The 72,089-nt window shown below is 36.1% G+C and overlaps 2 protein-coding genes and 1 long non-coding RNA gene across 6 annotated transcripts; all 3 read left to right on the forward strand.

Annotated features, from left to right (window-relative positions):
- Positions 1-3,636: 3,636 nt before the first annotated feature.
- Positions 3,637-5,761, forward strand: LOC125498210 (uncharacterized). The gene is made up of 3 exons (XR_007275025.2): positions 3,637-4,208; positions 4,732-4,788; positions 5,579-5,761. It is a non-coding gene; the product is annotated as an uncharacterized LOC125498210 (long non-coding RNA).
- A 2,276-nt stretch (positions 5,762-8,037) lies between these two features.
- On the forward strand, positions 8,038-36,954 carry LOC104897010 (cullin-associated NEDD8-dissociated protein 1). Of its 3 annotated transcripts, XM_010683811.4 has the most exons (29): positions 8,044-8,185; positions 8,309-8,373; positions 8,520-8,587; positions 9,422-9,591; positions 13,261-13,471; positions 16,409-16,574; positions 16,702-16,831; positions 16,905-17,019; positions 17,270-17,427; positions 17,520-17,643; positions 17,748-17,798; positions 17,877-17,959; positions 18,810-18,894; positions 19,054-19,155; positions 19,239-19,337; positions 21,723-21,833; positions 21,931-22,155; positions 27,987-28,079; positions 28,215-28,336; positions 28,419-28,581; positions 28,661-28,900; positions 29,883-30,131; positions 30,207-30,383; positions 30,485-30,631; positions 31,448-31,564; positions 34,427-34,595; positions 34,794-34,871; positions 35,399-35,537; positions 36,432-36,954. In XM_010683811.4, exons 3-29 carry the CDS (start codon positions 8,552-8,554, stop codon positions 36,526-36,528), a joined length of 3,657 nt encoding a protein of 1,218 aa, XP_010682113.1. In that variant the 5' UTR covers positions 8,044-8,185; positions 8,309-8,373; positions 8,520-8,551; the 3' UTR covers positions 36,529-36,954. The 3 variants fall into 3 exon arrangements, with proteins under 3 accessions (XP_010682112.1, XP_010682113.1, XP_057251955.1); XM_010683810.4 differs by lacking the exon at positions 8,309-8,373 and having other exon boundaries at positions 8,038-8,185; XM_057395972.1 differs by lacking the exon at positions 8,044-8,185 and having other exon boundaries at positions 8,231-8,373.
- Positions 36,955-47,017: 10,063 nt separating this feature from the next.
- LOC104897009 (GTP cyclohydrolase 1) lies at positions 47,018-51,371 on the forward strand. 2 transcript variants are annotated; one of them, XM_010683808.3, is made up of 3 exons: positions 47,018-47,168; positions 48,354-48,590; positions 49,820-51,371. In XM_010683808.3, the coding sequence occupies exons 2-3, from the start codon at positions 48,386-48,388 to the stop codon at positions 50,998-51,000; spliced, it is 1,386 nt and encodes a 461-aa protein (XP_010682110.2). In that variant the 5' UTR covers positions 47,018-47,168; positions 48,354-48,385; the 3' UTR covers positions 51,001-51,371. The 2 variants fall into 2 exon arrangements, with proteins under 2 accessions (XP_010682110.2, XP_010682111.2); XM_010683809.3 differs by having other exon boundaries at positions 47,019-47,168; positions 48,362-48,590.
- Positions 51,372-72,089: the final 20,718 nt, after the last annotated feature.

The raw sequence follows: 72,089 nt of genomic DNA on the forward strand, positions 1-72,089 counted from the left end.
CGGGCAGTCACATAGGGTACTGGCCATAAAGGTTACATATAACATTTACGGGCAATCACATAGGCTGCTAGACATAAAGGTTCCCTTATACGCTAATTCATTTCCTTTAATCCTTAAGTGTCGTCATCTCCAAGAATCATCCTCCATAAAATCATAGCGTTCGTAATCAAACAAATAGACTTTCGGGTTCCATGAATCATAATTTAAACAAAGGAACACGAGGAGCGTATACTAGTGGAAAAATGAAGAAGGGCTGCGCTGAAAAAGGCCTGTAGGGCTGCGCTTTTTGACAACAACCCTTTCAATAGCAGCCCTTCACTTTTTAAGTAGGGCTGCGCTACACAAGCGCAGCCCTTCACAAGGAAGGGCTGCGCTTTTACCTAAAAAGTGCAGCCCTTCCTACTAAAAAAAATAAAAATAAAAATAAAAATTTGACATTTTTTTACTCATCTATTAATCTCACATTTTCTGAATTTTAACATTTGCATTAAACTTTAAAGTAAACCATCCAAATCCAGCAGAGAAGAAATTATAGATCTACAATGCAACTAAACCCAAATATACAGAAGAGAAGAAATCATAGATCTACAATGCAACTAAACCCAAAACAAAAAAAAAAGAACGAAATGAAAAGGAACAAAAACTAATATACAGAAGAGAAGAAATTATAGATCTGAAAATACAAGAACATTAATCAAAACAAAGATTAAGAAATTATAGATCTGAAAATACAAGAACATTAATCAAAAACTGCCTCCAAACATTGACCTAATAATGTTTAAATACGTAAAACAAAACCCTAATACATAATCAAGGAAATAATAAAATTCGAAAAAACTTAAAATGCCTATTTGGAGCCTTAAACGAACTCGGATGGCTTAAAAAGCCTATATGTCATGGCATAGCAGTGCGTTTGACTCGTTGGCCCGTTCCGCTTTCGAAAAGGTATCACAATAGGCAATCGAACTCCGTCGGCATGATTAGTGCAAATCATTTCAGGCTTTTTGTCACATTTCTGGGAGTTTTTGAGAGAGAAGAGAGGATGAGAGAGAAGAGAGGATGAGAGAGAAGGAGGAAAGGGAGGAGGGACAGGAGAGAGAAAGAGGAAAAGGGAGGAGGGACGTGAGAGAGGAGAAAGAGGGATACTATATTTGAAGCCCGCTTAATATTTGAAGCCCGCGAATTTTTTATTTCAAATTTTTTTAAGAAAGGTTGCGCTTTTCTTCAAAAGCGCAACCCTACATAACAGAAGGGCTGCGGTTTTTCAAAAAGCGCAGCCCTTCACTAAGTAGGGTTGCGCTTGTAGAAATAGCGCAACCCTCTGTATGTCAGAAGGGCTGCGCTTTTCCTAAAAGCGCAGCCCTTCCTTTTTTTTCAATAACTTTTTCAGAGTAAATATTATATATAATATTTGGCAGCAATAACATAAAACTTCTAGAGGGTCTAACTCTTTACTCTGAACTCCGAATCAGATGATTTTTGGGTCTAAATTCAATAACTTTTTGAGATATATAACTTTCATGCAGGAAATATATGCAAATAATGACTATATAAGAAGAATATATTTGGGAAAAGCAGTAAGACAACCTAAAATCAAAGGAGAAAGAGAGTAGGTATTTAGGGCCATTCATGGATACTCAACAAGAATAAGACACATCAATGGAAATTCAAATTTTTATTTGGTGGTGTAAATGAAGGTTGTGGTTATAGTTTGTAATTTTCAAGTGGGTGAGAAATGGTGAAATTAACTCACTATTTATAGTGATTTTAGGAAGAAAAACTAATGAAGACTTAATGGTGAAGAATACTTGGGGAGCAAGGTCTTCTAGAAGCCTTGGAGAGCAAGGAGATGGAGCTTGAGGAAGAAGATGAAATGTGTTGTCATGGTAATTTTCCATTTTTACGAAAATATTAAAACTATATACTATATTGTAATAAGTATTGTCACAATAAACATTGCTTCTAAAATAATTAAAGTAACCATCTTTTAGAAAATAATCTTAACCATGATGGTTATGAAAAAGTTTAGGACACAATTAAGCTAATAAACATAAATAGTATCGAATAAAACGAATTTGGGGTATTACAATCTGAAGACAGCAAATGAAAAGGCAAGGAAGAATGAATCAAAATATATGTTGCTTAAAATGAAAAAGGGTGGATCTATGAGTGTTAAGGCTTGGATTTGTGTACTCATTTTGGTCCTTGTTTGTTTATGGTACCATATAACTATGTAAAGCGTATATTTAGGACTCTTATTGACATATGAAGCTATGTACTAGCATAATATTAACTAAATATAAGTTACCTTTGAACTATTGTCGCCTTTGCATCCTTTGAGCTATTGCTAGATCCTGAATATAAAGAAACTAATTCAGAATACATGGACAGATTATAAGGTAAGAAAATGTTAGCTAATTCAATCAGAGCACATACTTATAAGGCTTGGCTTGTTATTATTTGTGAATCTTGTGAACCCTTCTCTGGTTGTGACTGACTGAATGAGTGGTCTTGGCTGAATGAATATATAGCCTGCTCACCATTTTAATCTGAAAAAATATGCTACTCTTCTTTGGATGGGTGGGTTGTGTGGTTGTTGTGTTGTATGTGGGATTGGGTGATTGATTGGTTGGGGTGTTGGTTAACTTGGTGGTTGATGTGGTGGTTGGGGTTGGAGAGTAACAATTCTTTGGTAGCCACTTGGGTAGGTGTATACACCTACACCTTTATGGTGCATGGGTACATTAGTGCTCCCACTCTAGCGGCTACTACTTGACTCACTTGCACCTATGTGCATAGACTCTGTAGGTACATTCTTGCAACCTCTCTTGTTATGCCCCTATAGGCTGCATGTCATTACTGAGCCTGTTTTTTTCAACTTCCCCGAATTTGGAACTTCTCCAACTTCCTTTCTTCTCTTTACTAGGCGCCTGTTGTTCACTTTCTTCAGTTTTGGTGAAATGACCAAAGTTTCTGCACTAGGCCACTCTTCTGCTCCATTTAATTTAGAGGCTCCAACAAGTAGTCATATGCTTTCAAATACCCTTGTTTTGTGAAGAATTGGTTAACATTGGTCAACTTTGTTCCAAATTGCAACTACTCCATGTTTGTAAGGAATCCCACTTATTTGCCATCCATTACAGCTGCAAGTTCTGGCATCCAAACTGACAACATATTTTGTTTGTGTTGCCCCTTCCCTCACCCCATAACAGAACCCCCCATCCCAAAATGCATTCCATTCCCTAGCAAAAATCTTGTGCTTCTCAACTTGCTGTTGTATTCTTGGACACAACATCATCTCTTTCTTACCTATTTCATCTCTCTTCTTGTGAAACCTCTCCGTTAACCCCTTCTCTGATGTCCTCCAACATAGTTATGATAGGTTTATGCATTAAGTTCAATATGTAGGCATTGGAAACCTCACTCATGTTGTTATCCACACTATCACTGTAATACTCCGTATTTTTGGAGTTAATTCTTTATAATTAAGAAAATATAAAGAATATAATTAAAAGATATTTTAGTATTATTTACATAATAATAATAATAATACAATAATAATAATATGGTCCGGTTTAGTTAATTTCGGAATTTTAAAAGATTAAACTGAGTTTAGCTTGACCTAACTATGCCACACTATAAATAGAAGAAATAGAATAAAAAAAATATGAAAAAATACAAACCCTAAGTTTCTCTCTCTCCCTTAGTCGTTTTCACTCCCTCTCTTAGATTCTCTCCTCTCTCTCCTCCCTTTTCATCCTTCGACCCCTTTCCCCTCTCTTCTTCCCTGAACCGTCGACGAGGCTGGTGGGCGGTCGGAGTGAAGGCGGGTCGAGCGTGTGGGGGTGTGCGAGTGAGCGAAGTTGAGGGTGAGGTCGACTGTGGTGTGCGACGCGAGGCTTCGAGGGAGTGCGTTTTGCGTGTGCGAGGTTATCGACGAGGGTGCGAGCGAGTGTGCGTCGTCGTGTGTTCGAGTGCAGCGACAAGGATCGGACGAGGGTTGTGCGAGAAATCAAATTACGAGAGGCTGTGCGAGACGAGCGAGTGACGGACGAAGTGCTGTGCGAAGTGAGACGAGCGAGCCTTCGACGTGGTCTGGCTGTGTGCGAGCCATGAGGGTGCGGTTCGTCGTGCGTCGCTGCTGTGGTGGTGCGAAGTGACGTGCGCGAGGGTTCTGGTTCCGGAGGTTGACGCCGGCGAGTTTAGCGGTATTAAAACCTAATATGTATATGATATTATATTAGTTTAATATTATATATTCTGTTTTTATAATTATGTTAAGTTGTAATTAATTAAATTGTAATTCGAGTTAATTTAGTAACTAATTAAGCTGTATAATTAGTTTAAACTATTAATCTGATTTATGTTGTGAATCTGGTTTTAGGATTGTAATTAAGTAAGGTGGGAAGTAGAGAAATTATATTATTATTATTAGTTGGAAGTACGATCTTATTATGCGAACCTGATTTTGGACATAAGACTTGGTTGGACATATGACTTGATGGATTTGGTAAAGGTAGTGGACTATTACACTAACTAAAATCAGTTTGCTCACTAACATTGACTCCTAAAAGACGCTAAACCCATTGAAGTATAAAAGAAAAGGAAGTTCATGAATAATGAGTTTAGCTATCGTTTATATTTCGAATTACTAAGTTGTTATAGTTAGTTACATATTAGTTGATAATATTATCAAGGACGTAGCATTAAAGTATTTACTTAATTGTTTAGGTCCCAATTTCATAAGCGGCACATTTGGTTAATACAACGAAAATTCTCCGTTACAAGGTACGTACGCGTACCAGTTTAGTTGCAAGTACTAGTATCATGATTAGGTTGCGATTTATTCAATTGGAACCTAGAATCATGATAGGGAACATTTTGATTGTGAGATTGTTTGTAACATGTTTATGATTGGAAGTCGATATGTTGCATTGGAATGCGTAATTCTATCGTATTATGAATATGAGCATTCTATTTATATTAATCTGATCCATAGTGTAACAAGAGTGTTACAAGAGAAAAGATTTGAATACTGTAACTAAGAAAACATGTGAAATAATTCTATGTTGTTATGAAAGGAACGGACAATATTAAAAAGTGAAATATGGCAATAACTTGTAGTTGGACTCCCTACAAGTGATGAACAATGGGGGGAGTGTGGGACTTGTCCTACATTCCTACGCAGGCCTACTGTGACGACAGTAGTGTCCTTATAATTTTGATAACTCAAGTAGGCGGAAGGTTCCGTACGATCTTGGGGGTATGCATACTAAGGTGATGGGTGTGAGACGGAACAAAACCGTATTTGCATTTCATCTAATAGACCAAGTTATCTATTAAGGATTAAGTAGCCCGTATGATTCTAGTAAGATGACCGTCCCCATTCGATGCCAACTAAATAAAGAGTAAAGGATGTAACGTATTGTAGTATCATGCTTAGGATTGTTCATGATTGCGTTGTTTATGTTTATATGCATTCAATGGTTCATTATGTACTCATCATAGCTGATTGTGTGTTATTATGTGTTTGTTGACCTGTGATGAATCATTGATGCTACAATGGGGAGCATACTAGGTGTACTGGTGCTGTTGCATGATACCGAGCATACGGGGGATAGTCTTTAGTATTTGAATTTGAAGCATTTTAATTAAATACTATAAAATTAATATGATTCACGTTTTGGTTTGTGGTTTGAATAAAAGGGGTCGTTGATGATTCCCGAGTTGTAGTAACATTTTTATTTCCGCTGCATTTCAGTTTTCGAGACAATGATTTGAGTTAACGTTCTTTCTTATTATGCCGTGCGTTTCATCGCGACGGTAACACTCCCAAAGTCGATGCGACGTAGTTGTAGATGTGTATGGATTTTGGGGGTGTTACAATCACAACAAGACATAGGAGTGTAAAAGGCTCTACACACCATTTCTTGCAGTTCCTATTTAGAAGATCATCAGCAGCTGCAGTAAATATTTTCCCCATCTCTTCTATGTTACATAAAAATTCATTTTATGAGGTGCTCTTAGCTATGATCCAGAACTGATTCATATACTCTAGACACCACCAAACACCCCTCTGAAGTTACAGTCACAGTTACAGTACTCCTTCCATTACATCTCCCAAATGGCCTAACTATTGCATGTTCTGTGTACACATGTACAAGCTTGTACTATAAAAGCAAAACAAAATAAAAATGGATCAAATATTTGCTTAGCATAGCCCAAGTACCTAATACTAGTACTAAAATCTTTCCTAAGATCAACAAAATGAAGCTTAATAATGTCATTGTAACCCAAGTTCTCTATGATTTGTTTTACATATGAAGCAGCAACATTATCAGGTAAGTTTTCATACAAACTTACTTGACCACCATCGTATCTAATGTCACCATTAACAAACCATTCTCCACCATGGTGCACAACAATGCAAGGTCTTAGTTCCATAAAATCTGCCATATAAACATTTATATATTAAATTAAGTGCAAGGAATGGTGAAACAATGAAATTATAGAATGTTCAAATACTTTCATATAAATAACCCAAATATATCATTCATACAAAATTTGACAGGCTCCAACTAATTACATAACCAACATACTTAAGTTTTTTGGAACCTGCATGCATATCAACAACAACAATAATACTGTCATAGCAGTGATAACCACCTTAAATAAAGCCAGTGGCTGCCACATTCTCTCCTAAATACAACTATGTGAGATGCAAAAACTACCACCATTAACCTACCACCAAAAAATTAAGCAAAAAACCCAACTATCTTCCTCTTTAATCCTCCTTGAACAATAGGGGGAATCCATTAAAGTACACCGCCATGCCTTTGTTGAGCCTAAGCATGGAGGTCCCTTCCATTGTTGTAGAGTCTCAATTTGCCTACGCTCATTAGGCCACACCGCACCACCATAAGCTCGGAGTCTCCACCACAATCTCCACTTTTTACAGGTTTGCTCAACCATCAGACGATCCTCCCACCTTAGCCTAGTGAATATACGGGTCACTAGAACGTCCTGGGTCGAACTAATGGGTGTGCATGGCGTAATGCTTCCATACCTAGTAATTTACAAAAAAAATTCAAAAATTTAATTTCACTATAACCCTAATTTTAATAAATTAAACTTTTACTTTAACAAACCAACTCCAACCACAAATAATACCCAAAAAATATTACTTCTGCAAAACCCTAACCCCAATTAGGAAAAAAATTAATTTACTAATTTTATCCTAATTATCAAACCCTAAGCGTTATTAACATTAAACAAACAAATCCAACAAAAAAGCAACTTTTTAAACGAGAAAGGAAAAAAACATTACTTTTTACTCCAGTTAAGCACAACAACCAAAAAGGTAACCAAAAAGTACTAAAAAGAAAAACAAAAGACGTAAATAAAGATCTGTAAAAAAAATGGAGTAAATGAAGAATATACCTTCTGCAGAAGTCTCAGTTACTTTTGGGAATTTTCTTGGTGGTGATACCGGCCCCAAGCTCTTTTTAAAAATGGAATAAATGAAGAGGACGAAGGTAGCAGTGATTTAAATAAAGAGTAAGTGAGAAGGAAATAAGGAATCAAAAGAGTATAAGTACAATGAAAGAAGACAGAGAGTTGATAAATACGCCAAATAAACCACCCAAATGTAGATAATCATTAGGTGGCGTTTCTTGTGGCACACGCGCCTAGAAAAACGCACCAAACGGTGCATTTCACAGAAGGAAAATGATATACGTAGCCCTTAGGGCTATGTATAAGGTGCTTAAAATGGAAATAAAATATTGAATCAAACATTTATTACCTCAATTGACGTGAAAATGTGTCTTGAATTTTTAAACTGTTTCCATTTAAAGAAATGCATTCAATGCTTATATGTAGCCCTAAGGGCTACATATAACATTAACGACCATCTATTTTAAGTATCCAAATTGAAACTTTTCAAAGTTCGGTACCCAAACTGGAACAAATGTCAAAGTTTAGTACCCATTGTAACCTTAACTCCAAAAGTTAAATAGTTTCCACTAGGAGGTTAAAAAATTACTCCGCACCCAAACAGCAAACACAGTGAACAAAGGCTAGCAGCCTAGCACGCCTTTCTTCCTTCATTGTTCACTTTCTCTCTGCTCTTTTTCACTCTCTACTTACCTCCGTTTCTTCTGGAAGTTTCGTCTTTTGCCTTCTGGTATGCTTTCTCTCGCTTTTACGTCTTCGCACACTGTTCTTCTTGCTTGAATTACGACTCGAACTTGCGAACCAAATATGCTTAATTATGAAATATTGTTAGTTGATGATTGTTCTTTTGCAGCAATTTTTAATCCCTAAATTTGCTATTTCTTTTCATGTGATCGCATTTCATCCAATTGGTTGCAGGTGTGCCCGCATTTTCGATCCTTTTATCCTTTCTCAGTTTTCCTAGGACTTTCTACTTGATTTTTGATTATCTGTTTTAGGGTTTTTTAAACCCCCCTTGTATGATTTCGAGTTTCAATTAGGATTGTCGTCATTGTTGTTTGCAGCATATTTGCTTCGTTAGCTTGGTCGTGCAAACATGGCGAACATTGCTTTGACAGGAATACTGGAAAAGGTATGATCCATTTCTGCTTTTCTTTCATGAAATTGTGTTTTTCGGATTTCTTTTCATATATATATATATATATATATGAATATGTATATATATATATATATATATATATATACATATATATATATATACATACATATATATATACATATATATATACATATATACATATTCATATATATATATATATATATATATATAGGGGCAATATCACATGAGAATGCTCCTTACCTGAGAAATGAGAATGAATCTCAACCACACGATTGGATTAGAGTTACAACACTTGTTCATTAGAGTTATACCCACCTAAAAAATTTAGAGCCCAAAAAAAATTCAAATTTTTGGAGTTACATCACTTTTTCATTAGAGTTACATCACTTATTCATAAGAGTTATAGCACGTAAATATCATTCTCATTTCTCATGTAAATATGCATTCTCATATGAACTCACTTATATATATATATATATATATATATATTATATTATATATAATATATATATATATATATATAATATATATATATATATATAATATATATATATATGTGTGTGTGTGTGTGTGTGTGTGTGTGTATATATGTTGGTCGACTTATCATGCCCTTTAGGTGGTTTTCTTAGTAGACATTTTAGTGGGTAATCCGTAAAACTGAATTAAATTGTTTACTGGCATGAGTTTTCATAACACATTTGATCGTCTGGTCTCCCTTTACTGGTCATTATCATTGAGTTTTCACATTTGTTGATGTTACTTAGTATGGACTATGGAGCAAGAAGCATGTACCTTTTCACTCACAGCAAATATCTTTGATTTGTGTTGTTCTCCCTATTCCTCCAGATGACTGGTAAAGATAAAGATTACCGGTATATGGCGACTTCGGATTTGTTGAATGAATTGAGCAAGGAGGGATTTAAGATTGATTCCGATTTGGAGATAAAATTGGCAAATACAATTCTTCAGCAACTCAATGATTCAGCTGGGGATGTATCTGGATTAGCTGTGAAATGGTATGTATGTTCTGATATTTGCCATGCAGCTTGGTAGCTTATTGTTTGAGCTTAGAGAGTTGCTACACTCATATTCAATTTGACTTAGTCACTTTTCTGTTGTCCTCAATAAGAGTGGAAGCATTCGATTTCTTTGAATTCTGTGATTGATAAGCTATGTGCTGGTGTATTGCTAGTCATATCGGTGTTTTATTTGCGTCTTATCTATTTTAGATTGTTTATTCGTGTTACTAGGAGCATTATTCTTCAACTAGAGTGTGATGCACTTTATCTTTTATTTGGAACATGGTTTATCAGAAGGAGGACAATGTTAGGGTTCCACTTCTTCTATTTTGATATATTGATCTAGATGGAGGGCTTTTAAGTTCTAAATCAATGATACAAGGGACGAAATTCGATACGAAACGCGGGACGGAAACGGAAACGGGAAACGCTACCTTGAGTGAATCGGGAACGTTTGGTGTTTAGTTTAATATAAACAGAACTAAAAATGTATTTAAAATTAAATCCATTTCTCATTTCTCAAAATGATTACATAAAAAAAAACAAGAAAAACCTTGCAACTAAACAAAATAAAAAATTAATATTTAATGACTACTAACTTGTAAAATAATACTGCTAAAAAATTCAATATTAGTTGCAACTTGCAACCTTGCTAGTTCCCAATGCAACCATACACCTTTTCAAAAAACAAAAAAATAAAAATGAAAGGTAAACCGTAAAAAATAAATGATGGGCCCCAATAAAGCATTAAAGCTTCTCAAGTTGTGTTTGTACTTTTGTCTCATATTACACTGTGCATCATCTTCAACCTTTCAGCTTTCCATCATCTTCAACCTTTCAGCTTTCCATCATCTCTTCCAAAAAAAAAAAGCTTTCGAAAAACATAACAAAAATCAAAATTATGAACACTGGAAGAAGAAAAAGGAAACGCCATGACCACCGTACTGAGACGCGAACCCCAGCGATTTGGGTCGCGTTCGTTTCGCGATTCGGTACGAACGAACCAGAACGCGATTCGGCCGTACGTCCCGCGTTTCTGGTTTCACTGTTCTAAATCCCATTTTAATTCCAGTCTAGAGAGATATCTTTGTAGGCATTAAGTTGGCAGGTAAATGAAGAATACTACTCTCTAGTTCTTATTAGTTGCAGAGTGAGACTTTTACGCTTGCCAACGCACATCTTTGACCGTTAATATCACTTATTATCTAAATAGAATGTTGATAGTTTGTAAATGTACATGAAGATAAATCCAACATCTTATCTACCAAAAATTTATGTTATATATAAGTCAAAATGGTCCAGTCAAGGTTAGCATATGAGTTGTGTAAAAATCAAAGTCTTGTTACTAATAAATAATCGGAGGTATTAGAAACGAAAGAAGCAAAATGCAACAGTGCACGATAATGCCTTCTCAAACAAAGATATTTCGCCCTCTTCTAGTGAAATCCAATTAAGACAGTTTTCCTTAAGAGCCCTCTTCCCGAAACACAAGCCCAAAGAGATACCAGATGAAATGTTGGAAGTGACTTGGTAAAGCTCTTAGCATTATTCATATATTAAAGTAACCAAAATATGACTGGGTAAGCATTGTGCCAAAAAAACCTTCCTCTCCTTATCTATGACAATTTTGGTGGGCATGTTTTAATGTGGTCTGTCCTAATCTAGTAGTGAAGAGACCACTATAATGAGAAGTTCTTTTTCATGGAAAGCCAAGGTCCCGAGGCTCTTACTAGTAGAGCCAGGGTCTCTACTTTTTTGTGTACTGGGTGTGGGGAGACAGGATTTTTGGTTGTATGACAAGGATACCGGGATATGATTTCCAAGCTATAACAATTGATAAGAGATAATAGTTTATTTTCTTCTTTGTGATTGAATGTTGTATGGTTTTTCTAGTTGATAATTGTAACTGTTATGAAGCCCGGAAGCAGCTATAGTGCTTAGCCCTTTGGCAGCTTTAAAAGAGTTATAAGCTCCAGCTGCTTCTGTAACAGAACTTCTTGAAATTTTTAGCAGAACCTAATGCTTCTTGTTGGTTACTTGTTGCTAAGTTTTTTTTTTTGTCCTTTGACTTCTATTTACTTTTTCTTTCGTTTGTTTTGCTCAATCTTTTAGTTGCGGGTTGGAAAAGTGAGTGTTATAAACCAGCTAGGGGCCAGGGCATGTCTGAATTTTCATTTTCGTTCAAAGCTTGATGAGTACTCTTTTTGCTGTCTTGTGATTGCCAATTAGGTTGTCTTCCATGTTTATTCTGCTTAGCAAAAAACAATACAAAACTTGGATTAAGGTCCAGTCGAGCTTCATGGTGCTTCCCTAACTTCTTTCTTAGATGGGGTCAGAGCTTGGATGTAACTCATGTACTAGTTATTTGCTTAGCTTAGATGAAAATAACATCTTTTGAGCAGTCGAAGTTGACACATTGTTTATTGTTTCTTTTCCACACTCCTTGTAGCTTATCCAAACGAATGAAAGTGAAGGCTTTCTCATTACTCTGAAACCTCTCATGCACAGAAACCATTGTTCATACGTTTATTCGGTTTTTTTAGAGTTAAATGACTCACTCGAGCTTGACTGCAAAGCTGGTCTGGAAATCCAGAACTTGACATTAATTACAGTCAATCCATTCCACGATAGGCTTCTGTTGCAGATTATAGGCTCATATATGAGTCTTTTTCTTTTGGTGCTGCACTTTTCTGGAAGACAAATTCTTGGTAAATTTTCTCTATTCAGCTTTTGATTCTGGAAATTATCACAGTATTGGCTTTGTAAGAATCAGGTGCCTGAGTCATCAAAACATTTAAGAGCGTTAATTGCTCGGGTAGCTGGAATCTGGCAGTAGTACACCATTTTTAGCAAAAGGCTTGTCTGAATATTTTAACATCTCCACCGTCATAAGCGAGCCTTTCGCATTGCTTATGAAGATGGAGTTAGCAGAGCTACTAGAATAACTGAAGAAGTGTTCTTATTGACATTATGCTTGGCACTACCATTACCATCATCCATATAGTCCATGCCACTAGTACCCATACAGGGTGAAGCATGAACGTTGGTAGTTATTTTACTTATTTATTACTACCTCTATCCTCAAATTAACTTCTGTTATTACTTTTTGGGTAGTCCAACATAAACTTCTATCAGTGTGGACTTGTGGTTTCCTTAATTGGAAAATTACTCATCTAACCCATTTGGTGTGGACCCTCCACTACCCCTCTCTCTCTCTCTCTCACACGTACACTCTTTCTTCTATCACATTGTGATGTAGGCCCCCACTAATTTTCCTTCTCTTAATTATTTCTTATTTGTACTTTTACATTATTAGCCAAAGAGGCTACAACCCTTACTATAAAATACTGAATGTGTGCCCAAGCCTGATAGGTAGGTTTTTGTCCAATTTTGCATCTGTTTTGAGCGAGGCAGAGACCTTATTTTAAGTAATGATCATATAGTTCTTTGTAATATTTTACAGAAGTCTTACTAGTGTTAGCCTATTGCATCATTACCTATGTGTTGTGGGAAAATGCATGTTTGATGCATGGCATCTGAATTAATGATGTAAATATATGTAATGGACGAACACTTGATTGGTGGTAAAATGTCTTAGTCTCGGCTGGAAGAGCATTAATTTGTTTCATAAAACGCATTTTGACTAATTTGTATATTCTTTTGCAGTCTTGCTCCATTAGTGAAGAAGATAAATGAGGCGAGAGTGTTGGAATTGACAAACAAACTTTGTGATAAGCTCCTGAATGTGAAAGAACAGCATCGAGATGTTGCAAGCATAGCTTTAAAGACAATTGTTTCTGAAGTCAGCAGTTCGTCAGCCATACAAGCTTTGCTTGACTCTCTAATACCTCAATTGATAAAAGGAATAACTGGCAATGTGAGTATCATGTAACTTTCACCTTTAATGCTGTGTTCTCTCACCTTATCATCAATAATACTAAGTTAAGATAAGTTAAGTTTAGGGCAAATAAGTTCAGGGCAAATAAGTTCAGGGCCAATAAGTTCAAATAAGTTAAAGTTTAGAGTCAATATGGGCTAACAAGAAGTTCATATGAGTTAAGAGTGGGGCCAATAAGTTCAGATAAGCTAAGTTCGTCTACTCCAGAAAGACCTATCTCCATTGGGGGGGGGGGTGTCAGCAAAACCTTGCGGTGAGGGGTGGTTCACTTGCAGCGATTTTTCTGCATGTTATGCAGCCCAAGAAAGCCATTATACAGTTACTGTTTTGTGATCAAAGTGCTTTAAATTGTGTCTAGGTGTATCCTTATCTCTAGGTAGCATGCAGAGTTGTTAGTCTCTTCTCTAGCCATTGAACTTTCCTTAGGAACTATATATATAAATTCTGCTATTTTTATAAAAACATCAAAATATTTCATTCCTGCTTAACTATTTGTTTTTGTTTGTTGGTTGGATTTTTTTTTGGATTGATTGAATATTTATGAACTTCTGGAAAAAAAAAATCCAATCAAGTGGTCAAAATCTATACGAAGGCTTAAATGATGAGGCTAGCCTTTGAATATATTTAGCATTCAGTATTTCATTCCTGCTTAACTATTTATTTCTGTTTGTTGATTGGATTTTTTTTTTTGGATTGATTGAATATGTATGGACTTCTGGAAAAAAAAATCCAATCAAGTGGTTAAAATCTATACGAAGGCTTAAATGATGAGGCCAACCGCCAAAGGCTATTCACTTAATGATTAGTTTTAGTGAGTCTTTACTTCAAATAAGTTTTTACTTGTTAGGAAGTCGGTTATGGGTGGGAACCTTTGGTTTAGAACTTTAGGTAGCTCAAAGGTTGAGACTCATGACCACATTTAATGGCTTCCGTGAAGTTTCTACCTACTCCCTCCGTTCTTTTAAGTTGGTTATGTCTTTCCCCTCAAAAACAGTTGGTTAGGTCTTTGTTTATTTACTTCCTTTAAGTTGGTTACACTTTTTCTCACCCATTTTTGGCAATTTTTTTTGTTATCATTTTTCTCAAACCTACCCCACTTTATCTCACATTCCCCTTTCTTTTTCTTTAAAAAAGATGTCACTATCTACTTTGCTTACTATATTCATATAACTCTACCTCTCTCCACTTTTCCTTATATTACCCATAGAACACTTTCTCATCTCGCCATAATTTGGGTGCAAATAGTGACGGTAACCAACTAAAAGGAGCGGAGTGAACATGTTTCTTTTAGTTGGCAATTGGACAGTCCAACTGCCCATCATAGTGATTAAGCGTGAACCTCGTAGTCATCCTTAAACCGTAAATAGAAAAAACGAACTGCAAGTACTAAGACTGTATTACTTTAGCTATTAAGGTAACCTAGTAGCTTCCTGCTAATGTGGTCCTTTGGCTGTTGGTAAATGGTAAGCATAAACCAATAGACTTGAAATTATCAACTTCCTCAGTAACAGTAGCATCATTATAGCTGTGCATCTAAAAGAGAATCATCTTGTTGAGTGTAAATTATCTACTCGATGTTAGGTTTGTAGAGCTGTAGTATATCATTGATGTCTAAGTGAGTTAATCATGAATCTTCTTGCTTAACGTTGTTGTTGGGCATAAGATTAGCTACTTGAACTTTCACTCTTGACAACTACTACATTATGGTAGAACTCAGTTTCCTTCTCTTTAAGAAGTCTTTGACAGATTGATGATTGAATCCCGAGGGGGAACTTTTCAATAGGAGATCTTGATCATGGAAAAATGTCATGGAAATCACCTAAAAGTTCCAACTACATGTTCATCATTGACATTTCCTTGATAATACTAGCAACCAAAATCATTTGATAAGCAACTCTGTTTTCTTTTTAAATATCTTTATTATTTGTTATAATAGTCATAGACCTTTGAACTAGACCTTGTTCAAAAATTCACTATACTGCTCATCTTATCCTTTCCATTTTGCAGTTTTGAAGAAACATTTCCCATTTTCTCTACTTAGTTGTATTCATCGAGCTCTCAATGATATACTATTCTCTCAAATGTCTCGAGTTTTTGGCTTAATTTTTGTGGCCTTCACATGGTCAGTCTTAGGCTCTTAGCATTTGTAATGTTCTCCTTCTCCTTAGAAGCTGAAGTCCTTCTATAAAGGGCTTTGACATCTTCCGGTTGAACTCCAACACAGGAGAACAAATACTCATACCTTGGACATCACGTTATAATGCAATTTCACAGCACAAGCAACTAAATATGTAACAAAAAGGCTAAAAATTCGATTAGTACTCTTCTACCTTTGTCATTGTCATTCTAAAAGTGTGAGTTTAGTGGCTTTCCCCTTGATCATAACTAGCGAAGGCAAGATCAATTTGACTGATTGTAAAGAGGGAGTTCCCTTCAACTTTCAAGACGCCGGAGACCTTTTTCAGGGCTCTCAAGACTGAGAAAGGGAGTACCTCTATAATTTAAGCCGACAGATCGCCGAATCTCTCGGGTCAGGCTTTTTATTGCGGGTCTTTAGAGGTTGCCTTTCTATCACCAGCGAGTCTATTGTAATGGTAGATGAAGGTCGCATTTCTGGGCAAGAAGCTTCTCATTGAGAGTGTTAGTTAGATTGAGAAAGTAAGCGAGAGCTTATTTTCTTTCATGGACAACATAGTATTGATGAAAATGGGGCTGAAAAAATTAACTTAGTTTGATACTGCCCTAGTCCTCAAGTTTGCGTCTTTTGTTTGCTAAATATACTTTTGTACCGGATTTTCTCTTTACCTATATTTTTGTTTGAATTCGTCATACTTGATTGTTATATTTAATATTACTGTTTCATTTAGTTGTTGAATTATGGATAGTGTGTCTTAATAATCTTCTGTATTGATTCAGGGATCAAGTACAGAAATCAAATGTGAGTGTCTTGATATCTTGTGTGATATTCTTCATAGATATGGGAATCTTGTGGTTGGCTACCATGAGGAGCTGCTGCGTGCTTTACTTTCTCAGTTGAATTTTACTCAAGCCACTATCAGAAAGAAGACAGTTTCTTGCATAGGTAATATGACATGTTCTTTTGAGTATAGAATTGCCACATCATTTTGGATCATGGTTTTCGAGGCTTTTTATAGGATGAGACACTAAGAAAGGAAGTTCAGCTTTCTAAACAATTTTCTTCATTTCAGCATCACTTGCTTCAAGCTTGTCTGATGATTTATTAACAAAGGCTACAGTTGAAGTTGTTGGACTTCTTAAACGCAAGGCTACAAAGGCTGAAATGACACGGACAAACATTCAAATGATTGGGGCTCTGAGGTTAGTGCATGGCATGTTGTAATTTGTTGGATTTTGTAGTATATCCATCTAATGGATTTATATTGCATTGTAGTCGTGCTGTTGGTTATCGTTTTGGACCCTATCTCCAAGATACAGTTCCTCTGCTAATTAATTACTGCAAAACTGCATCTGAGAATGATGAAGAACTTCGGGAGTATAGTTTGCAGGTATATATACTTATTTTCCAGTTGGTACATATGACATTGGTGCTTCATGCCCTTTTTAGGAATTAATTGGCTATCTGTCTTTGTGCCATCATCTGGAATTAAGTAAGGCAAGTTGAGAAATATTTTAATTGAATTGTTATTATGACCAGTGTTGTTTTGTTCCTATCTCTGCTGACTGTTCGGTCTTAATTGCCATTGACTTGCTGAAACTTTTTCAATTTTGCTTGTATAACATGTTCACACTCTGCAGGCCCTTGAGAGTTTTCTACTTAGATGTCCAAGGGATATCTCTATCTATTGTGAAGAAATTCTTCAGCTCACTCTGGAATTTCTTAGTTATGATCCAAATTTCACTGATAGCATGGAGGAAGATTCTGATGATGGAAATAATGAGGAAGATGAAGATGAGTATGTCACTTTTGGTTGATGTAGCATTTAAAAGTTCGTTCCTGGTTGGGTTTCTTGTCTGTGTTTTAAAGTTTTGATGTCTCTTTTTGCAGTGAAAGTGCCAATGAATATACAGATGATGAAGATGCTAGCTGGAAAGTGAGAAGGGCTGCAGCAAAATGCTTAGCTGGAGTTATTGTGTCCCGGCCGGAGATGCTGTCACACTTGTATGAAGAGGTATCTACATATAAGGAATTTGAATTTCGGGAACAAGCTTGTTGTGTAATATATTAAGGAGAGGTATCTTAATTGATGAGAGGCTTGTTTTTATGATTTCTTAGGCTTGTCCAAAGCTTATTGATAGGTTTAAAGAACGAGAAGAAAATGTTAAGGTACAGCTCACCAGCTCTATCTCCTGCCTCCCCGACATTTTTTAGCTTCTCTTTCTTAGTTTGTTCCTTTCACTGCAGATGGATGTATTTAACACATTCATCGAGCTCTTGAGGCAGACTGGAAATGTTACTGGAGGGCAGATGGATACAGATGAGATGAGGTCGGGTGCTTTGAACTATTTTTGGGGCTTTGGATCCTGATTATTTGAAATTGTCTAACTTATCTGCCGAGCTGCATTTTTCAGTTTGCTGCTTTTAATGTGAAAGATTCTTTTATATCACTTTTATTTGTGACTATAATGTACAACTGAAAGCTTAACTATATGGAAACTTAGTTATAGTTTGTCTTGCTATTTTGTTTTCGCTATTAGCTTCTATTTGTCAAAATTCTGTTACGACATAAAGCAAAGGTCTTGGGGGGAGTACAGACTATAGATTCCTCTGAAAGAAGGCCTATATAGAGTGGCTACACTTACTAAGAATTGCTGTGTATTAGTGTGAATGTAGTCTTAATAGTTGACTCTCATTGGTAGCTAAGAACAAAGCGACGATCTCAGAATCTTTGATGTCCTTTTAATCTATGTTACTCGGACTTAGGTACTCGTGTCGACACGATTACGTGTCCCGACTCTGTTGTTTTATGTAATTTTTCTGTGATTTTGGCCGAAATTAAAGTGTGGAAGTGACCATACATATACTGGATATTTGAGGATCCAACAGAGTTTCTCTTGGTAAAATGAAGAATCTGAGTAACATAGGTGTTTATCTGATCTTTGAGTTGCAGATTGTTGGGATGGACATAGCTGGCTGTTAACTAGTGAATAGCTCTTAGTCTTTGCCTCTTCTGGAGTGTCACATTGTCAATGATCTTTTCTGATTATTAGAGGTGTTAAAAGGTCTAACTCCGTGTTTCTTGTGTCTGTCTTGAGAAGCAATGATTTCTGTGACAGTGTCGAGTGACTTTTTTATTGCGTTGTTTTCGACTAATGGTTGTTCTCATCATTTATACAGTCCAAGATGGTTATTAAAGCAAGAAGTACCCAAAATTGTGAAATCTATAAATAGGCTGCTGCGTGAAAAGTCTATCAAAACTAAGGTTGGAATCTTTTATGTACTCATGGATATCAATGCTTTTTAAGTTATACACACACACACACAAACACACGCATGTACATATTCATATACATATATGTGTGTGTGACCCCCCCCCCTCTCTATATGAGGGACTTTTTTATCATGTTCCTGATCTTGGCAGGTTGGTGCCTTTTCTGTGTTGAAAGAACTCGTTGTTGTCTTGCCAGACAGCTTGGCTGATCAAATTGGATCTCTAATTCCTGGGATAGAGAAGGCATTACTAGTAAGTGTTTTTTTAATTTCTTTTTGAAGGTGGACTTTTCGTTTGTTCCAGGACTCTCATCTCTTCTGCGCTAATGCTGGCAGGACAATTCATCTACATCAAATTTGAAAATTGAGGCACTTGTTTTTACCAGATTAGTTTTGGCTTCACATTCGCCTATTGTTTTCCATCCGCATGTCAAGGTAATGAACATAAACTTATAATTTTTTTTTTTATTAAATGTAATTATTAGTTATGCTGCTTCACCTTTTAGGAAAGCTTTACTGTTTGCTAAAAGTGCTTTAGATGAGTGTTCAAATCCTTTACGGGGTGTTTGGTTCATAACTTGTATCTACTTTTGAGACCTTTTGTGCTTTATAGATGTTTTCTTATTCCTTTAATTTACCTAATTAAAAGAAGGGCTATGCTATATGCAGCCCTAAGGGTTTCATATAAGACATAATAAATACATTGCTTAAAATGGAAATTAGTTGTCAATTTATGACAAAAGTTTGCATTGATCTATGTAATAAATGATTATTTTTCCATTTCTAGCTTCTTATATGCAGCCCGTATTTAGCTTTTCCCTTAAAAGAAAAGGAAAAATTTGGTGGAGGTAGATTTAATGACTCATTTGGATGGCCACACCCATAAAAAAAAGAAGAAGAGAAAAGCTATAAAAAAAATTATAAGTATTTGGGTTTTGAGTTGCAACTTTTTTCCAAAAGGCTGTGATTGGCAAAATGACCTATCGAAAAGGCTATAAGCTACAAATTTTCCAATATATATGTTTATATTTTTTTAATAATCTTCTTAAAACTATTGATGTTGATGTGCTAAGGCCTTGAATTTTTTTATTCTTAATTATTGCATGGAGAAGGCTTCTAATTTTGTAGTAAATTGTTGCTATCAAAATTCAAAAGGCTTTTCTCATATTGTTAATTTTTTTTCTTCTTGTTGAATCCTTATGCCACTCCTCAAATTTTGCGCATGCTTCAAATTTTCATCATTACAATGTTTGTAGGTTGTTGACTGCAAGTAATATTGGTTAAAATCAATTTTCTCCCTCATGTACCAAAATATTACTAAGAGATAATATATAAAATTATTTGATATTTTTCAAAGGTAAGCATAGGACAATTTATTAAAATTAAAGATTTAAGCAATAGAAGGGTTTAATTGATAATTCCAAAACCTTTAAAAAGTAGTAAGGCTCGTTTTGTATATGTTTTGGGTTTAGATTTTTTATAAGTGATGATATAAGTTGTATTGTGAATGTAAAAAGCCATATATGTACTAATCATGCTAAATTGAAATCGACAACATATTAGAATACAACGGCTCGTTCGGTATCAATGCTAGTTTCTGATTTTTGGTTGTTGAAGCTCTAATACTCCCTCCGTTTCTTTTTAATCTACACACTTTCCTTATTGGTCCGTTTCTTTTTAATCTACACACTGTTGTTTTTTCTATTCTTGGTAACATGTCCCATCGACTTTCTCATCTTTTTCCACAAATGTCATCTCCTTTAAATATTATAAGATTTTTAACCCACTTTTTAGTTTATCTCTCTCACTTTTCGATTTATCTCTCATACTTCTGGATGTCCTCCTTGGTTTTCCTCCAAAGTTAAGTGTGTAAACTAAAAAGAAACAGATGGATTATGATATATGTTGCATAATTTTTGGCAAAGTAACTAACTTTTATTTTTTTATGTTTCCATTTAAAAGTGAAATATGAAAACAAAATTCAATAATGAATAATCCCTACTTTTGTGGTTTCCATAACTTTATTTTTAGTTTAAAGAATGGTGAAAGTGAAAACTCACAACAATTATGAACTGGCCTGTATAAGGAGGATTAGTTTATGAAATGAACCAAACACATGGTATCAAGATTAATGTGCCATCCTTGTACACCTCACATGGGTTGAGTGGTCTAAATTTCGTGTTGAGGTAAAATTTGAATGGACTGCTCAATAAGGAATATAAAATGTTTTCTTTGAAGATGGAGGGAGAGTATTAGGACTAACACCTTTGGGCCCTTCAAAAGTCACAGAGGTAGTGACTTCAATGAAAAAAAAAGTACAATGGCCGTGATTCGAAGAGACCAATATTAATGATTGGTGATAAAAGTGAATCTAGAAGCTTTTGGGAAGACATGTCCTTGAGGCTTGAGCCCTTGACCATGAAATTATTTCCATTGAATCATACTGGGGAACAGAGAATAAAAATTGCGAGGTATGAGGGGGTGGAGTTGGATTTAGAGTGGATTTACTTTTGAGAAGGGGAGAACTCTATCTAGATTCTAGATGAGTAAGGATGCCTTTGAAAAATGGTGGTAGGGTAATCATTCTTGAAAAGAATTCTGAGGACCCAACCTTGGGCAGAGCCACAGATTAAAGGGCTTGCCATGCTTGATCATTTGATGATTGTAAGATCTAGAAGATTAATCATGTTTGTGCATAGGATGTCGGTATATTGTGCTAATCATGGTATCTAAGCTTGTTCGCGTGTTTTTGTGTTTGCATGCACCTTTTTGTCTTTTTTTTTGTTTTTATTTTTTGAATCTATGAGCTATGTTATTCAGGCACTTTCTGGTCCTGTACTATCTGCTGTTGGTGAGCGGTACTACAAAGTTACTGCTGAGGCATTGAGGGTTTGTGGAGAACTTGTCCGAGTTTTGCGTCCAAGTATTGAGGTGTGATGGTTTAGTTATGTCAATGTTATCGAAGGCTGCTTGTTGATGTCTGAAGTATTAAGACAGCTTTGTCATTTAAGTGTCCCTGCTTGTGTAGGTGTCTGGTTTTGACTTCAAGCCATTTGTTCATCCTATTTACAATGCTATCATGACACGCTTGACGAATCAAGACCAGGATCAGGAGGTTAAGGAGTGTGCTATAACCTGTATGGGACTTGTTATTTCAACGTTTGGCGATAATCTTACTGTGGAATTACCAGCATGTCTTCCTGTTTTGGTTGATCGTATGGGAAATGAGATAACCAGGCTTACAGCAGTAAAGGTTTGATCTCTGCCTTTATCTTAAGATATATTAGTTTCGACTTATATTTTTTTATTGCTTTGACACCTGATAAGGTGATTTGTTTTAATGCAACACTTTGTGTCAACCTCATGCACTTTTGATATCAGAGTCTCTTTTCACTGTTGCACATTTCTTTTGCATTTTGTCTCTCCGTTTCTTGGTTTGTTTGTGGGGGGGGGGGGGGGGATCGGAGGTTGGGGCAGAGAGTAAAAATTCTTTTTCAATTAGTTCATCGTCTCAAAATGTCTGGGAGATCAAGCCAGACATTCAAATTCAAGATGCGGCCTCCCTTTCAGTGAGGTTTCAGCTCTCTGAATTTGCCCTTATAATTCCTGTCATTCCCTATCTAGGTTGTTGATTCAACTTCAGGAAAGTAATGTGATCAAGAAAGAGAAAGAAAGGAAAGAAGTAGAACACTTCTTCATTATCCTTTCTGTTTGGTTGGGTAGGGGAAAAATTGTACTTCCTGTGTTTCAATTCAGTTGTGACACTTTCATTTTGGGTAATAACTTATCTCTATCTCTCTCCTATTACATGGGACTCTTATATTTTCTTTCTCTGTCTCTCTCCTCTCCAAAAATTGCCTAGGAGTCCATGAGTTTAAAAGTGTCACAACTAAATTGAAACGGAGGAATTAATTAATTTGTGTTTGCCTAATGTAAATGTTGGAATTCCTAACTTCTTATGGTCACCTTGCCTGTTGCGCCTGTTGCGCCTGTTGCCTCCCTTATTCTAAGCCTCTCCAGTCGGCAGTACCTCTGTAACAGCCTCTGTAACAGCCTCTGTAACAGCCTGCTCTTTCGAGCTGCTAGCGGAACACACTTAACATCCATAAACTAAAAGTAACTCTTAATTTAACTAATACTCCATAATCAAACTCTTAATCATGGTCTAATTACAAATTGGGCTTGAATTACTAATCAAGGAGTATGAATTAAAAACAAAGAGGTAAGTGTACCTCTGCACCATACTATTAACAATGATTAGTCAGCACCAGCCAATTCATATCCTTCATATAAGCATTCAATCCAACTCCATTCTCAACAAGTATGATTAACTTAACTCCTAATCATTTAACGAAGAAGTGGGTAATATCTTACTTTATAACCAACGTAGAAGTAGAACTACTAGTTTTATTTAGTAAGTATTACTAAAAGAAATAACATCTTAAATCCCTTTTAGTAAACTATAAATAGTTTTTTAGCTTTACTATATTAAGCCGTTTACAAGGTATTCCTTCATCACTTTTACTCGGAAATATAAGCAGATGGACCTCGTAATAGAGTTTACTTCTAACAATCTTGGTATTATCAACACTTAATTATTCCTTTTCTTTTCTTTAGTTTAACTAAACTGACATAACTAATTCATTCTTAAGAGTTATACAAATAGTCATTAACTAATTAATTTATTTATGTAGAACTTCCTAATTGTGATACTTTTAACTTACCAACAATAGTGAACTAAAATTACTACTATACTTGGCAATACAAATACTATAGATGTTTGACAATGTTCTATCACTATTAAAACCAAGAAAGATAGATTGTCTCTTACTAACACATTGCCTTCCAATTCCTTAATTACTCATTAACGACAAGTATTTCTCATCTAATTCAATTAAATAAGAGTAATTCAATTACTTTTTCTTAAGCAAGAATCTCCATGAGTCTAATCAAAACTCATTGATTAAGAGACAACTAAACTAACATATTCACTCTTATGCTAATAATCTTCTAAGAATAATCCTTGCTCTCTAAGTAACTCTCCAAGTCCATAACTCAATCATGTTTTCACTTCAACGATATCAAGTAATATCAATAATCATTTGTGGTTCCTCTTAATAGGAACTCTTCTACTTATCCAAATGACAACCACTAATCGAATACATAATTCAATTAGATTTCTTATTACCCAACATAGCTAGAGTAGGACTTCCATTAATCATGCTAAATTACTAAACTAGTTCAAGAACTTATATTTTATAATCTTTCGCAAAACTAACATTACATCAACCTAATTTATCAACCAAGTATAGGATCATATCCAATATGCATATAGCACTAACAATTCACAACAATACAATGATACTCTAATTATGAAATTGATCAACATAAACACAATCCAATTTTAATATATGAATTCACCAACGATGATAATTCAGCAGCATCAATATCACACAACTAGTAATCACATTCCATATCATAAATCAATTCTTAATTTACATTTAAATTTCAAAAGAACATAACAAGATCCAAACCAGAGCATAAAGGAGGTTTACTACCTCTGTCAACCACCATTTATGGTGGCAACATGCCGGAAATTAGACGAGAAGCGGCGGCAACAACAATGACACAACATCAGCAAGGAAACCGAGCAAGAAAACCGAGCTGAGGAGGGAGAAATAGGACAGAGCAGCAACACACGTGAAAAAGAAAACAAGGAGCAGCAACCGACACAACAACAGCACCCCGTCAACGGTGGCAACAACGTCAACTCGCGACGACAACACGCGAACAAAGGCGCGTAGGACAACCACAACAACGACCTAATATCAGCAACACCGCCACAAGCCGCGGTGGATGACAGTAGCGCCGACAAGACAACGGCAGAGAGCTAGGCTCTGCCGCAAGATAGAAGAGAGAGAGGGAGAGAGCTGCAATGGTTTAGCGGCAGGCGCCGAGCGTCGCTCAGTGTGGTTTCACGGGCGAGACGCATTTGTCCTCAACGGGGGTTAGGGGGAGTGTCGGAGAGAGAAAATCAAGGGGTTGGGTTTTTAATTTGGACCTTGGTGACAAATGATGAGAGAAAGAAAGAATTCTGCTCTTGGGGGTTTTATTTCATTCGCAAAAAACCGACGTAAGGGTAACATTTGGGGTTTCCAAAGTTAGTAGGAAAGGTTTTTAGAAATTAAGGAGCAAATAACTTGGTTTCGCTTTTGACCAAATATCGCTCAATTATTTGGGCATAAGACCCAAAATATATTATTACAATATTAATAGAACTTTATAAAATTATATAAAAATATTACAAACAAGACAAAAATAAATACTCTTACTCTTAATCTCAAATAAAATAAGAATATCCGAAACATAATTAACTTAATAATTATAATTAGCTTTAAAATAAACGCTCTTAAAAATAGGCCTGTTACAACCTCCATTGCTATGAACATTCTCGCTATCGCTCTATTCCAGATCCATGATTGTTAAATAGCTCATGCCCTACCTAGTTACTGGTCTCTTTCATCCTCTTCTTCTTGGCCATGGTTACCGTCACATACCCACATGTCCACAATGGCGTTGAGGACTTTTCAGGCCAACATGACACCCTTTACTCTCTTTTAATTCGTGTATTTGAATATTTGGGGGTCAAATTATTCTGCTATTGCAGAGCTATCCGAGCAAAAGAGTATGTGATCTAGAGGCTAACTATCAATCATATTAGATACAATGGTAACGGTGGAATTTTATTTTTATTTTTTGTTTCTTTTTGTTTTTAGACCTATTCTTCTCCCACCTTAGTACCTGTTTCAGATGTTGGAGATTATTTGGTTCTTGTGGTTTTGGGAGAAGAATGGATTGTGGGTGTCTATGATACCTTCGTGTTTTATGGCTGGTGATTTTTGTGCTGGGAGATGGTTTTTTCGGTGGTTCAAATCAGTGCCGATGTCAAATTGGTATCCGGAAATTGTGATCCTAGCTGGTTGCTGGTTGATGATGGTGCCAACGGCGGTAGCTGTAGAAGTGCACACAATGACCTTTTTTTTTATATGATATCTTTCGTTGTTTGCTTCCCAGTGTTGGGGTTTTCATTTCATTGGGGGGGGGGGGGAGGAGTGCGGGAATCATCATCTTGGTATTTGGGGTAACTTGATTCTGGCAAAGTGGAGAAAGGGAACGACAAAATGGTGAACCAAGCACACACATAGGGATTGAAGGTCTTCTATCTCTTTTCCTTTTCTTGAATACACCTAACCAAGCACTCCCTTAGTGTTTATTTCTAAATTGGGATGGAAAAGTTCTTATTACCAGAATATGAGGGGCCTAATTTTTGGGGAAAGGGGGCTGAATGAATGTATGCTTATTGCGGAGACACTATAGGATAATTTATTGCATGATTTTATGACAGGCACAACTATTTGTGAAATGTGAGGCTTGGGTTGCATGTACTTTAATTTTGATTCTGTATTGCGTATAAATAAAGAAGGCAAAGAATGCGAGGCATGAAGAAAAACACTAATTTTGATATTCCATTCTCTCTCTTTGGATGTGAATCTAATTCAGGCTCAGTAAATGCCTAAGTGGCTATTGCTTTGATTGCTTTTATCTAATTAATGAAGGTCTGCAAAACATAAAAAGGTTCAGAGATATTTCTCTCCGTCAGAGGTCAATGTAACATGTAGTGATTACATTACCCAAATGCTTCATGTTAGCATTCTGGTGTGCATATTATGAGTTATGAGTCTTATGACACTTCAAACTTTTGGAGGGAGGTGTAATTGATTTGAAAACTTGCACTGATTTGTTAATTTATCAGTTGGTATACATTATTATGAACATTTTTTATCAAGCACTGCTGGAGGACCATTGTTGCATGTATGGTAGAAATTAGTGTTGATTGAAGGGCATGAAGTGCTGTCCAAGTTTTAGATCTTAGTTGACTAGTCATATTGTGGATGACTGAGATAGTCCTCTTAAGAAACTTTATCTGGCCTCAAGCCATCACTTGACTATCTCCTTACACCTTCGTTTCTGTTGTCTCCTTCACTAATTGAACTGGTTCATCCTCTCATGTGTAAATCCCAGCCTTTTCCTCTCAGTCCTGCCTTGCAGTATAAAGGCAACAAAGCTCTATTTGGGAGAGTGAAGAATGGCTTTTTGTCTTTGATAATGAGCAAGGAAAGGTCAAAGCTAATCCAAAGTAGGACGCAGGGAGGGTAATAAGTAAAATATAGGCATCGTGCATCGATTCTAGGTTGCAGCCTTTCTATGTGCTTATGTGGGCCTTTTTGTCATCTCATATTCTTCTCCGTGACATGAAACACTTTTTGATATCTAATGGAAGAATTTACCCATAATTATTTGGATATCTCCTATCGGTATCTTTAAATGGGGATGACCATCAATTCATTACCATCATATGATTTGCTTTTGACAATTGAAGAGAGATAGTTACTATTTTATCTTTCCTTTTGCGGTAGAGTTATACCTACCAGTCTTTCTTCTTTCTGATTGAGTCTTGCAGAAATGTCCCTTTGGACTCGTGATGGTTTTTAGACCTTGATGTCCTGGACACTTAATTGTAAATTTTTTGGTATGACAGTCATGCAATGTGCAAGCCTACTGGAGAAACTGCTATTTGAGGGGGTTTTGGTTATCTTGTTTATTACATTCCCTCATAAAGTTTTCGGGGTCCTAGAGTAAAGAGTTGAGGACAAATAGCTTCTTTGACACTGTTTTTTGCTGGCTTTTACTCTTGCCCGTGGTTGGAGAAAATCGCTATAATCGTTTCACGACTTTATGTAATATGTGGTGGATTTTATGACTCGAATGGGTCATTGTCAAGACTCTAAGACAGCTGTAGTATTCTATTGTCATCAAGTAAAATGTCAGACAGTAAGGTTAATGTTTTGTCTAGTTTCTACATGTAGCTGTTGTTAATGAAGATTTTCTTGTATGTCAATACTTTTGCATGAACTTGATGGAGATTATCCACTTCGCCACCTGCGACTCAAGCTTTTTAGATTTAAGACTTAGTACTATGAGCTAATAGTGCTTAGTGATGATATTCTGATGTGCTGTGCACAGGCATTTGCTGTGATTGCTGCTTCTGCACTTCGTATCGATCTATCTTGTGTCTTGGAGATTGTTATTGCTGCGTTGACAGCATTTTTACGGAAGGTATAGTGATACTTTTAAATGTGTATCTTAATACTTCTCCTTTTGGGGTCTCTCTATACTATTATTATTAGTTGAGTTTAAATCTAATGTCTGTGAATTGTTTATTGATACCTTGCTGTTGCTATTTGGAAATAGGCCAACAGAGCTCTGAGACAGGCAACTCTGGGGACACTGAATTCTCTAATAGTTGCATATGGCGACAAAATAACTTCATCAGCTTATGAAGTCATTATTGTAGAATTATCAACTCTCATTAGGTGCTTCTTTGACTCTTCTGAGGATGTTTATCTTAATCTTGTGGAGATCACCTAATATTTTACATAAATGCTTGGTTATCAGTGACTCCGACTTGCATATGACTGCTCTTGCTCTGGAGTTATGCTGTACTTTAATGACTGACAGAAGGTCAAGCCCAAATGTTGGCTTGACTGTTAGAGACAAAGTTCTTCCTCAGGCATTAACATTAGTTAGGAGCTCCTTGCTCCAGGGGCAAGCACTTACGGTATTAAATTTTGGTCAACGAATGCTACTTTCGCTTAGTTATATTAATGCTTGCTGAAGAAATGTTGGGAATGCTGCAGGCATTGCAAAATTTTTTTGCTCGATTGGTATACTCTGCTAATACAAGTTTTGAAACATTGCTGGAATCTCTGCTTTCAAGTGCTAAACCATCTCCTCAGTCGGGTGGTGTTGCTAAACAAGCAATGTTTTCGATTGCTCAATGTGTTGCTGTTCTTTGCCTTGCCGCTGGTGATGACAAATGCTCGTCTACAGTAGATATGCTTACTGAAATTCTGAAAGGCGATAGCACTAACAATTCAGTAAGCTTGAATACATGATTTTTTATGTTAGATATATTGCATTAATTGTGTAATAATATGACTGGAATAATGCTTCAGCTAATACACGCCACCTCTATCTTATGATGTCATGTTTTCATTATAGCTTTAATAAGCATGTTCTATTAATTGTGTTAAGGACTGTTTATGAGTAGTTGAAATGTAGAACAAGTTGCAGAGATTATCCTGGTTTCTTCATAGTAACATTCTCATCTGTTGCACATTCGTTTTTTTTATATTGATTAATTCATCATTGCTTTCACGTTGTTGTATGATTACATTCTCAGGCTTTGCTAACTTTGCATTTAAGATAATGAAGATAAGTATTGCAGGGCTCTTCAACGGTCGGACCTCTTATGTTAATACATTCCTAATCTTTCCAATTAAGAAAACAACTAAACAATCAAGCGAGGAGATGCTTCTTCCTCTCAAAGAAAAATATGTTCTGAGATTCTTTAGAGCCTTCAACTAAAATTTCATGATGTCTTAGTGTCACTCTTTGAACACGTAGGAAGACGATCCTCTTTCTTATTCTTTTTTCCTTTTTTTATAAATAATTTCAGCATATCTTCCACTCTATTGCAAATTTGCACTACTCGTTTTTTTTTCAATGACATGTATTCTGAAATGTGTGTTGCTAGCGAGGACAATAAAATGAGAACTAGTTGATTAGTTTGTTTCAAGCTCCTTGATTGTATTTTGACTAGTTGTTGAAACTCTCTCTCTTTTTTCTCTGCATTAATATCTCTAATGTGTTTCTCTAGCCTCTTCCAACAATATTTTGACAACGCAGCACAATTAGTTAGATCCAGGTCCCCTCAAAAAAAAAAAAAAAAAAAAAAAAAGAAGTTAGATCCAGGTCTTTCTGTGGTGAAATGACTAAGTGGAGATTCTCCTTTCTTTTAATTGATATCTCTAATGAGTTGTTTATTGTCTTCCAACAATTTTTGTTCATGGATTCCAGGCGAAGCAACACCTAGCCTTGCTCTGTTTGGGAGAGATAGGAAGAAGGAAAGACCTAAGTGCACATCCTCATATTGAGAATATTGTTATTGAGTCTTTCCAATCTCCTTTTGAAGAGATAAAATCTGCAGCCTCCTATGCTCTTGGAAACATTGCTGTTGGGAATTTGTCAAAGTATTTACCTTTTATTCTGGACCAAATTGATCATCAGCAAAAGAAGCAATATCTTTTGCTTCATTCTTTGAAAGAGGTTTATTCTTGAACCCTTTTACTTCTTCTCAAAGTGTTCTTTAGTGTGCTTTTATTTATGTCTCAAATTTTGTAGGTTATTGTACGACAATCAACAGACAAAGCTGAGTTCCAGGCCTCGAGTGTTGACAAGATTCTGAATCTGTTGTTTAATCACTGTGAAAGTGAGGAGGAGGGAGTTCGCAATGTGGTTGCTGAATGTCTTGGTAAAATTGCTCTCATTGAGCCCACTAAACTTGTCCCTGCACTTAAGGTATTTTACCCATGAGAATATCTTCTCACAACTTTTTGATTAATTTTTGTTTCTTTTTAAGTGTGGTACTCAGGTTAATTTCAATTTTTGTGATTGCATAGATACGAATTACAAGTCCTGCTGGATTTACTAGGGCCACCGCCATCATTGCCATTAAATATTCTCTGGTGGAAAGGCCTGAAAAGATAGATGAGATTCTGCATCCTGAGATCTCATCATTTCTGATGCTAATTAAGGATCATGATCGGGTAATAATTTGTTGTTTTTTGTTCCATATGAATGTAGCTTTTTGTTCTTTTCCGTTTATTATGGATTTTGATAGGCTAAATAAGTCGCTGTGTATTGAGGGACTTGAAACTATTAGAAGTTTCGTAAATGGTTCATTCAGATGACTTTTTTTTCCTCGTCAAGCTTAATTATGTTTAATGGGACAGGATCACATGCTAAAATGTATTGTTATAACTTATAAGGGGAGCTTGGTTAGTGGCCACATGTGAAGGGTGGTCACCTACGGAACTATGTTTTATTTTATAAATATATGTAAACCATTGAAATGTGATGGAATAAATTGAGGCTTCAAATTAAGTAACAGAAAAAGAAAGTAAATAAAAACTAAACACAACCTCTTAGATGATAAATTAAATGGTAAATTAAATTTTACTTTGTGCTAGTATACTTTCCCCTTCTTTTTTCATCATACCTTGTCTCAGTTACTATTTAGTCACACTTTTATGGTTTAGACTTTATTTTTTGCATTGGATTGGTAGAATATATCACACCCTTCTATCTAAGATCTTGCTGAGTCTAGGTACGCTCTATGCTTGTTATATTATCTCTTCTTAGCAAGTTATTATGTAACAGATTTTATTAAGTCCTTAACCTAGTGGAAATGCCACAGTGTTCTCCAAGTAGTAGTAAATATAACACCTGATTGCCTCTCAGCTCACTGTTAGATCTACTGTTTTCTAGGGTTCCAAACATTCTTCCGTCGCTGGAACTAATATCGGTTTTCTGAAACATGATTGCTCTTCAGTTCTGATTCTTTTTCGTTTCATTTAATGCAGCATGTTAGACGTGCAGCTGTTTTGGCTCTGAGTACTGCTGCCCATAATAAGCCAAATCTCATCAAAGGGCTTTTGCCTGAATTGCTGCCTCTTCTGTATGATCAAACAGTGGTCAAGGTAAGATGAATTCATTGAATTATTAACTGAAATAATCCCATAGTGCCCAATAGGGTTCCCCCATCTCTTTTGGGAACAAGTATTGAGGAAAAGTATTATGGTCCGCCTTAGCTGCATAAAATCGGAATAGAAAAAATTGGGGTTGATATATTATTTGTGAATTCTCAATTGAGGAGAGGATGTGGGCCACTTTCAATATATGTTCATGTTAATCATGGAATTTTTTTGGCATTGCAGCTGTCTACTTTCTGGAACCAAATTACATTTACTTTTTGGAGACCCTTTTGGAGCCACATAAAATCTTTATTTTCTGGGAGCTACTTTTTGAAGCCCAAAAAATTGACTTCTAGTTCTACATTCCAATATGTTTCAGAACGACGCAATTTCTGAAACCTACCAATTTGTTCTTGAATTTGTTGGAGCCAAAACTAAAAAATTTAAATGTTAATTGGGGAAAAATTAGACTAATGCTTACATTCAATAGAAACCACTATAAATACCCAATATTTATTAGTCATAAACACGATCTTGCTTCTACAGTTTCAACTTAAAGAAAGAGAAAAAAACAGCAGAAAAAAGTCTCACATTAAATTTGAAGAGTACAGAGCGACAGAGAAATAAAGAGTGGGGAAAGGGTGGGGGATGTAAGAAAAGGAATAATTTTAGTTTTTTTTTTTTTTTGTAAAAGAAAACCTCTCAGAAAACTTTCATCATTGAGGTTTTGTTGGATTTTTCCTTATAACCTCCCAAAAATATGAGAAATCAATGTAATATGAGTTTCTAATTAGGCATCCTAATATCAACACTTGATTTTTCGAGTGGCTTAATTTAGCCTCTTCAGAAGAAAACCTAGGAAATTAGGTTTCATAATTAGCCATCTCGGGAAGTTAGTTCAGCCTTGTATGGAGATCTTTCAGGTGTGTCAAGATAAATCTGTTTCTCCAATTTGTGCGGATTTCAAATACCTTCTGAAAATGGTGATAACTTTTCAGATCGAACCACCAAATCATCTTTGATGGTAGATCAACTTAGGAGTTGTAACTTCTCTTTTGGAGCCCAAATAAATTTCCTTTGCTAGAGCTTGCACCATCAATGAATTGAACTTCATTTACAGGAACATCCACCCATGAGTCAAAGGAATCATCCGCAACAACAGCTCACAAGTGAGAGTTAGAATAATCGTCAAATATTGAAGACCAATTTTCTATTTCCACAAAATTAAATTAGGTTGTCATAACGAAAAACAGGAGAGAGAAGAAGTTACAAAGTGATTTTATGGAAGGTGAACTTGTGTTTCAAGATCTTTAATCTGAGACTTTAATGGAGTAAATAAATGAGAAAAGAGAACTAGGGGTAGTAGATCAGAAATGGCGCGAGAGAAAATTAATGTTCCAGATCTGAAAAGCAAAGGGGTTGGGTAAGTAAGTGGATGCGACCCGTATTTGATCTTTTTTATTATTATTATCTTGTTCATAGGAAAGCGAGTAATGTAATAAAAATTGGAAGGTAAATAATATTTTAATGAGTGGATCGATACTAGATACAGAAATATGGGAAATGTATTTGGGACAAACATAAATGGAAATATGCGAAAGGTATATGTGGGCGGGGGGAGTATTATGCAACTTTCTCCATGCTCCTATATCCCAAACAAGCTCGCAATTCTTGGAGAAGGAAAGTAACAAAAAGGATATCTATTTATTTATTCACTGTCGATTTCAAAAGAAAAAATTGATTACTAATAGGTCTTGATTCTTTAGGAGTCCCCAAGTTTTCAACCAAAGAGTAAAATATGTGAGTGGGGACAGCTTTGGGGGGGGGGGGGGGAGGGGATTGGAACCAGCTGGCAGGTATTCTGCTGAGTTTGTTTTTTTTATTTTTTCTTTGGAAAGAGGACTATTTTATTTGGGTGTTGGACATATTAGAAGACCTTTTTTTAGTGTTTTTTTTTACGGAATTTTTTTTAAATTATTAGTTTATATTTTTACATGTATGTCATTTAATATTTTTCTACATAAATTAAATGGAGAGAATATCTATTACAAATTTAAGGTAATATTATTCATTAAATTCTTTTTGCCGAATTTAAGCCTTACCCGTTTTTGAAAATTTGATTTTGCCGTTTTCCGTACCCGTACCCGTATCCATCCCCGTATCTGTATCAGTGTTACCTAGGTCCTCACATTCTACTCCTTTATATAATTGGCATGGATCTCAATGGTCCACTTACACACTTGAAGTCTTCCTTTGCTGATTCAATAGTTGCCTTCCAATCAGACCAGGTCAATAGTAGCCTTCCAATCAGACCAGGTCAATAGTAGCCTTCCAATCAGACCAGGTCTTAGTTCCGTTAATTTGGGTCCAGGGTTGGCTAGAAGTCAAGTATCTATTACAAGGCTGATGATCATGTCCAGATTTTTAATTGTTATCTTGCAGTCTGCTTGTCTTTTAGTTGTACTTTCCTTTCCTTTTAACTAACATTTTGTTATCTAGATTCTGAAAATGAAGAAGCGAGTATGTAGTACAACGTTATTATTGGTCATGTACTTTTCTTGCTTAATGGATGCTATAATTCATTTATTAAGAATTAACCTGATAATGTATACTGTATACTTTTCTTGATTAGTGTTTTGTTTTCTGTTTGATTTTTTTTCCTTGTTTGTTATTTATGGTGCTTTTCTGGACTACTTGTGAAAGTGATCTTGTATATCCCTGGTGTTCCACTGTTCCTGTATGCATACAAAATTGTTAGAAGATATGATTCATTCAGATCTGTCTCTCGTATTCATTCAAATCACTATGTCGTTTCGGGTTATGCTCTTATCAATCTTCATGGCATTATGCTTTTACCATGTGATGCAGAAAGAGTTGATACGGACAGTTGATCTGGGTCCATTTAAGCATGTTGTGGATGATGGTCTTGAACTCAGAAAAGCAGCTTTTGAATGTGTTGATACTTTACTGGACCACTGTCTTGATCAAGTCAATCCTTCATCTTTTATTATTCCCTATCTAAAGTCTGGTCTGGATGGTAAGTTCTTGCTACAAATTATGAGCACTTTAATCGAAAATTTAAGAATACTTTCAAATTTCTCCTTGAGGGTTAAATAGATGATGAGCATGTAAAACTCAATTTGGTACTAATTCTTGTTATGTGTGTCCCCAGAAGCTAAATCACTGCATTCTATTTCTATTCCCTTCATTGAATAGTTTCATTTGTTCTTGCCAGATCATTATGATGTTAAAATGCCATGCCACCTTATTCTTTCTAAACTGGCAGACAAGTGCCCATCTGCTGTATTGGCAGGTTAGTTTTTAGAGTTCTTAAATATCAAATTTCTGTAATTTCATCACTTAGTGTAAGCAAGGTATTCCATTTTGGAATGGCACAAATGTTCCAGTTCTCCTATTTTCAATACATTGCAGCTAAATTACAATGGGAGTGGTATTAGGCAGGATCCTCTCCATTTCCTCTAGGGAATGGATGGTCCATTTCCTATGTCAACAGTCGAGAATGTACATAAGAGGAATATAGGAGGGGGGTCTTTTTTGAAGTTTGTTTTCTATTTGAGGTATCTCAATTTGGAGATGTGGAATGGAAGAAAAGAAGTGGAGATGATTTTAATTTGGAGTTGGTATGTCTCTAGCTCTATTGGTGCTATAATGATAACGAAGTTAACCTCTTTACATCTTCAAAATCGAGGTGTCACAATCTGGAGATACGAAATGAAAGAAAATAACTGGAGATGATTTTAATTTGGACCAGTATATCTCTAGGTCTAGTGGTGCTATAATGATAATAATGATGTTGACTTTACATTTTCAAATTGCCAGTGTTGGATTCGCTGGTGGATCCTCTTCAGAAAACTATTAATTTCAAGCCAAAGCAAGATGCTGTCAAGCAAGAAGTAGATCGTAATGAGGACATGATCAGGAGTGCTCTAAGAGCAATTGCATCTTTGAATCGCATCAGGTACGACTCGAATCATTCAACATTTACCTTTAGCTTTCAAGTTGGATTTTGAAGAGTGGACAGCTACTCTGTTGTTCTTTGGTTTGTTATGTGGAAGCTCTTGTGAATATACTTGTGTATTATGCACAATGGTAGACAGTTTGTACACAGTTGGCATTACTTGTAGCTAGTTCACACCAATAATTTGTTGTTTATGTCTATTACTTCCCATGCAATTACTTTGCAATATGAATCCCAAATTTCACATAATTATCATGACTCCAATACCAGTACTTGTAGTTTGGACCAGTTTATCATATTCCTGGTGGTGATGATTGTATTTCATGTCTTTATCTTTCATATTTCATGTTTCCAATGTATTTCGCACCCACCTGGCTCTTGAAATTGTTTGAAGGGCCTAAACTTTGGAATTGAGCTGTGGAGTCCAGTAAGAACACTGTTCATGTTTGAGAATTTGTTCTCACAGTTATGATACCACGATATATTTTTCTCACAATGTCGTATTTTTATAGGTTTGAGGCCCTTTTCTTTGAGCTTAATTTGAGTTCAGTTCAATAAACTTAAGTTCAGTTCAGTTCAGTTTAGTTCAGTACACTAAATTCAATTCAATCCAGTTCAGCTCAAAAGAACAGGCTGAGTTCAAAAAGACTTTTATTATTATTTCTCGAAACGATAGAATGGAGGTCAATTAAATTACATTGCATTGGCTATCTTTTTCTATAGAAGGGGCAGATTCTGATTCTTTAATGTACGTTTTACTGCTGATATTCATGCCGCATAATGTCCATTGACTTTTTTTCTAATCTACATCTCTTGCCTCCCTAGCTACACTTCAGTGTCTATAATGAGAATAATGATAATTTATGATTCTAAACGCGCACCTCTTTGTTGCAGTGGTGGAGACTGCAGCATTAGGTTCAAGAACCTCATGAATGAAATAGCAAAATCTCCTAGTCTATGGGAAAAATATCACTCCATCCGCAACGAGTGAGTGTTTCAGGCCACATCGGACCAAGCTGCATGTCAAGCACTTGTCATTATGATGCTGCACTGATCTTGTTGCTAGGGGGCAAGATATATGATGCAACTGATACAGCATGTGATGTTATGGAGACCAAAATGCTACCTGAATTTTTGGAGTCTTAGGAAAATACAAAACTTACGGCCTTCCAGTAGGGGATGTTTTGTACAGACAGGCATAGTTCTCTGCAATTTGTTTATAGTTTTGTGCTGTAGACTCATTAATTTTCGGGATGACATCAGACAGGATATGCAATTCTCCCTGAAGCAATCTGCAGTTGATTTGCATATAGAGCGGAATTCAATCATGACATCTGCAGGAGATTCTACTTTCTTGCACTGCAATATCTGCTGATTGATGATGAATATATCATATATTTCCCTTTACCTTTTTACGGATCCTCTCTTCTCTTTCTGTCTTTTTTTTTCTTGATCTTGATATGAATTCTAGTTATGGTTTAGCTTGTATTTTCACATTAATACGACTGATAGTATATGATCGCCTTTGGTTCCAAAAGACCAAAACTGGTGATGAAAACTATAGAAGTCTTGTATACTATAAAATCTTCTACTTTGCTTACTTGAGGGTAATTTCTAACGAATTTCCAAAAGAAACCCCATATTATACCGAATGAGAATTTTGCTACACATGTTCACCTGAAAACTATGTTTGGCGTGGCATTTCGGTACTTAAGAGTGACAAGGTGTCTAAATTTGTAAGCTAGTTAAATGACTAGGATTTAGGAGCATCCGACAAGCAACTTAAATAAAACTTCAGATCCAAGGCTGGAGTCAACATACCACTTTCGTACAAGGCATGAAGATCTAACAATACTCAGAAACTCCCGTCCCCTCCACCGAGCTTGTGGTTGCGAACCTAGGTATCACCAAGCACTGCATTCCAAATATCCATAATATCATTGGTGGTTCGTTGGAGGCTCATGCCCAGCTTGGCAGCATAGCTTGATTAGCAAATGCACAAAACCCAACAATAACGGCAGGAGGCAGAAATGTATTCATGCACAGGCCCTTTTGTTACCAAAGCACAAGCTTGTCTCTGTACTTTACATTGGGCTCTTGGGCAAGGATAATAGGTATGCCCATATTTCCATTAAAACCAATTTCGAGATTCTTGTGTGCTATCTCTGCGCCGTTGAGCACAAGAGATTTCCATTCCGGACAGCATTAGATGTCCGCATATTGGCTACAACACCACATTGGTGTTGCATCACCAAAGTGGTGCGGGAGCAAGTTTGAGAAGCACATGACCTCGCAATTATTATCCATACCAATCGAATTTCTTTAGCATTTAGTTTTCATTCTTTTTCTCGATATATTAATAAAAGTGAGATTTCAAGTGACTGAAATGACTGAACTTGAGAAGCTATTTTGAGTATTTTTGAAAATCAATTGCTGAAACTTTTTTCTTCTCCTATAGCATTTCTTTTTTCTAAATAAAGCTATCTACAAAATTTTAGCTTTCAGTTATATTTGTTTTTTGAAGGTTGTGACATTTTTATTCATGTTTTGACTTTGACTGAAATTCTTTAACTAACATATATAGCACAATTAAGTATTGTAGGATGTTGTTGGATTCATATTAATATATATTTGTCAACCTTTTACAACCTACACTAGAGAATTAGAGAAATGATGGTCAAAGCTTTTTGTAAGTGAATATGTTGGAGGTACTTGTTTTATTAAACAACTTATGTAATCATATATCTTATCAATTTCAGCAACTTATTAATTTTGTCTATCACCTTTTCAGATTTATCTACCTTTTCTTTTTTGGTAACAATTTTATCTACCTTATCGATTTCAATTGCATTTCAGTTAACGTTACCTTACATAACCGAATTTGAAACAATTTCAGTGACTTGCATAAAGTCACTACAATTTGGATTTCATAGTGTCCCAAGAGTACAAATGGAAATGGATCAGATGGGGTCCAATCAGACCCAAACCCACCCACACACCCACACTCGTAAACTTTAATTTGGACACAGATTTGTCCCAGATCCTAAAAAATTTGGATTCGTGCCTTGATCCTTACCTAAATTCAATAGGTCTGGCCGGTCCTGGGTCCAAAATGGGTGTCATGCTAATGAAGAGTTTCCATTATTTTCTTAAGCTCGCATTTTTGTACGCCTATTTTTTAGTTATTAAAATATCGACAAATAAACTATAACTTTGGATCGTCACAAAGGGGAATCAAGAGAATCCACTGTAGGCGTATTTCTATTTGCCTACGCGGTTTGAGCGCGTATTTAACTATCTCATCGAAGGGTTTTATTGAAAAATGTTTTCAAAGTCGCTAACAAGTTTTTAAAGGAAGATTGATAAACCTAATTGGGTATTGGAAAATCTTAGGGAGATCTTAGGGACTTATCCAATGTAAATTTTTTCGTCATGACTACATAGTTGTTCATTGAACCAAAATTTGAGTTCAGGGGTAAGGACAAGAACATGATCAGGAATAACGTTTGTCCGGTACTGGCCTCTGCTTAACACAATTAGTATACGAGTTATATGCAATTAAATAAACAAACAATAATTTTTCAACCACCATAAAAAAATTAACGGTTTTTTCACCATATACCCCTGACAATTTTTTTTTTGCACTATATACCCTTTCGACTTTTGAAATTCACCATATACCCCTCACTTTTGAAAAAGTACATCCAGTTACCCTTAATGACTAACGGCGTCAAACTCCATTAGTCATTAACCCCTAATCTACCCTTTAACTACCTAAATCTAACCTAAATATCTAACCCTACCTAACCCTAATACTCTATCCCTAATACCCTAACCCATCCCCCACTCCCACCCCACCCACCCCCACCCCCCCACCCCCGAAGCCCCCCTCCCCACTCCCCGGCAACCCCCTCCCCACTCCCCTGCAACCCCGCCCCCTCCACCCTCCCCGCAGCCCCTTCCTTCTCCGTCGTCGTGCACCCCCCTCCCCTTCCCCCATCGTCGCGCAGCCCCTCCCCTTCCCTCCCATGCATCCCGCAGCCCCCATGGGTTCGAAAATCTGGGTTCTTCAGATCTGAGTTCTTCAAATTTTGGATTCTTCAAATCTGGATTCTTTAAAATTCTGGGTTCGAAATTTCTGGGTACGAAATTTCTGGGTTCGAAAATTCAGATGCGTGGGAGGGGGAAAGGGCTGTGGGGATGCGTGGGAGGCTGCGGATCGGAGCTTCGGAAAGGGGGAGGGGAGAGGCGGCTGCGGGGATGCGGGGAGGGGGATTCCGGGTGGTGGAGAGGGGCTATCGACTGGCGGGAAGGGGAGGGGAGGGGGGCGCAACTGGCGGGGAAGGGGGGGGCCGGCGCGACTAGCAAGGAAGGGTAGGGGGCGGCGGTGGAGGGTGGAGGGGGGCTGGGTGGTGGGGCAGTGAGTGGCTAGGAGTAAGGAGTGGGGGAAGGGTTAGGGTTAGGGTAAGGGTTAGGTTAATTAATTAGGGTTATGGGGGATTAGGGCATGATGACTAACGGAAGTCTAACACCGTTAGTCAAAAGGGTAGGTTGAAGTATTTTTCGAAATGTGAGGAATATATGATGAATTTGGAAAGTTGAAAGGGTATACGGTGCAAAAAATTTTTTGTCAGGGGTATATGGTGAAAAAATCGAAAAATTAATCTAGTTGGTTCATTAAACACAAAAGACTAATTTCAGTGGTACGTTCATTAACAATCATATTGCCAGGTATTTAACAAGGTGTCCAAGTCATCTGATTTTGTCGTTAGAACATTTATTTAGGTCATGGTTAGCAATGGTATATATGGTGATTGCAGTCATGAAAATTAACATACATGAAAAAGAAATCGAAATAAGAAAAGAAATATTAAAGGGAGTTAGTTGTATAACTATTTACAATTGCAGGGATACATTAACAATCTACCTCATGAATAAAATGTTAGTAATTTCAAGAAAAATAATTAAAAAAAATAAATCATTATATGATACTCATAAATTTATACCTATCTGGATCGTTTACTTGCACAGAATCTTGGATTGAATATGAAATGAGCTTTGAGAATTTGTCTCTTGCGTATTGTTTGGTAAATGATGATGAATTGGTCGAGTTATTTGGTATGGTGATGATCAATGGAGTTAAACGAAAGAGTGAGGAGGAATTGGTGAGGTGGCGTTATTAGGTACTTCCTTCATTTTTTTATACATGCTACATAGAGAAAGTGAAGAATTTTTTATGAAAGGTAGAGAGAGAAAGTTGGGGATCACCACTTTTTGAATAAACAACTAGTTATTAAGCCCGGGCTAATGCCCCGGGTAAGAAAATTTTCATTTATTAATATTATACTTTGATATAATAGCACTAAATACTACTTGGTCTAGTGGTTAAAACTTTAGTGCATGAACTTGAGGTCACGGGATCAAAACTTATACTATGCAATTTCTAATTTTTTTATTGTACATGGATTACATGATCTAAAACTCTCTAGGGAGAGCGCCACGTGGCACCGTTCCTGGTTTACGCACGCCTTTTAATATATTAGGATATATATTTGTTAAGGAAAAAATATTGATATTTTAAAGGAAAAAGTGGGGGACCACCAACTTTTTAATAGTATCTTAAATCTTTATGTGGAAAAGGAATCCATTTATGGTATGTAGCATCTATTATGACATTTTCATTTAAAGAAAATGTAGCATCTATTATGACATTTTCATTTAAAGAAAATGTAGCATCCAAAGAAAACATAGTAAGTATTAGTATAGGTTTTTAGGAGATGATGATGATGGTCAGATGGTGGATGGTGAAATTTCTTGAGGAGGTAGGCGTGATTAATATACGAAGATTAGATGGTGGGAGTCAACGAGTGAAGAGTATATATAGTGTGACAGAACGTGTTAGACGAAAGTTGTCATCAAAAAACTTTTCTTTGAAAGGGATCCATTTAGCCGATCTTTCCAAAGTTGGACGATTATGCTTGGTGTACTTTGCTATCCCAAAGTACTCAACTAACTCGTCATGTCTGTCCTTCAGGTCAAAAATAGGAGCCCATTGTCCGATATTTGTTGCTACTCTATTGTGGTAACGAAACCCTTGGGTAACTTCCTTGCTAGGAGCTCGGAGAAAGATGAAATTATCCTTCTAGTCGTGCATTTTGGAGATTTTATCCCAAGCGGTAATGAACCCAACACGGTTGCAGATACTAAACCAAGCCCCTTCAACAGTCTTGGGGACCTTAGACAGATAGTGCCATGCCGCATAATGCGTAGACGGCTATGAAGGTCAAAATGTTATGCCAAGCGTTGGGCTCCAGTTGATTATGGTCGAGGTTATAGTGCATTAGCACTTATTCAATGAAATCGTATAGAGGAAATCTCAATCATGCATCTAAAGCCAGCTTATATACTGAAAACTGGCTTTTGGGAGCACTCAAGATGTTGACCTTCCCATTAGGAATTACGAATAAGTAACTAAGATGGGCATGGCCGAGGATAAATGACTAGGGTTTGGGCTAATTTTTTCCAACCACTTGGGGTTGGCTACTATGAAACATGGGTAAAAAAAGGACCTAGACGTCTTCTAATCTCAGACAAAGTGGTCGAAGGACTGTCAGACCCCTCAGAGGAACTAGAATCTCCCTCATCACTCTCATTAGGGACCTCTTCCATTTCTAGTTCTCTTGCAGATGGACTTGCCTCCGGATTGCTCTGCATTAGGGTTCCTTCTATAGTATTCCCAGGAAAAGACAGCTCAGCCGCAGGCTAAGCACTTTCAGAAAGGGTATATCTCTCCACTATTGTTTCTCTCTCAAGAATACGCCCAGTAGATTCTTCCATTTCAAACTAGAAGTAGAAAGTATCAACCATCGTCTTAGACGGGCCGTTTTCATGACGCGTGTTAGATTACCCTACACAAGTAAAGACTGGATCCATTGACTTTGTTGGCCAAATTCATATAAACAAGGATACGTAAAAACAGGAAGAATAGGCCTAACTCTAGAATACGTCGAAGAAATTATTGCTTCTAATAGTGTCAAGACAAACTCTTAGGCTGTCGGGGTTATTCGATAAAGAGGAAGAATTCATTTTTATTGCTTTTTCAAGAAAAAAAGGAATAAGGCATAGCAAGGAACAAAAAGGAGATACCTGACGAATACGACAGGTGCTTTGACGGTTGACGCTTCTGAACAAAGAGCAAAGCAAATCTAGACGAGCACTCTCTCTCTCTAGAAAAGTTAGAAAAGCTCTAGAATCTCTCTCTAGAAAATTTACGCACGTGTTAAAATGATTTCAGAAAGGACAAAGCGGAATATATATAGGGGGTGAAAACTTGCCCAGACTGTAAAGGTTGACCAGACACACAACATCCCAGGGATTATACACGGCATTATTTTTCAAATTGGGGAATTACTACCGGGATAAGGAAATTAATCAGTTTTGCAAACAGATTCATCCGCTTTTAGGGGTAAATATTGTAACCTAAATGTAGGGCTGATAAGAGTCTATGTGGACCTATCCGAGGTCTCCACGTGTCATTAAAAATGGAGGAAAATATGACTTTTTGAGAGGAGATACTCAACCTGGTACTTTAAGCCCATTTCATGAATGAAGGGATAATCAAGCCCAAATCTCAAAAAATGGTTGTATATGATTGACTGAATTAGAACCTCCAATCATTGCCTGTCACTTAGCGAATCGTGATTGCTCAGCCAATCGAATGCTCCTATTTTAGGAGAGGGCGGGTGAATAGCTTTTTGGAACTCTTTAGCAATTTGTTTGGAATTTTAAAGAACTAAATCTAAAAATGCAAAGACACGATAAAATATCTATAAGAAAAAATTTGAAAGCCGAATAGGAAGTACAAAACCACTTTTATAATAGGCCAACCTCTCTGTTACAACCTATCCTCTACTTGGAAACTCCCGCTCAACAGTTCTTTCTAACTGATAAAGCTCTTATGTCTCTGCTCTGTTCTCTTTACTCTCACACAGTTTGAACTCACTTAAGTTCACTCCCTTTTTACTATGAAAATTACGACTCTTTTGAAAAACTCTAGTACACAAGAACTCAAAGTAACTGGACAGGAACACAACTGGAATTATGACAAACACTTAGAAGAATTTGACCGTGACCTCTTGTGTTTTCACTCTCAGTCATTGTCACAAATTATGAGAAGTGATTAGCTATTCATGCTAATTAATGGACTCAATTAAACAACTCTAACATCCATGATGTCCACTTAACAAACTAACGTCCACTTTTCCCACTTTTAGGAACTTGCACGTTCTTAGATGCTTGTAGCTAAAGACTCCTGCATTTTACCCCACTAACTGAATGAGGACATGTGCCTTATTATTTCTATAGATTTTATTCCTTAACACTCTATCTAATTTGGTTTTAAACCTAGACATTTCTTTTACTACAGACCTAAGTAATTCCCTACAATTATGTCAGGATCAATTTCGACTCCTATTAAACTCCATTAATTAGTTCATTACTAATCATGACTCATATTTAGACGGAAACATAGTAGACGACTCACAAACACCTAAGTTCCACTCGAAACTTAACTCGTGTTCTAGTCAGACTCCAGACTCCATTGTACTTACAAAATCTATAGAAAATTAAACTCCTAATTTGCTAGACTTCTGCCCTCTTCAAGAAGCTCCTGCTCTGGAACTCTTGACTTATAACTTTTCTTTGGAACTTGGCTTTGATAAGCTTTGCTCATGCTCTGGAACTCAGCTTATGTCATCCCTTGTTCCATCAAGTAATTCAAGTTCTAGAACTTTGTGACATATATTGGTTCCTTGCCCTTAACCTTCTATCACTTGAACTCCATTAATACGTGCCTTAGAAAACCTGTTACTTCACAAGTTCCTTCTAGCAGTATGTATTCCCTTAAGAACCTATAAAATCTCATAGGAACTCAAAGGTTTATCAGGCAAGTTTGTTTAATTTGTATCCAAGTCATCGTCAAAACTCATATATCAACATGCTTATTATTACTAATTACAAAATTTCATTAAATGTTCTAATGCATAATAAGATAATATGGGCAACTTGCTAAGAACATAGTAATTTGATTGCTCGTAAACATATCACTAAGAAAATTAGTCTTTTGTGTCTCTAATAAACCAAAGTAGACTAATAATCTTTTAGGGTGTTTAAATTAACTGCTTGGTTGTTTATTTGCAAAAAACTAGACATGAATCCTGTTTGGTAGAGGCCAACAATGGACAAATATGATTCTTGATCATGTTTGTACCATCACCCCTGAAAAAATGAGCAAAAGCATAAAATGAGACGATTACATTAAATGAGAAAACCGTTAAATTAGCATAAAAATGTTATACAAGCATAAAAATGTTAAATGAGCAAATGTCAGACGAGCGATACGTAGGAAAGAATATACTATATTATGTTCAACTCATTTTTAATTCTTTTTTTGATGCGAACCAATTAAAAAGATGTATTAGTAGTCATCATAGGGTATTAAAATGGGAATAAATATGTATGTGCTCACAAATATTATTTCACTACAATTGTTTGAACCAAACTCCCCCGTATCCAAAATAAAAACCATTATATGTCCCTTATTGATGATACAATTCAAACGATGCAAAGTTTATGACCATTTTTTGACATACTAATTTTAATATTGATAACTAGTTATTAGGCCCGGGCTATGCCCCGGGTAAGAAAAAATTTCATTTATTAATATAATACTTTATGATAATAATAATAATAATAATAATAACAACTTATCCTAGTGGTTAAGACTTTATTATATGCACTTGAGGTCTCAGGATCAAACCCTATACTAACTAAAACTCCCTAGGGGTAATACTGTGGTGGTCAACACTACTCTTCAAATGGTATCATGCATACATAATTAATTTTAATGAACATGCAAATTTATTTATTTTTAAGGATGCAAGGGATATGTTTAATAACATTAACTAATTACAACACATATTTATAATTTTGTGGAAACATGGATCACTAAGAGAAGTTAGATGAGATGGTGATTCTTTCAAAATCCTTACATATGGTCAGGGGTTCGAGCCTAAGTTTCAACGTATTTATTTTTAAAATAATGACCACTTGACTTTGTTGGTTAACAAACACGTGACGAAATTTTGGTGGCAGGAGGAGGGTGCCACGTGGCGCATCGACGTTGTTACGCACGCCTTTTAATATATATGTATAGATTTCTAATGCTAGTTAATTTTTTTTCCTGTAATTAATAAATTGCAAGACCTCTACTTTATAAAGTAAAAGTGTCCGTTATGTTTGTTAATTATTGTTGAAGTTCCTATGGAAAGAGATATAAAAATTAAGTTGGTAGGAATGTGACATTTTATAGTGTACTTCATCCATCTCTTTACCTTTTTTTTTTACACAGAGTTTTAGGAGAAATAATATTGTGGGTCATAGAAAGAAAGAGAAACTATTATTTTATATTAACGTTGAATGCAAAATGAATGAAAATAACAAGAAAATCCATTACTCCTCTGCCTCAATTTAGTTGCTACATTTGCTTTATCATAGTTTACAAGATGCAACTTCAAACACCAATATTTTGAGTTACATATATGAAAAAAATTATAAAAATTATATATTTGAAAAATACAAATTGGGACGAATCAAACAAGATTCAACATGATTATGTTTTTTCTTATATATATGAAGTAAAAAATAATCAAAGTTATGACATGAATAGTGCCTATGGTCAAAATATAACAACTAAATTTGGACGGAGGGAGTAATATTGAACGAAAAGATGTCATGGTAGGTAGAGGTGGCAAACGAGTCAAACAGGTCAGGTCAAAACGGGTCAAGTCATAATCGGGTCAACTTTTTGTTCAGGTTATGTTCGGGTTGGGTTCGTTCGAGTACGAGTTAATTTCGGGTCTATGAGATTTCGGGTCACATTTGTCGGGTTAGAACGGATTGGGTTAGATCGGGTTTTCAATCTCGCAAATAAACAAAACACATATAAGACTAATGAGAGTAAAATAAATAATTAATGGACAATGGCTAAATTATATATAATATTTCATGACAATATTTTCCTTAAATTTGTTTAAAAAGTAACTAATATTACAACTTTCGGGTCGGGTTCGGGTTATATTTGGATCTATTTTTATTCGGGTCGGGGTCATATTCGGGTCATTATTTTAGGGTAAAAAACGAGTTTTAGATTGGGTATTTCGGATCGAGTCAATGAGTACGGGTCAATTTTGCCGGCTATAATGTTATGTATATTCTTTCCTACGACATGGGGTTGAGGGATAAACCCCCCTCCTTTTCTCCTTCACCGAAATGGTGCACTATGTCATCATGAAAAAAGGGCACTAATGCGCCAAAACTTGAACAGAGACAGAAACACAGAAAGACAAATTTGAGGATCCACATACTTTTTCAAAGACAAATTGGAGCCTTATATTTTAGAATATATATATATTAATTAAATATATATTATACGCATTCCAATAATAATAATAATAATAATAATAATAATAATATTTTAATTCCTCTTTATATCAATATCAGAAGGAGCCCAACACCATTTGCTTCTTCTACCTCCTCTCATCTCTCTCTTGTAGATTTCGTTCAAAGCATCAGGTTTGTTGCTCATGCAATCCTTTTTTTTTTTTAAAATTATTTTTTGCCTGTTTTTTTCTTTCTTATTTTTGTTGGATTTGATGTTTGGAATGCGTGCCTAGATCTATATGGTGATTGTTTTACTGATTGAGTGTTTTCCTTTTATTTTTCGTTGGGATTAATATTTTTTTCTGCATCAAGAAAATGATGACTTCAAGTTCATTAAGTTTTGGCTAACATATTTTGCATGCAGAACTGTCCTTTATGCTAAAATCTTTGTTGTTTATGCTTGAGTGATTAGTGGTTTTTTGTATTCTTTTTGGGTTTTTGTATTTTATGGTTTTTGCTAAGTGGTGGGTGAATGCTTGTATTATCTATTGACTATTATCATTGTATTGGTGTGTTTGTTAAAGATCAAACATTTTGTTCGATTTTGTTGGTTCAGTTAAAAAATGTTCAGTTATCAATTCATATGAATGCATGTTGGAATTTAGCAATCTTCTTCTGTGTATTACATGCCGTGATTGTATATTTTAAACTTCCCTGCTTAAGAGAATTCAAATATAAATTTTTTATTTGGCTGATCAACCAGTATGATTTATGAAAGGAACTCATTTTGTTTCATGAAAGTTGAGAAACTATAACTGCAATTCTGCATTTATAGTTGATTGTTGTCTGTTATTGCACTCTCCAATGTAAGAGGAATGTGAGTTATAGTTCGTCTGGTCACGTTTGAAACCAGGGAACTAGAGACTGGGTGAATTCCTATGTCACAAACAGCAATACCCATTATCATTTCTTCTGTTTACTCCCTAAATTCATGTTCTCACTTGTTATAACATCCATTAACATACACTCTCACCTCTTAAGCGTGCTTTTTGGAGGATTTGGTGTAATGTTACTGTTTGTAACACTGGAATATAATCATGAGCTGATTTCTGTCCCGCCACTATTTTTCTCTTTTTTGGAATTGCACAAGTATTGACCTGTTTTGGCTTATCCTTGTTCTTTTATTTTTTCAGCTAAGCATGACGGTTTGTGCATTAGTTTTGCTTGTGCTGTATTGATTTTCTCTTTCTCTGATAATTTTCATCTGGGTAATTACTTAGATTTTGTTTCAACTTTTTCTTATCCCCGGGCCTTTATATCTTGTGTTTGTTGTTGTTTGGTTGTTGCTATCTCTGAGGGTCTGATTTAAGTGTGTAGTCTTTTAGGCATTCCTCGGATTGTGTTCGTCCATGGGCGCTTTGGATGAGGGTCATTATGATGTGGAGCTTGAAAATGCATTAAAACTGTGTTGTAATGAATTGGGTCGGGAGGAAGAACCAGAAATTGAGGGTGCTGTGAGGACTTTGTTGCAAGGCTTGGGTGAAGACATCAATAGGGAAGGCATAAAAAAGACTCCGCTTCGAGTTGCTAGGGCTCTTCGACATGGAACTAGAGGTGAATTTCTCCTGTTGCTCTGATATGCTCTTCATATGACCTTAATTACTGTTATGCTTGCTTCTTATCTGGTGCATGAAACACCTGAAAGATGTCGACTTTAGAAGCCTTTTTGAGGATAATAGACTCTTATGTAATTGAGCCTCTGTCCCAGGTCTCAAACCCACTTGTTTATTTATCAATGGTGTCGAATTGTACATAAATTGATTTTTGTATAGGACTTCTGATAACAATACTCAGCTGACTCGGAAAGGAATGATTGCTTGTACTCTTACAATGTGTATGGATGAGAGGGGTTGAAGAGAACAGAAGCGTATGGAAATTGATAGATCCATTATCCTGTATACATGTATGGATTGGGGGAAGAGAACTGAATCGACATGGAGGGATCCAGTTTCCTTGTCTTTCTAATAAACTAAGACACAAGCACACTTCTCCTTTCCTCTCTTTCCTCCTACCATTATTGTTCAAACACACTGTTATGTTGCAATATGTATATGTTCAGATGTTCTGCGGGAGCATAGACTAGGAAGCTCTTATGTACTATCTGGGTTACTCTTTAAGCTTGTATCATTCTGATGAATAAACCTTACGTTCAACTGTAAACTTATTCATTTTGTATCAATAAGTAATATTTTATTCCTGAATAATTTACCTATCCTTCATAGAACTTGACACTCAGTTAATCTTATGCTTGTCACTGTAGGGTTTCTAAACTTCAGTAAGATTTAAAATTAGGAGTCTTGTGGAAGGGATTTAAAATAACCCTGCACTTTCCCTCTTTAATCTATGGATATTAGTAAGATTTCGAGAGCAAGGTGGAATGCCTTGTTTTTTATACGTGTACTTTTTGAGTTCAGGACAAAATTTTATTGTCGTATATCTTTAATTGCCTAATTTTCACCAAATTACACATTATTGGTATGATGTCCACACAGAATTGTCATTGGGCAGTCTCTCTTGTTGTGGTCGAAAATCATGGAAAGCTACATGAATTGTGCTGGATGCTGACCTATTATGAGACATTAATGCTCTAAATATTATCTTTACAGTCTCATAGAAAATACTTAGTTTGCTGGTTGCTACCTGAAGAACTCTATGGATACATAAAAGTTATCTACGACTAGTATGTATGGGCCTGGTTTAGTCAGTTGTCTATTATGTTGCTTGGCGTTTGATATCCACTGTATGTAAGACACATGATGCTGATAGAGTTCTTGCTTTTTTAGGTTACAGACTTAATGTGAAGGAGATTGTGCAAGGTGCTTTATTTCCTGAAGCAGGTCTAGATAATTGTAAAATTGGCCATGGTGGAGGAGCAGGGGGTCTTGTTATTGTTCGTGATCTTGACCTCTTTTCATACTGTGAGTCTTGCTTGCTACCTTTCCAGGTGAAATGTCAAGTAGGTTATGTTCCATCCGGGCAGCGAGTTGTTGGCCTTAGCAAACTTTCTCGGGTTGCTGATGTCTTTGCCAAGCGCCTACAGGATCCACAACGACTGGCAGATGAAATTTGTTCCACTTTGCAACATGTAATTAAGCCCGCTGGTGTTGCTGTTATTCTTCAATGTCGTCACATACATTTCCCTTCTTTAGAGTCTATGTTTTTTAATTCTCTTGAAGGGTGGACAAAGTTGCTGGTATCCTCTGGATCTGGAGTTTTTGAAGATGAAGATTCTATTATTTGGAGTGAGTTTCTTAGTCTATTGAAATTTAGAGATTTTATAGCTGATAGAAGTCGAGAAAGGAACTCTTTTGTTTATTGGTGCCCAGCTCGGGCTTCTCCAATCAGTAAAATATCATCCAGTTCAGGTACTGTAAATCATGGTATGGTTAGTGCAGTCACTTCAATTCTAAAATCTTTGGGTGAAGATCCACTAAGGAAAGAGCTTATTGATACTCCTGTACGATTTGTGAAGTGGCTTATGAACTTTCAGAATTGTAATTTGGATATGAAGCTAAATACATTTGCTCCTAATGAGTCGGTACCTCTCAAATCAGATGGCGACCTTAAATTGGACGCAGAGATCCACAGTGAGGTTAACTTGTCGTTTTGGTCGCAATGTGAACATCACTTGCTTCCTTTTTATGGAGTTGTGCATATAGGTTACCTTTGTGCTAAAGGAGTGATTCCCCTTCGGAAGGCTCTTGCTCAGTCAATTGTCCACTTTTATGGTTTCAAGCTCCAGGTACAGGAGAGGCTGACTAGACAAATTGCTGAAACAGTTGCACCTCTTGTTGGTGGAGACATAATAGTGGTAGCCGAGGCTAGCCATACATGCATGATCTCCCGAGGTATCGAGAAGTTTGGGAGCAGCACAACTACAGTTGCTGTTCTTGGTCGGTTTTCATCTGATCCAATAGCTAGGGCATTGTTTTTGGAAAGCCTTCCTAGCACTAACAATTTCTAAGGTTGATGTTTTGAGCTCGGGAGATTCTTTTATATAATCCCTGTTGCAAGGCATCACTAGGCCGTGTTGTCTCGAGCTTTTTTTTAGTCTCTACGTATTGGAGGCAGGACAAGCAGGCTTCATCACCATATGATTTGAGATTTTGCGGGTATGGCAGGTTTATCTTGATAATTGACTCATTTATCCATGTTTTTTCATTTTGTATCAATGTGGTCTTCAGTGGAGGTTTCCTCCCGGGGTCATATGTTTGCTATGCTTATACGCCAGTCATTCAATTTTCTTACTGAGTTGGAGTTTTTTTCCCAGTAGTTTGTACACTGTTACACAGAACTACAAATCTGGAGTTCAATGAGATTGATCTGCTTGCTCAACTTCTTGTACTGATTTAAACAGCCACTTCTGTAATCTGCATATATGTGTTTAGTTAGGCTTTTGTTATTTTGATACATCGACCAAGTAAAATTGGGAAGCTCATTACAAAGTTTCAGCTACAACGTTGAGGATTTTCTTATGGTAATAGCACTAAAAAAGTTACATAATGGTGGTTAGGAGAGAGAAGGGGATCACGAGGGTAGTGAGTTTGGTGGGGTTTTGGTGGTGGTGAAGGAGGAGATTGATGGAGGGTAAAAAAGGTAGTTTAACATGCCACTAACGGAACAAAACTAACAGTCTTGCGATTTTTTTTGGCCCAGCCCAAGGCTTTGGACCCAAACATGCCACTTTCTTTGTAGCCAAAGCCCGACTCAACCCATGATCACCTCTATAGTGCAATTTGTTGAACTGTTGCTGAGGCATTATTTTCTAGTTGTCATTGGATTGGATCATTAAATTTGTTGATGTTGCACTCGTTAGCATCAGAAGTGTTGATGCTCAATGCTTCTACTAAAAACAGTAATGTGAGTGGCAGTAGAAAGTCAGACTTTGGTAAATGGGTGCAAATTTGATGAATGTTGAACTGAATCTCCAAATAGGCCATCACCTGTAAAACAAAAAGACTAATGGGGATTTTAGGGCGAACCCTCTCCCATACTTAAGTCATTTGGTTGAAAGATGGAAAACAAGATAGTGGAGAGAATAATTGCCAAATGTATATGTTTGTTTAGTTAGATGAAGTTATCTTTCACTTGATGTCAAATGGATTATATATAGCGGAGAGTAGGTCTAGGAGGCTGCGGGCCGGTCCTTTATGTACCCTTAGCTTCCACTTAGGGCCTGTTCTTCCTAGCTTATTTTCAGTTCAGTTCAGCTCCAATCAGTTCAGTTCAGTTCAACTTCATTCTTTTATAACCATTTTGTTAAATATTGTTATTATGTTGGTTAATTTATTTTACTAATTACTCTTATTATTACTCTTAATGTAACTCTTATTGTTATTGTTATTGTTATTGTTATTGTTATTGTTATTGTTATTATTATTATTATTATTATTATTATTATTATTGTTATATCATTATTACTATTAAGTATTATTATTATTATTATTATTATTGTTATATCATTATTATTATTATTATTGTTGTTGTTTTTTCTATACATTATTGTTGTCTATTATAGCTTTACTCATTATTTACTATTATGATTAGGAGGAACATGGTTTAGGTCAAAGCACAAATAACCCACGTTTTTTAGCCCATAAACCAATCAAATTGCGTCAAGACGGTTTATGATGTAATTTTCGCGGTCCAACCCAATTATTATTTTTATTATAAATATTATTATATTATTAAATTTAATTATTAAAATAGTAATATTAAATTACTTCTTAGATATTATTGTTATTATATGTCATCATCAAGTATTAATATATTAGTACAAATAATATAAAATAATTATTATCAATTATCATTATTATCATTAATTATTATTATTATTAATTGATGATTATTAATATTATATATTTATAACTATCATTTAGAAATATCCAAATATATATTATTATTATTATTATTATTATTATTCATTATTATTACTTATTATTATAATTATTATTTAATATTCATATTATTATTGTTTAAATATTATTTATATATTTATTACATTCAATTTAATTCAATTCAGTTCAGTTTAGTTTAGTTCAGTTCAGCTGTTTTATGCCGAAGAGTAAAGACCCTTATTCTTCTTTGAGCTTGATGGCTTCACTATGGCCTTTTAGTTATCCAAATAGGCTTGGGCTAGTATTTAAACCCTAACAATTCGCAACCCAAACTTGTTACCCTAATTCTAGGAATTGTGGGTTGTTTTGGAACAATTTGTGTAATATTCTATATTTTTGGGAGTTAGTTTAATAAATAAGAAAAAAAATAAAAAATAAAGTTGAAAGTATTTTAATGTTATTTACAGAAAAGTATAGTTTGGATAAGCTTATAGTTATATGTAATTTAAATATAAAAGCTACTTTTCATACCTAATTATATTATAGTTTGGTTTTGTTTTATTTTCGAAATAAATAAATAAAAAATTATATTTTGAGTTGGAAACAAATCCTATTAAACCTAGGTTACTCATGCTATAAATAGGAGAGGGAAAAAAAACAAAACCCTAAGGGCTCGTTCGTTGTCGTTTTTGGTTTTCAGTTTTCAGTTTTTTTTTTTTTTGAAAACTAAAAATCAAAAACAGGAAACCAGAGTGGTTTTCACTTTTTAGTTGGCAGTTCTCAAATCATCATGTTCCCAATAAATTTGTCTAATTTTTTATTCATTATAGGACATATATCATATGACTTTGAAAATAAAAAAAACCAAAAAACTGAAAACCATAGTAATACCGAACGGGCCCGAAGTTTTCTAATCAGCTGTGATTTTCTTTCTCTCCCAAGAAAATTTTCTCTCTCCTCCTCCTGCATTTTCTCTCTTCTTCTCCCCTCCCCTGAATTTCATCAGCCTTCAAGTGGGTTGTGCGAGACTGCATGAGTGTGGTCGTTGCAGTCGAGGTGTGCGAGCGTTTGAAATCGTGGGTCATGCAAGGGTCATGATGTGTGTGCGGTGTGCGAGCGCAATGTGTGAGTCTGGTGCGAGGCGAGGTTGTGCGTTGAGTCGGTGTGTTGGGTGAGTCGAGGGTGTGTGTAAGCCTTGTGGTGCGAGGTTTGTGTCGTGTGTGTGGCTTGAGTGTGGTGTGCTGAGCGAGGTCGAGGTCTCGAGCGTGTTGTGCTGTGCGTGCGGTGGGTGTGCGATGAGTCGAGGCATGCGTGTGATTGGTGCTGTTGCCGGAGTTCGTCGCATCACCGACGAGTCGGTCCGGTATAATAAAAAAAATTCTTTCTTCTCTACTTTAGTTAAATTGTAATTTGTGATTTTATAATAGTTATACACATTTCGGATTAAGTTTGTATTATAAATAAAGTATAGAGTAATATAAAGGAAATCAGATTTACAATTGTACTATTAGTTCTTAGGATGATTTACAATTTTATTATACTCATGTATATTTGTGTAAGTTTTGTTATTATAAACCAAGTATAATGTAAGTTAACAAAAATCAGATTTACAAGCATATTATTATTAAGTCCAAAATATGTTAGTTTCAATGAAGTTTATGAAAAGAAAGTTTAAACAATAAGAACGTTTATTTTAATACTCAAAACATCATATTTCACATAGTTGGATAAACTGGATTTTATTTTAATAATATCAAGGATAAAATACTTTTATTATTTCGTTTAGGTTCCAATTTTATAAGCAGACGGTTTAAGTAGTCAACAAAGATTCTCCGTTACAAAGAACGTACGCATACTAGTTCAATTGGATATGTTAGTATCATGTTTAGGTTATGTATTATTTCATGGGAACCTAGAAATATGATAGGGAACAATTGTATGATTATGATTGATGAGATTGTTTGGTAACATGAAATCGATTGAAAAACTCTATGTGTTTCTTGGTTGTATGACTTGTGAATTGAATTGCATTATTATTGGAATGCGTAGTTCTATCGTATCACAAGCATGAAATGAATTGGATTGGAATCCTATGATTTATTATTGTAGCAAGGATGTTACAAGAGGTTGCCTAAACTAAAAGAATCAAGCAATATATCTAAGAAAGAACATTAAATGATTATAAATTTAATGTTGTGTGAATGAATAACACAAAGAAGGATATTTGGCGATAAACTTGTAATTGAAATCCCTACAAGTAATGAACAATGGGGGGGGGGGAGTGTGGGACTTGTTCTACACTCCTACGCTGGCCTACTGTGACGACAGTAGTGTCCTTATAAATTTTGATAACTCAAGTAGGTGGAAGGTTCCGTACGATCTTGGGCAAATACTAAGGTGATGGATGTGAAGCGGAGCGAAACCGCATTTGTTTCTATCTAATAGACCAAGCTGTCTATTAAGGATTAAGTAGCCCCTATGATTCTAGAAAGACGACGGTGCCTGTTCGTTGCCAACTATATTATAAAAGTAATAAAATGTAATACTCTCGTAGTATCATGTCTAGAAATGATTCTTATTATAGTAATTATGCTTGGTATATTATTTCGTTGTTCAAGTACGTACTCATAGCTGATTGTTTGTTATTTGTGTTTGTTTGTTGATTTGTGATATTTAATGGGGAGCAGATTAGGTATGCTGTGGATGCTGCATGAGTTCGAGCATACAGGGGATACTCTTTGTTTTCTAAACTTTTAAGGTGTTTATATTGAACCTTCTAGAGTTTGTTTATGAATTACTTAATTAATGGTTTTAAAAAAGGGATCCATAGTGATTTCTGAGTTGTAGTTAACATATTATTTGCATTATAAGTTAGTTTTCATAATAAGGAGTAAGTTAATGTTTTAAGTTAATGTCACTAGTAGAAAAACGGCGATTTGCGTCCCCTGATTTGCGTCGCACAGAAACGGAAATGACGCAAAAGGGTAATTTGCGTCGCACGCAAAGAAGAGTGCGACGCACATCATGGGTAAATGAGCACCAGTACGAGCTATGTGCGTCGCACGTACCACATGTGCGTTGCAAAAGCCCAATATACGTCGGACCACCTAACACATGCGACGCAAATCGTCTCCTTTTTTAAAAAATAAAATTCAACTATCTGCGTCGCACGGTATTTTTATGCGTTGCAAAAGTCCAATGTGCGTCGGACTTAAAGCCCATGCGACGCAGATCCGCGGCCCTCATTTAACCTAATACGCGTGCCCCTTAACTTTCTCTAACCTAAAATCTCCTCACATTCTCTCACCCTCACCGCCGCTTTACTTCTCATCCTCTCCCACTCTCAACTTCTCTCCCACTCTCAAATTCTCCCACTCGAATCTTCTTTCTCTCTCCCCGTATCTCTGAAAACACCACCAACTACATCAAAATTCGAAAAAAAATCTTCCTCTTCTCAAGTTCTGATTTTCCGTTTCCGGCGAACGAACGAACGCACATAGTTTTCCGTCGAACGAACACACATAAACCTTCAGCGAACGAACGAAAGACATTCATGAGTTCATCAGCGTTTTCAATTTCGTTTTCCGGCCAACGAACGCACATAAACCTTTTCCGTTTTCCGGCGAGCAGACGAATGAAAGAAAGTTTTGATTTTCCGTTTTCAGCACTTTGACAGGTTTGAATTCTTTCGTTTATTAGATTTCGTTCATCAGCGTTTTCAATTTCGTTTCTTAATTTTAAAAATCTAAGAACGAGATTTCTTTATTTTAGATCTGGTTTTTGGCGATTTGAAGAAAGAGATTGAAGAACGAGATTGAAGAACGAGATCTGGTTTTTAGGGAATTTCGTTCGTTCCATTCGCGTTTTTTTTGTTTTTTTAGATCTGTCTGTTAGATTGGTTTTTGGCGAATTTAGATCTGTTTTTTTTTTAAGTTTAGTTTTTTAATTTCGTTTTTTTTTTGTTGTATGTTAGATCTGGATTTTTTTTATTTTTGATATTTGTTAGATTTTTTTCGTTTCTGATCTTAATCGATGCAAGACAATTTGTATGTTATATCGTTTAATTTCGTTTCTGTTACTGCGTTTAATTTCGTTTATGTTATCTCGTTTAATCGATGCAAGACAATTCGTTTCTTCAATTGCGTTTTCGTTTCTGTTATTTCTTTACAATTTGTATGTCTCGTTTTTTGTCCTCAAATGCAGTACTAAAGCATTCATGCTTTGGTACTGCATTTTTTTTTATTTTTTACATGGGTCATTTGCGTCGCACCGTATATACGGTGCGACGCAAATTGCTAATATATCTGCGTCGTATGCTGAACGACGCAAATCATGTCTGGGCTATTTGCGTCGAGGCCTTTGGCGTCGCACCCATGTCCGACGCAAATGGGCGCCTCAGATCCGACGCAAATCGCCGTTTCTGTACTAGTGTGTCTTCATTTTAATAAGCCTTGAGTTTCACCGCGACGGTAACACTCTCAAAGTCGATGCGACATAGTTTAGACGTGTATGGATTTTGGGGGTGTTACAAAACTGGTTGTCAGAGCCAAAAGTTCGTATTTCCAAAGATGTTTTAAAAGATTTTAAAATGGATAGTATGGAATAGGAGCATATAGCTTACTTTTACTTGCATTAAATCATAGAAATGATTTTATTTGTAATCTCTTTTCTTGACTTACATGTCTGATATGTTTATAGGAAATCTGCAAGTACTGTAGAATGAAATTTTGTGTTGTTCGCTTGATTAAATTTGCTAAAGGTTCTTTGAAATTCTCGAATTATGAATAGATTAGGAGGATGTACAAGGGTAGGTACACATATAGTGGTTAAGAGCACTAAGTTAACTCCGAATTGGTATAAAAGATGTTTCAAAAAGGTGTTGGATTAAAACCTTATTTAAATATTTTATGACAGATGCCTTTCATTGTTGAAAATATTTTGATCGTGCTTAAGGAGTTATATAGTTTTAAATAATCATTTTATCTCTTATATGTATATGTATAATTTATATTTAAAAACATTTAATTCACAAAAACTTAGACTATTTTCTTTCTTTAATTTCGCAGATGGTTTACGACATAGGTCTTAAGGACTACCTGATGAAACACAAAATAACGAAAGATTGGGACATCCAGGCCTATAAGATGAAAACTGCTATGGAGTATAGGATTCCAGAGGGAGATAAGAGGTTAAGGACTAAACTGGAGAAAATAAATTTCATGCTTCGATATGTCCATAACATAGAATCCTACCTTTTTGTACATTGTAGACATGGAGATTTATGCCAGAAGGGGAAAATTTTAACAGGGATAAACATACTTACTGGAACCAATACCTTCCCCTCGTGGGGCATTTCATTATCGATCTCAATTACTATGAAAATGAGTGGAGAATTTGTGAGAAAAGAGGTTGTGAACCCTCTACCTCATCACCTTCAGTTCGAGGAACTTATCATGTAGGGGAAAGCTCGGGAAGTAAGGATGTAGATGGGAATTCTGAGAACCCTGGAGTTACGCTTGAGCCACAAACACCACCTAGAGCTGTAAAAAGACCAAGGTACCAAACGTTTGAGGATGAATTCATACATGAAGACTACCACGTAGTGTCAAACCTTATGACTGTTACCTACATTTTCGGTGATGAAGGAATAATAGGATATTTATCGCAGTGATTAAGGAAAAGCCTGTTGCACCTAACTGGACGTAGGAAATGAGAAAGAGGGAGATCCTAATGAAAATGAGCCTGCTGAAGGGGAGCCTATAGAACAAGAAGAAGAGCCTATGGAAGAAGAAGAAGAATCCATAGACGAGGAAGAACCCCTGGAGGAAGATGAACCTATAGAGGATGACGAGCCTGTTGAGGACGAAGTTGACATGCAAGAAGGAATAGAAATCCTGAGTCAGATGACGAACCTCACCATTATAGTCCCTAGTTTCCTCTGAAAATATAATTAGGATTAGAATACTATTTTATTTATTTATTTCAGTGTAACACCTCGATAATTCTCTCGCTTTCAAAAATACTTTTTAAATATAAAAGTTAGAGAATCATGAACGCATTATCGCCCGTGATAACGTATTGGCTTATTCAGAATTTTGCAGTGGAAAACATATAACTAAACTTTAGAATTGAAATTTTATAAATAACCAAGTTAACTGTAAATCAATCAGCAACTTTAACACTAACTTCAAATTAAACTAAATATAAAATGTATCAACTAAAGTACGATAATAAATCAATAAGCTATACACAAGCTCTCTGTACCCGAACCCCAATATTGCATCATCTTCACACCTGTAAATGACAATGCACTAGAGAATCTGCTCACCAAGAATGGATCATCAAAGGATCAATAAGGCAAAGTCATCATCAACACATACAAACAAAGCATGCAATAAAAAAAGTTGAGTATTACATAATAAATAAATAAACATTCCTAACATGATACTAATAAATAGTAAGCAGGGATAAATAACAACATAATAACTTGCAGACAACTGTTACTAAAATAAACTTTAATAATATTTTTATTATTTTAAATGGGATAGTCACTGGACCGAGTTGTCTAAATAAAAACCAGTCTTCCCTTTGGAAAACGAAATACGCGCGCCTCCGTATTCCCATGACCTACGATATCGAGGCACCTTTGAAATAAAAATAGGAGCGGTGATCAATCCGAATCCAGAAAAAGCCATGTCACGGTCACCATGTACCCAACTCCTGATTGTCAAACTTCAGACGTGCACCAGTCTAAAGTTTATTACTATTCAAGTTTTACTTTACATGATTTACAATTTATTACTTGCTATGACACACAAGCAACACATATTATAATAATCAAATAATCACAACTTTTATTTTTAATCTTAGGATTAAATAACTGATCACACAACATACAACCCAAGATTAATTCCTTCTTTATTCAAACTTCCTTATTTGTTGAATCTAGCCAACAACCAACTTACATTTCAAAGGTATTAAATATCAACTTACCAAATAAGACCATCAGTCCTCATAAAAGTAGTGAAATAATAATAAAAGGGAACAACACGATTCAATCATCATCCATACCAATAAATATATTAATTCCCCCATGTGAATTAATAAAATATATTTCTTAACCAACATGCTTGCATCAATTTTCCATACAAACATGATATAAATCTCATAATTAATGTTCGCACAAAGGCATAAAACATGTAAAATCCAACATAACCGCAATCATATATGAACTCACATAGTTCTTGTACATGATACTACATAACTTTCCTTCTTAGAATCATGATACTACATCAATCAACACATATGTATGTACGTACATTGTGTAGACGAATTGATAGGCCACTTTAACAATCTTAAAAGTCGCCTAGAGAAAATTCTCTGCCTAAAACAACCAATAAAACTCATAATCAATACTCAAATAAATTTCAGCAACTTTAAAATACATTAACCTCCTTTAAAAATATTTAAAAGTCGTTTCCATCATTAAAACTTCAATTACTAACACTTCCTAGCATAGTACTACTATGATTTTCCAATATTCAAAACCCTTTATACATACTTAAACTTATAAGTGTAATCAATTTTATAGTTTATAACATACTACTATGATTTTTCAATATTCAAAACCCTAAAAATCCATCAAAAATCCAATCTAAACATAATAATTAAATCTGATTTTTTATTTCTTCAATACACAAATTATTAAATCTTAGATTCACAATCAAATCATCAAATGAAAGCTTCTAAACATAATTCAACTAAAAACAAATCTTAAAACATAATCTTTAAATAAAACTTGAGGAGGAAGAAATGTAATCAAACCAAAACAAAGGAAAGGGGGGCCCGAAGAATAGGAAAACTGAGTTAGGGAGTTTTACACACTTTTCTTTACCCTCACTTGTCCAGATGACAAGACCGTACCGTTAGCAAGCTATTACCTACACAGGATGCCCACTTTTGGTGGACTCAAGCTAAGGACAACCTCCTAAAACAGCCTGACTTTGGGTGGGAAGCTTTCAAGAAAGCCCTAAGGGATAAGTATTACCCACAATACCTCAAAAAGCAGAAAGCTCAAGAGTTTATGATGCTAGAACAAGGGAGCATGTTGTTGAGGAATATTACCGCAAATTCATTGAGCTGATGAGATTTAATTTACTCCTGAAATTGCCCTTACGGAGGAAGCTAAGGCCTCATGTTTTGAATTAGGGCCCACCCTTAACCTGCAAGGGAGACTGGGGGAGATACTTTCACCTCGTTAGATCATGTTTTTGGCAAAGTTGTCCATTTATATGCCATAAGGAAACGAGAGGAATGAGGTAAACAAGGTGAGAAACGAAAGGAGAATCCAAACCCCGAGGTTCAGAGATTGAAAAGAAACACTATGGGAACCAGAACAACCAAACCTCCCAAAGAAACTTCGATAAGGGACCCAACAACAACAACACTCACCACAATAACAATAACCGCAACAATAACACTAACAATCGCAGACCTGAGCGTGTGTACAGGTGTAAGAAGTGCCTGAACAACCATCATGGGAGAGATTGCGAGGGTAATAAGGTGGAGTATCGTGAATGTGGGAAAATATGGCATAAAGCGTATAAGTGCTACTCAAAGAATAAAGTTAACCCAAATGGTCAAAAGAAAGGGAGTTATAGAGATATATAAGCATGGGAATGGGAACGGTGAAAATGCATACAATGGTAACTCTAATTACTCCAGACCACCAACCAATGCAAATAATCAAGCACCAAATTCGAACCTTCTGACCAAAAACAACGATAATATGGGCAAAGGGAAGCTGTATATGATGACGGCTAGAGAAGAGAAAGCTCGTAGGGATGTTATCACGGGTACTATTTCTATCAACTCAATTCATGTTAAAGTATTGTTCGATTATAGAGCATATTTTTCTTTTTATTGCCCATACAACTGTTAGAACTCTAGCATTGGTTGAGTCCGAGTCAATTTCTATGCCTATAGTTATTCCGTATGGGGATACTATTAATTGCTCTAAGAAATTCCTAAATGTCTCACTGAAAATAGGGGAGGGCTTCTTTCCTTCCGATCTAATAGAGTTTAACTTATTGAACCTAGTCGTCATTTTGGGAATGGATTAGCTTGGGAAGTACAAGGCTAATATAGATTGTGATGTACATAAGGTGGAACTGAGAGATCTTTCGGAAAAAGGGTGTGATATAGGAGAATACCTCGAGAACCTGGGATTAAAGTAATCAATGCCATGCAATTTAAGAGCTATATAGACAAAGGATGTCCTCTATTTATGTGTTTTGTGAGAAGGCTTGAGTAGGATCCATTGAGACCTGAGGATGTGCATATAGTCAGAGAGTTCTAGGATGTTTTTCCTGAAGAAATACCTGGTATGCCTCCAAGGAGAGATGTAAAGTTCACTGTTGACCTAGTACCTGGAATTGGACCTATCTCCAAAGTCCCTTACCGGATGGCTCCAGCAAAAATGGATGAGTTGAAAAACCAGTTGGAAGAACTACTAGAGAAGGGGTATGTTAGACCTAGTATGTCATGATGGGTTTTAAAATATACCGCAAGTGCAAGGTGTCTCTTTAGCAGAAACTAACAAATACAGGTCGATCCACAGGGAGAGGAATTCTAAAGATTTATTCTCTATTATTTAACTACTTTAGGAGAGGAAATCGATTTAAGAATTAATAACTAAACTAGAACAAACTCGATCACGAAAAGATGAAAGTTTATCAAATAATTAAAAACCTAGGGCAATCGATCGGTCCACCATGCTTATACCAATTTAATCACTACAATATAGTTCAACAATACTTGGATTAAGGTTCAAATAAATATAGAGTATTTCGTTAATCCTTGTCAGACATTAACAACTCTTAGATTAAGATATGCTAGTAGGATCGCTCAACATAATCAAACCTACCTATTGTAACAAGCCTATAATGAATACGATCTTTCGATTCTAACTCTTATCAGCTAAACACAACTCATGATATTGTGCAATTACATGAATTAAACAACCATAACAAATCAATAGGAATTATTCTAATTCAATCCAAATGACGAAGAACTTTAAACCACAATAAAAAAGGTATAAACATGACTTCCCTTTCTAAACCCTAGAAAAAGACTACTCACTCACGATAATAAGAAACTTAATAAACATAATGCAACTAGAAGAATTCATTAAATAAAACAAGGTAAATAGGTATACCGAATGATTGAAGAAAAATGAAAACAAAAACAACGATCTCTATAATCTTCAAAGGTAAAAGTTCATACAAAGTTAGAGAGAGAAAAACTAAGTGTGTAGCTCTAAAAACGCAGAAAATAAGCTAGTATGATCGAAAATACAACCATATATACTTTTTACAAAATCGGCTAGAAAGGCAAAATTAACCGTCCCGAAAAACCGCCCGGTTGGGCAATGATGATTCTCAAACTACGATTTCGCCCGGTCAACCGGGCGACACCGCCAAGTCATTTGGGCGACACGCCCGGTCGCGCGAGCAAGCGATTTTGGCTCCTTTTTCTCCCGATTGACTGGGCTAAAATGCCTTGCATCCTAGTGAAAATTTCATTTCTCCCGGTCGACTGGCAGGAAAACTGCGATTTTGCGTCAACTTGCGAAGGCTATATATCTCAAACCAGAAGTCTGATTGGGGCGTGTCACCTATCATTAGAAAGACCTTGAAGTCTAGTTTCCAACCCACTGAAATTTATTGATTATCAATTTTCAATCAAAATCTATGATCAAAATAGTGAACAAGTGTCCGTTTTGGCATTTCTTTCACTAACTCTTTGCTTCATTTTAACTCGAAATTGTCCCAAACGAATGCACTGCGATCCTTGTGCAAGATATCTTCATATTCAATGATTAATAGGCTTGATATTAGATAATCATAATCAATTTGTATCAAAATAACCTGAAAATCATTGAAACACGCAAACGGGGAGTAGTAGAGCACAACTTACGTAATTCATGCCATTATGCACCTAAATTCTCTAAAAGGAGTTCTAAATACAATCAAAATGCATCTAAAAACTATATATAAATGTAACATATCATGTCACCATGGGGAGCCCCCGTCTTATTTGTGAAGAAGAATGATGGTAGTTTATGGTTGTGTATAGACTACTGTGAGTTGAACAATGTCACTGTGAAAAACAAATATCCATTACCTAGGATAGATGACTTGTTTAACCAACTTCAGTGTTCAGGGATGTTCTCCAAAATAGACTTAAGGTTAGGCTACCATTAATTGAGGATGGTTGATGAAGATATACCTAAGACTGCCTTCAAGACTAGGTATGAACACTATGAGTTTACCATCATGCCATTTGGGTTAACCAACGCACCTGCTGTTTTCGTGGAACTCATGAATAGGATTTTTCGACCCACCTCGATAAATTCGTAGTCATGTTCATAGGCGATATATTGATATATTCAAGGAGCAAGGAGGAACATGAGGGTCATTTGAGGCTTATTTTAAAGACACTTAGGGAGAACCAACTTGATACAAAGTTTTCGAAGTGTGAATTTATTAGAAAGAGTGTCATTTTTGGGTCATTTCGTCTCTAAGGAGGGTGTGTTAGTAGATCCTATAAAGATTAAACCTGTGAGTGAATGGCCTATACCAAAGAATGTCACATATATAAGAAGTTTCTTGGATTTAGCCGGTTATTATAGGAGGTTTGTGAAAGACTTTACGAAAATAGCAAAACTGATGACTAACTTAATGAAGAAAGATTGTAAGTTTAACTGGAATGAGGACACTGCAAAAGCCTTTCAAACGCTCAAAGAGAGATTAACTTCAGCACCTGTCCTAACCTTGCCTAACGGGAATGAGGGATATGATATCTATAGTGATGCATCAAATAATGTATTGGGTTGTGTTCTTATGCAAAATGGGAAAGTCATAGCTTATGCGTCCCGTCAACTGAAACCATATGAAGTTAACTACCCAACACATGGCCTAGAGTTGGCCGCAATTTTCTTTGCCTAAAAAATCTGGAGACATTACCTTTACGGGGTGACTTGTTTAATTTTCACCGATCACAAAAGCCTCAAATAAATATTCACCCAAAAAGACCTTAATATGAGAAAACATAGGTGGTTAGATCTCATTAAGTACTATGACTTAGACATATAATACCATGAGGGTAAAGCAAATGTTGTTACTGATGCAATGAGTCACAAATCTAGCCATAGCCTAAACACCTTGGTAGTTGCCGACAAACTATATGAGCAATTTTCTAAACTGTAGATAGAAGTGGTTCATGAAGGGGAAGTAGAAAAGCTATTGAGTGCCCTAATCATCCAGCCAACTTCCTAGATGAAATAAGAGAGTGTCAGCTTGGGGAGGTAATACTTGAGCGAGTCAAAGCGAAACTTAAGGAGGGAAAAGCAGAGGGGTTTGAAATCTATGAAGATGGGAGGATATGCTACAAGGGTTGGTGGTGTGTACCGCAAAAATGTGAGGAGTTGAAGCAAAAGATAATGAGTGAAGGTCATAACACGAACTATTCCGTCCACCCAAGGGGGGATAAGTTATATAAGGACCTCAAAAAGATGTTTTGGTGGCCTGAAACGAAGAGGGCAGTAGCTGAGTTTGTTTTCAAATGCCTGATGTGTCAGAAGGTAAAAAGTGAGCACAAGAGACCTCAAGACAAAAACCAACGCGTAGACTTTCCAACATGGAAGTGGGATTCGATATCCATGGACTTCGTCGTAGGCTTACGTAGGAGTCGGGGAGGCAATAACACAATATGGGTAATAGTGGACAGATTGACCAAGACAGCGAGGTTCATATCTGTTGAACCCTAGTTTTGATGATGACAAAGAAACAAAGATGCAGACTAAGTAGTGAACTAATGAGTTATTTAAGTGTATGATTTTCTAAGGTATCATTGAAAGGAACAAAGAGAATACTAAGTCAAGGAAGAAGTCAAATAAGGATTTCGAAGACTAAGTGAAGATGTTTCCCAATAGTGATACTGGAGCAGCATTAGATCAAGAAGAATAAAAGCAAGGCGTTTTATTTTCTAGTTCCATTGTAAAAGGAACAAGTAAGGATGGTAAGGAACATTGGTAGTCTTATTTGAGAATGAGAGTTGGTTCCTTTCTAAAGGAACAAACTAAATGGCACTAAACGAATCTGTTAAAGGAACTTAACAAATAAAAGGAACTAGACTTAGGCTTGAAGCAGTTAACGGTTTGATTATGAAGTTGAGTAAGTCCTGCCTAAATAATAGGAAACCGTTTTTATCTAAGTGAAAATCAGTTTTAATAGAAAATCTTTTTGGAAAAGATTTTGTTTTTCGAAAAAGAAAAGAAAATAATTATCCGGTTTTTAAGAGGATTTTATTTAAAAGATAATATTTTCTTAAAGATTAAAATTCAGTTTTAAATCTTTTTAAAGTTAACTGATTTTCGGATAAAGCTCAAGAAACTCCTAATCTTTAGGAGCATTGGCTAAAACATGTCCACGTCCAAAAGGAGATCATGGGATCATGGGATATGTTAAGGAACGTGTTCCTTAAGGGAAGGAACATCATGGGATAATGGATTTAACATGAACTCGTTTTAATTCCCACTTCTATATGTTTGTCACTATAAATATTGAAGTCTAAATAAGTTCCAAAGTGTGTCTGACTAAGTAATTAAGTGAGTTTAACTAATTAAGTGTCAGTGCCTTCATTCTCTCATAATAGCCATTTGTTCTTTGCTTTCTTACTCTAATTCCACTAAGCTTATTTCGATCAATTGTATTTTGGTTTTTGGGGTAAGGGACTTTGAGTGAAGTTCTGTAAGAGAGAAGCTTTGAGTAAAGCTAGTAAGAGTGAGAAAACTTCGAGTGAAGTTGAGAGGAACTACTATTAAGGGAACAGTGGCTCAGGAACTTGAGTTTAGGAACTCAAGGTGTGGCTCGAGAATAGAATTAGGTTGTAACAAAGTTGTTTGGCCTAATTAGTGAAAGATTTGAGTTTAAAATCCCAAGTGGTCGAGGTTGTTTCTTCTTGTTGGGCCCAAGAAGTTTTTCCTCGTAAAAATCCCTTGTGTTCTTCTAGCTTGTTTATTTGTTTAAGTTTAAATTTCCGCAAAAAGTTACGTTTATTTCTACACATACAATTCACCCCCCCTCTTGTAGTGTTCCTAGGGAAATAACAATATCCTTGAAAGACACGTGGAGTATAGAAGCCCTAGCCAAAGCATATGTTAGACATGTCATTCGATTGCATGGAGTATCCACGAGTATAGTGTCGGATAGGGATTCGCAATTCCTTTCGAATTTCTGGAAAAGGTTCAGGAAGCATTTAGTAGTCAGGTATTGATGAGGACATCCTTTCACCCAACTACAGACGGTCAAACAAAAAGAACCATCAAGACCTTGGAAGAAATGTTAAGAGCCTGTGCCTTAGAATATAAGGGATCATGGGAAGACCATTTGGACCTCATAGAGTTCTTATACAATAAAAATTATCATACTAGTATTAAAATGGCTCCATTTGAAGCACTATGTGGGAGAAAGTGTCGTAGTCCCTTGTGATGGAACTCATTAGTGAGACTGTGGTGTTAGGTCCTGAAATAATTCAAGAGACTGTTGATCAAGTGCGAGTCATTCAAGAGAAGATTAGGGCTTCACATGACATGCAAAAATCCTATGCGGATCACAAGCGAAGGGAAGAGAATTATGAAGCTGGTGAAAAAAGTGTTGCTTAAGGTGTCCCTAATGAAAGGAGTATGTGATTTGGAAAAAAGGGACCCTAAGTTCATAGGAACATATGAGATCCAAATAACGAAGAACTTTAAACCATAATAAAAAAGGTATAAACATGGTTTCCCTCTCTAAGTCCTAGAAAAAGACAACTCACTCATGATAATATTAAACTTAATAAACATAATGCAACTAGAAGAATTCGTTAAATTAAACAAAGTAAAGAGGAATACCTAATGATTGAAGAACAACAATGAAAACAAAATCAATGATCTCTATAATCTTCAAAGGTAAAAGTTCATGCAAAGCTAGAGAGAGAAAAACTAAGTGTTTAGCCTTAAAAACGCAGAAAATAAGATAGTCTGATCGAAAATACTACAAGCCTATTTGTACTTTTTATAAAATCGGCTAAAAAGGCAAAATTAACCGTCCCGAAAAATCGCCCGATCGATCGGCGGACGACGATGATTCTAAAAATACGACAAATAAACAATTCCGCCCGGTCGGGCACACAAGCGATTTTGGCTCCTTTCTCTCCCGGTTGACCGGGCTAACGTGCCTTGCATCTTGGGGAAAATTTCATTTCACCCGGTCAGGCGAAACCGCCCGGTCGACCGGGAGGGAAAACTGTGATTCTGCGTCAACTTGCGAAGGCTATGTCTCTCAACCAAAAGTCGGATCGGGGCATGTGACCTATCATTGGAAAGCTCTTGAAGTCTAGTTTTCTATGAAAAGTTAAGATCAAAATAGTGAACATGTGTTAGTTTTGGCACTTCTTTCACTAACTCTTTGCTTCATTCTAACTCGAAATTGTCCCAAACGGATGCATTGTGATCCTTGTGCAAGATATCTTCATCTTCAATGATTAATAGGCTCGATCTTAGATAATCATAATCAATTTGCATCAAAATAACTTGAAAATCATCGAAACACGCAAAGGGGGAGTAGTAGAGCACAACTTACGTAACTCATACCATTATGCACCTAAATACAATCAAAATGCATCTAAAAACTATATATAAATATGACATATCAAATCCCCCAAGTTAGACCTATGTTTGTCCTCAAGCAAACAAGACATGAACATGGAAATAATTACCTCACCCCTCAAATAGGAAAATCACAGTTCAAAATATTTTCATGACTAAGAACCATTCAAGCAGGCAAATTGTCAAACTCAACTGCCGTACATGACATGCACATTCTGAAAGGGCACTCACCAAGGTGTTACTCCTCTCAATCTTGTGGGAGGCAAATAAAATGCCCGAACACTCACCGATCCGACCCATAAATATCCCTTCCCACTCATACTCTCATGTGTTTAAGAAGGAATTATGTCGCTTATCCTAATCGAGTCGACTCGATTAGCATACTCTTTAAACCGAGTCCACATCAATCCAATAAATAATATAAACACAAGCTCAAGAGGACTTTTTCAGGGTTGTAATGGGGATTCCGTAAGGGTAGGGTATGTATAGAAAATGTGGTGGAAAAACCAAGAATGAAGGAGCAAAAGTCACCAAAAAACAAGCCCAAGTGAGTCCTATGCATCAACCAAAACACAAAACCAATGACAATGTCCCAACTCTATGAACCAAATTTTTTTTCAATAAACCCATCCTCAAAGCAATGTAATGTATTCTTCTTTGCAAGCAATGTGAAGGAAATAATTTTGAACCCTTTTTATCCAATCTTTCTTTTCTTTTTCTTTGCATCTTTTCAACCCAACAATCACATGTATTTCTCACTTTGCTTATTCTTTTCTTTTTCTCAAATTTCAAACCTTACAAAATACAATCATCTCCATCCAAAGTAACTCATAAAAACAATCTCATATACTAACTTCGACAGATGCTCCCCCAAGCTAGGTTTGGGATTAATACCAAAATAATGGCAATGGGCATGTAATGAGGTTTAGTAACATAAAATAGTCATTAGGCTCAAAGGGGCTAAGGAGGGTAATAGTATATATAAAAAAAATCAATCTGAGGCTCGAAATCAGACAAAAGAACGCCTCTATCATAGCAATTGCCACAAGTCATCAAATATCAATAAGTACGTTGTCAAAGTCAAGATCAGTCAACTAATGAGGAACTAACACACAAGAAACAAAATGAATATAGAAATAAATCCATGGGCTAGAATGAATTCTCACAGTTTAACCATTTCAGGCATGCAATCAAAAGTAGTGTATAATAATCATAATCTGCTCAAAATCATAGCAATCAAACATCATATGTTAGCCTCACAATCACAAATGGCCAGCTATCCAGAAAACAAACTCAAATCATTTTTCAATCAAAATACAGCATAAGGCACAGGGAGGTAATCAAACCAATCATGAACATCGTATATTTGTATTTTTTAGCAACTCTTTTTTTCTAAAGCAAATAAATCTAGCCTAAGAAAGCAAAAACAAATCTACACCAAAAGGTAGTGAAAGAGAGCGAAAATACATACAGAAATCCTTCCCCAAGCTGAACGTGACAATGTCCTTAATCCTACAAGATGAACTATAGGACGATGCTCAGAGGATAAATTAACGTTAGTACTCTCCCGCTCTCTCACTCTCTAAAAGGGAAGAAATGAAAAAGATAATAAAAAAAGAAAAGAAAAAAAAAACTACGGGTTGTGCTGGTTTATGAAGGTCCTGTACGACCATATTACCTCCTCAATCTCAAATCGAAGGGGCTTGCCAATGAGTTCCCCCCTCTTCAAACATTTTCCTCCTTATAAGACTGCCACTCTGGCTTGCAGTCAGGCATGTTACCTCAGGTGCATAGGTAGAATGCACATTTTCCATAACCACCTATCTTTTTCCATTTTCATCCTGAGGTCCCTCCAAATCGATAATGGAGGCATCAACTTCAGCATTGATGCCTAGGGAAACATTCATAGTAAGTGCAACCTCTAGAGGATCAGTAGAAAGCATCTGTGGGAGTGTAGATAGAACGATATCCTCAAGAATATCCATCCTGCAGCAAGTTTGCTCAAGCATAGGAGACTTAACAACATTGGTTAGTTTAAAAGTGACATTATCATCACCAACACTCAAAGTTAAAGACCCAGACTTGACATCTATAACAGCACCAACAGCACATAAAAACGGCCTACCAAGAATAATAGGAATTTGGGCATCCTCCTCCATATCAAGCACAACAAAATCAAGAGGAATATAAAACTTTCCCACCCTAACAGGGACATATTCTAAGACACCTAGAGGATATTTTATAGAACGATCGACCATTTAAGTAATTTGAGTGCACTTAAGTGCTCCTATATTCAATTTCTTACAAACAGACAAAGGCATGATAGACACATATGCACCTAAATCACACAATGCCTTATCTATAAATAATGCACCTACATGGCAAGGGATGGAAAAACTACCAGGATCCTTCAACTTAGGTGGGGTTCTATTTTGTAAAAAGCACTACACTCTTCAGTTAGAGCGACTCGATCTACCCCACCAAAGTCTTTCTTTTTAGTAATCATGTCTTTCAAAAACTTAGCATAAACAGGCACTTGAGAAATAAGTTCTGTAAAAGGAATAATTACCTCAAGGTTCTTGACCATAGTCAAGAACTTACCAAGTTGCTGATCGACCTTCGACTTCTGCATCCTATGGGGAAAAGGTAGCCTTGGTGAAATAGGCGTTTCAGATTCCTTTTCCTTTCACTTTCCTGTCCGATCTTCCTTAGCTAGTTTGATCTCAGACATCGAACTCTTCTCCGCTTCTTCCTCTACCACCTCCTTCTCCTTGCTAGGAGCAGCATCATCAAGGGGCATGGGAGGAGCATCATAAACAGTGTCGCTGCAAAGTGTAACGACATTGACAGTCTTCTTGGGGATGGGTGTCCCCGGCAAATGACCTGGTTGTCTCTGTGCATTATTTCCGACCACCTGAGAAAGTTGAGTCTCTAAGTGTTTGGTAGTGTTCTTCAAATCCTTGATGCTCTCTTCATGACTCTTTTGCATAAAAACAATCATCTTCATCAGATCAGACATGGTAGGTTCTTGAAAGTTGGCATTCTGAGAAGCTTGCTGCTGATAGCCTTGGTGTGAAGGCCTATCGAAATCAGGTGGGGGTATATGAGGAGCTCCTTGGTAATATTGTTGTCTAGCAACATGTTGTGGTGGGTTTTGATGAGGTGGTTGGTAGGATGTTGTGGCATAGGTTGAGGGTTTTGAACATTATTGTTTTTGTAGGAAAAATTAGGATGATCTCTCCAACCTGGGTTGTATGTGTTAGAGTATGGGTTATGTGGAAGTCTCTGCTGAAAAACATTTGCATGCTCCATCTGTTTCGGGTCAGGGTGATTATAGCAACAATCATGACCAAAGTGGCCTTCAACACCATACACCTCACACCTCACAGTTTGAAGAGGTAATAAGAGCCATGGAAAACATTGCATTAATACTCATCAGAGGAGTATTAGACTGTGATGATTTAAGTGAATCCATCTTCATGTTCAACTAGGCTACTTGTGAAGATA

Source organism: Beta vulgaris, chromosome 6 (genome assembly GCF_026745355.1).
Source record: "Beta vulgaris subsp. vulgaris cultivar EL10 chromosome 6, EL10.2, whole genome shotgun sequence".
In the NCBI taxonomy this organism is placed as follows: domain Eukaryota; kingdom Viridiplantae; phylum Streptophyta; class Magnoliopsida; order Caryophyllales; family Amaranthaceae; genus Beta; species Beta vulgaris.

Coding starts and splice junctions, on each gene's coding strand:
- LOC104897009 (XM_010683808.3), top strand. CDS start 48,386: ATGGGCGCTTTGGATGAGGGTCATTATGATGTGGAGCTTGAAAATGCA. Junction 48,591..49,819: donor TCTTCGACATGGAACTAGAG/GTGAATTTCTCC, acceptor TTGCTTTTTTAG/GTTACAGACTTAATGTGAAG.
- LOC104897010 (XM_010683810.4), top strand. CDS start 8,552: ATGGCGAACATTGCTTTGACAGGAATACTGGAAAAG. Junction 19,156..19,238: donor GGATAGAGAAGGCATTACTA/GTAAGTGTTTTT, acceptor TAATGCTGGCAG/GACAATTCATCTACATCAAA. Junction 22,156..27,986: donor CCAGGCTTACAGCAGTAAAG/GTTTGATCTCTG, acceptor TGCTGTGCACAG/GCATTTGCTGTGATTGCTGC.